Source organism: Ananas comosus, linkage group 7 (assembly GCF_001540865.1).
Source record: "Ananas comosus cultivar F153 linkage group 7, ASM154086v1, whole genome shotgun sequence".
Lineage (NCBI taxonomy): Eukaryota > Viridiplantae > Streptophyta > Magnoliopsida > Poales > Bromeliaceae > Ananas > Ananas comosus.
Window position 1 is genome coordinate 229,930 of NC_033627.1, and position 70,476 is coordinate 300,405.

General features: G+C 37.7%; 7 protein-coding genes, 1 long non-coding RNA gene and 1 pseudogene across 12 annotated transcripts in view; 3 read left to right on the top strand and 6 right to left on the bottom strand.

Annotated features, from left to right (window-relative positions):
* Positions 8,901–18,031, top strand: LOC109712715. Its single transcript, XM_020236457.1, has 12 exons — positions 8,901–9,182; positions 10,030–10,137; positions 10,304–10,438; positions 11,159–11,806; positions 12,428–12,683; positions 12,829–14,657; positions 14,742–14,827; positions 14,918–15,136; positions 15,875–16,003; positions 16,146–16,496; positions 17,260–17,375; positions 17,508–18,031. The coding sequence occupies exons 1-12, from the start codon at positions 9,090–9,092 to the stop codon at positions 17,621–17,623; spliced, it is 4,086 nt and encodes a 1,361-aa protein (XP_020092046.1). The 5' UTR covers positions 8,901–9,089; the 3' UTR covers positions 17,624–18,031.
* Positions 18,353–21,454, bottom strand: LOC109713150 (annotated as a pseudogene).
* On the bottom strand, positions 24,895–28,958 carry LOC109712306 (cytochrome P450 85A1-like). Its single transcript, XM_020235798.1, has 9 exons — positions 28,505–28,958; positions 27,238–27,559; positions 26,666–26,815; positions 26,328–26,576; positions 26,138–26,227; positions 25,967–26,045; positions 25,708–25,814; positions 25,467–25,591; positions 24,895–25,275 (listed from the first exon to the last, which is right to left on the bottom strand). Exons 1-9 carry the CDS (start codon positions 28,693–28,695, stop codon positions 25,188–25,190), a joined length of 1,401 nt encoding a protein of 466 aa, XP_020091387.1. The 5' UTR covers positions 28,696–28,958; the 3' UTR covers positions 24,895–25,187.
* Positions 47,298–50,358, top strand: LOC109712276 (cytochrome b5). 2 transcript variants are annotated; one of them, XM_020235747.1, is made up of 4 exons: positions 47,298–47,678; positions 49,277–49,343; positions 49,485–49,736; positions 49,880–50,358. In XM_020235747.1, the coding sequence occupies exons 1-4, from the start codon at positions 47,364–47,366 to the stop codon at positions 49,915–49,917; spliced, it is 672 nt and encodes a 223-aa protein (XP_020091336.1). In that variant the 5' UTR covers positions 47,298–47,363; the 3' UTR covers positions 49,918–50,358. The 2 variants fall into 2 exon arrangements, with proteins under 2 accessions (XP_020091336.1, XP_020091337.1); XM_020235748.1 differs by lacking the exon at positions 49,880–50,358 and having other exon boundaries at positions 47,305–47,678; positions 49,485–49,842.
* LOC109712277 lies at positions 49,757–50,787 on the bottom strand. The gene is made up of 3 exons (XM_020235750.1): positions 50,680–50,787; positions 50,468–50,556; positions 49,757–50,095 (listed from the first exon to the last, which is right to left on the bottom strand). The coding sequence occupies exons 1-3, from the start codon at positions 50,701–50,703 to the stop codon at positions 49,945–49,947; spliced, it is 264 nt and encodes an 87-aa protein (XP_020091339.1). The 5' UTR covers positions 50,704–50,787; the 3' UTR covers positions 49,757–49,944.
* Positions 51,814–55,964, top strand: LOC109713319 (solute carrier family 25 member 44). 2 transcript variants are annotated; one of them, XM_020237336.1, is made up of 7 exons: positions 51,814–52,102; positions 52,498–52,879; positions 53,280–53,476; positions 53,685–53,826; positions 54,285–54,438; positions 55,270–55,339; positions 55,532–55,964. In XM_020237336.1, the coding sequence occupies exons 1-6, from the start codon at positions 52,032–52,034 to the stop codon at positions 55,299–55,301; spliced, it is 978 nt and encodes a 325-aa protein (XP_020092925.1). In that variant the 5' UTR covers positions 51,814–52,031; the 3' UTR covers positions 55,302–55,339; positions 55,532–55,964. The 2 variants fall into 2 exon arrangements, with proteins under 2 accessions (XP_020092925.1, XP_020092924.1); XM_020237335.1 differs by having other exon boundaries at positions 51,815–52,102; positions 55,270–55,964.
* On the bottom strand, positions 56,586–60,109 carry LOC109712761. 3 transcript variants are annotated; one of them, XM_020236515.1, is made up of 10 exons: positions 59,932–60,109; positions 59,694–59,776; positions 59,549–59,587; positions 59,362–59,414; positions 58,816–58,879; positions 58,653–58,695; positions 58,488–58,535; positions 57,971–58,114; positions 57,079–57,171; positions 56,586–56,984 (listed from the first exon to the last, which is right to left on the bottom strand). In XM_020236515.1, exons 1-10 carry the CDS (start codon positions 60,016–60,018, stop codon positions 56,922–56,924), a joined length of 717 nt encoding a protein of 238 aa, XP_020092104.1. In that variant the 5' UTR covers positions 60,019–60,109; the 3' UTR covers positions 56,586–56,921. The 3 variants fall into 3 exon arrangements, with proteins under 3 accessions (XP_020092104.1, XP_020092103.1, XP_020092105.1); XM_020236514.1 differs by having other exon boundaries at positions 56,586–57,171; XM_020236516.1 differs by lacking the exons at positions 56,586–56,984; positions 57,079–57,171 and adding an exon at positions 57,178–57,583 and having other exon boundaries at positions 59,932–60,108.
* On the bottom strand, positions 63,729–64,608 carry LOC109712762. Its single transcript, XR_002216965.1, has 2 exons — positions 64,426–64,608; positions 63,729–64,328 (listed from the first exon to the last, which is right to left on the bottom strand). It is a non-coding gene; the product is annotated as an uncharacterized LOC109712762 (long non-coding RNA).
* Positions 69,661–70,476, bottom strand: part of LOC109712760 (cytochrome P450 78A5-like) — a 2,631-nt gene continuing 1,815 nt past the window's right edge. The window contains exon 2 of the mRNA XM_020236513.1: positions 69,661–70,476. This exon is cut by the window's right edge and continues 107 nt beyond it. Within this exon, the coding sequence (XP_020092102.1) occupies positions 69,984–70,476 (493 nt within the window). The 3' untranslated portion in view covers positions 69,661–69,983.

Below are 70,476 nucleotides of genomic sequence, written 5' to 3' on the forward strand. Positions count from 1 at the left end.
AAATATGATTAACAGAAATCAAAAAAATTTGTCAAATAGTTTTACAAAATTACTTAAAAAATTATTATTTTTCTAGATTCAGCAGCCAAATAATTTAGGGTACTTCTCGATTAAAATTAAATCTTCACATCATAAAAATTAATTTTCTAATAATTAGGCCAAACAGGCCCTAATTAAGATTTCGGTTGGTACTAAATTTGACGTATATTATATTACACTTACAATAGCGCATTACCTGTTAATTTGCAAAGTGGACGTGACACGTTCTCTCTTCCGCAGATGCGGAGCAGCGTCAGAGGGCAAGAACGTCATTTCGGAACTAACACGGCTCAGGATATCGAACGGTAAATGCGGAAATGGAGCATGTTTGAGGGCATCTACGTAATTTCAATCATCCTGCTGCGTACGTGCGTGAGTGCTTGAGTGAGAACCTCGTACAAACAACCACGTGCTTATCACGTGCACATCTCGCTTTTTATTTCTTTCCAGGTTTATTAACGCTCGTTAAGGAGTAAGGACACGGACACGATATTTCGGACATTGATACTACTCTAACACGATCGATGATCCGACAATTTCAAATTTTAATTTATTTTTAAAATTTTGTTTTAATAATTTTTACCGCAATAGCATTGAAATTATTTTTTTTTTTAAGAGATAGATAGCACGCTATATATCCGTTTCGTTTATTTCATTTAGAAATAAACTTAGCTGGAAATGTGAATCAACTAGGATTTGAACTTGGGTCTCAGATACCAACCACCAAATTCTTTACCATTTACTCTAAGAACAGTCGGTTGCAGTGAAAATTTTAATTTACTTTGGAAGGCCCTCATAGAAGATCCAAAGTAGTTCTATTTTTGTCAACTGATTGCTCTGGTCAAAGATGGTTACGATTTAAATCTGGATAGAAGTTTGGTTAAAATGGCTCATAAATTGAAGATATCCTACACAAATTATCGCAAGTAGACAGAGGTGAGAGCTCCTGTACTACATATATGTGTTACTAATGTAAAAAGACCCAAGTAATTAAGGGCGCACAACTTACTAGGTATGTATAGTAGATGTACGAACAATATATATAGTATTACCCGAGAAGCGTATAAAGTTATACATCACCACTAGCTAGAGAGATTAATTGTTTTGTTTGCGTCATGCTTTAAGACAACGTAATTAATATGTGTCATGAGTTATTTACAGGCATACAAATTAAAGATTAGAAAAAAAAGGAGAAAACATACAATTATATTATCTCCGATTCGGGAGGGTATTGATGTCTGATTAGGTGAAGGTGGATTGTTGTGGTGATCGGTTATATATATGGACAACAATAAATCTATTCATTCTAAAATTTTGCATGGATTGAAGTTTGGCATAGTTTTTTCCTTCCTGTTAGAGAGTTTCAATTACAATAATTTAGTCGGTTAATGTTTGATTCAATTTAAGTTGTTAAAAGAATTTAACTAATAACTGATATAAGTGATCAACTTTAGGGACTAGCTAGGTCATTAAAATTGAAGAGAAAAAAAAAATGAAATCAAGGTTAAGCCGTGCAAACGTGCTTCGTAATTAAATAATTGTTACCGACCGTCCCTAGAGTAAGTGGCAAAGGACTTGATAGTTGGTACCCGAGGTTCCAAATTCGAATTCTCGTTGATTTACATTTCTAGCTAAGTTTATTTCTAAATAAAATAAACGAAGCGGGTAGCGTACTATCTATCTCTAAAAAAAAATAAATAAATAAATAAATAAATAATCGTTGAATTTTGGATAGTAAAGTTCATGGACTAAAGAAAGAATTGCTTAATTAGGTTGAGAAAAGGGGGGAAAAAAGTAACATTGCAAACTCTCTATTTTATTGTGTAACCACTAGTGATGTAGCTAGGCAGATAGGCTAAATTATGTGCAAGAAAAGGCACCATGGCTTTCCCATATCCATGTAGATTGGTCATTTGAAACTTATGAGGAATCAAATGAAGTAACCAAAAAAAAAAAGAAAGAAAAAGAAAACTAAAAAGGAAAAAAAGGTAAAAGAACTATATATTCTTCTTCGGTGTCAAATCTGCTGTGCTGCCCCAAAAAAGTAAACATTTCCATCCACGAAGCAACCCTTACTCAGAAGATAAGATACCAAATTCCTTCGAGTACTTAGTGCGCGTTTGGTTTGGGGATAAAAGGGAGGTTAGGGGGTTAACCTCCCTTTTATCCCCAAATGGAAACAGTTGGGGGTGGGGTTTGTTAACCTGATAACCCGTTAAGGGTGAGGTTAACAAACCCCACCCTCCCTAAAATTGGAATGGGATTAAATTAATCCCACTCCAATTTAATTTTTAAATATAAATTTATAATTTTAATTTTAATTTATAAATTTTAAAAATTTATAATTTGTAATCTTAAAATTAATATTAATATTTTTAAATTTTATTTTTTATTTTTTAAATTTTATTTTTAATTGTTTAAATTTTAAATTTGACATTTTATATTTGAAATTTTAAAAATTTATAATTTGCAATCTTAAAATTAATATTTATTGTTTAAATTTTAAATTTTAATTTATAATTAATTTGCAGTCCGATATAGACGACTTAATTCTGCTAAAATTTAATAACAAGATCGATTTTCTTACATAGAAAATCCTACGCACGGAATTGTCGACAATTTGAAACCCAACAAAAGCAGTTGTGAGGTCGAATCACGGCATACATGCACAAATCGTGCTTCATTCCTAATTAGCACACACACACACATTAGTGTATTAAAACAGAAATGAATTTTGTTAATCCGACACTCTAATTAACTAAGCCAACTACATTTTCTGCTGAGAAAAAAAATGAGAAAAAAAAGAAAAGAAAAGGAGAAGTATATCTACTACCGTCCTATCAGTGCATTCAAATTAAATGTTTAGCGATATAATTAAGACCATTTCGCGAAAAAAGAGGATTATTTCTCAAAAAAAAATCACTAAAAATTGGAAACGTACGTAGATTAAGATCCTTCAACAACCCAATAGATCCACCAATCTTAGCGTATGTGAGACAAATATCCATGACCCCCCAAAAAAAGTGCCTAATTAAGAAACAGAGCGACAACGCCTAAAAGCACACGTGAAGTTTTCTTCGCATGGGTGTGATATAGACGCCATTAATTATACGTAAGCATTAACGTCCCACGAATCAGGACAATATATACTAGTTTCAGATCAAGATATTTAATAGTGCTTAGACAGCTACTGCATCTGTTTACTGCCCCAGCCGTTTCGGAAGATTCACTTGTCTCCTACTTTTTTATATTTTGCAGCAGTGGAAGCTGTGGTGATTAATTGCACGCGGCTCATGTCTATTTAGGCCCGTATTTACAATCCAGTCCAAATCCAGGCCTATTTAATTTTTTAGTTCGATATTGGCCCGACCCAATTATTGCACGTACCAAATGCATTCACGCATCTCGTATGTGCACTGCGCAACTCTTTTTTTTTTCCTTTTTTTTTTTTTTTTTTTTGAGAGAGATAGATGACACGCTACTCGCTTCATTTATTTTATCTAGAAATAAACTTAGTTGGAAATCTGAATCAACTATGATTCGAACTTAGGTCTCAAGTACCAACCACCAAACCCTTTGTCAGTTGCTCTAGGGACGGTCGTTACTCTTTATCCCCATATTTTTATAACGAAGCATCCAAGAGTTACACTCGTTACTCTTCTTGAGCTTAAAAATGTGGTGTTGGTTAGGTTGAAAATGTGTAATGATTAAATTGACAGCGCATCGGACCGTACACTAAAGCTCGACGATACCTCCCCTTAATTGTGACTATTACCCAATTAAACTAGGGGAGGTGTACGTCAACCAAGCTCCGGCACAATATTATCAAATACATGCAGATAATGCACGAATTATAATTGTTCGTTCTATCAAATATAATGCTATATGGCTAATAGAGATTAATTAATCCAAATGTAATGACCCGAGCCAGTTTGTTGCGACACGGGGACGACATCGTTCCACGTTGGTCACTATCCACGACTCGGCCTGAGGGGGCCCGCACGGAATTGGCCGTGATGTGCCTTTTTGGACGCAACGAGTTGAAGTTGCACCACAAACTATGTGGACGACATCAACTGATCGAGTTAATCCGATTGGATCGAGCTAGCCCGGATCGTGTGCGCCTTAAACCACATCCAACATTAATGCGGTCCCATTTACACGCGGTGCACAAAACAATTTGGGTCCCTCCTTCCTTGCCTCCACTTCGAGTTTTAACGGCATGAAAAATAAATAACTTAAATATTCCCTGTTGAGAAGGACAATGACATCAACGTTTTATTGTCACATATATAGACGACAACCCAGATTGACACGCTTTGATTTGGTGCCACCATTTATTTGCTCCCTATTGTTACGTGCCTAAAATTATATATGTAGCCCAGTCACTTCCAGGTTTAAGCTTAATTATTAGTTTGTGAATTATTATTAATCATGGTAGATATTTTAACTAATAACCTAATAACGTGTCAGAATCATTTTTAAACATGCCCTTACACGTAAGATTTTCACATCCATCGTTAATTAAATATTTTTGTTTTTTTTGAGGAAACAGGGATATACCCTATTTGTGAGAACAATACAAAGGACCACTGCCAAAGTCAGTAGTTAAAGTCCAAGAAAGCAGAGACTAAGAGCAACATAAGAGAAAAGAAAGAAATTAAACAAAATGAAGATGGCTAATATAATCAACTCCTACTAGCTTCTCACCACAGCTAACCAAAGTTTGACCGTATTTATGACCCTATTTCCAGTCTCCTCACAGCGGATGAGGCGGCCGTTGAAGATTCGTTAATTAAACAAAATGAAGATCGTTAATTAAATATTGATCACCATCAATTTCAGTTTGTTATCTTTATAACATGAGACGATATGATCTCTTTGTTTGTTTCTCTAGAAAAACTTAAAAAAGTAGCTACGAACAAGCACAGCTTCTCGCTCCACAAATATTGAGGCAAAGATTGAATAATTGAATAGAATAAAGGGCACAATATATATATATTCGCTATCGCATCAGGACGTATGGCGTTGAGCTGAAGTAACAGCTCAACCTCTGCCTCATATCTGTTGCAAAAGGGATAAACATAGCTAGCTTCTGATCATATATGCAGAATATTAATTTATTTCAATGAAAGGAGATAGATGAAGAAAACAACAAGACCAGCCTACGCGCCGCCCAATTCAGGATCAGATCGATATGGCTCATAGTTAATTTGGCATAAATGAATATAACATATAAATTGAGAATGGGACTGTTTTCGCGCACTCGATTCAATCTTATATACATAAATATCTCTCATACTATTCTTGTAGGCCAACTAATAGCTACACGTTTTGGATTGATTTTCTTCTGTTCATCTATTATATGCCTTCGATCCAATCTCTAACATAGTCTCTTGTGTTGAGCTAAAAAATCCACATGAAAAGGACTTGCCCAATTGTCTCGTTTAATAAATATAAGTCGAGCTAAAGATCGATTAGGTCAGGTCACCAATGCCGCTCATTTTGAATTAACTCCGAAAACCATGTGAAAAGGATGTCCATAAAAAATTCTACCATGAGCATACCCGTATATATGTAGCGAGCCTCTGAGTTATCACGTCCATCTATTTCTCCTGCGCATGAAATATTCATATTATTGTGAATTTTGTATGAATTAGAGTAGAAGGTAATGAGATTATGTTTACTAATTTAATTCAAAATTTTATATATTTTTAGCCAAATAATTTTTATTCCTAGATTGAAATATTTTGTAAGATGAAATGGTGAAGTGATCCCGTACAAACGGTATTGTAAACTTTTATAACAGTTATACTTAGTGTGATTGACTAAAGGCTTGATGCTAGTACTCGAGATTTTAGATTCAAATTTTAATGATTTCACATATTTAGTCAAGTTCATTTATAAATAATGAACAAAATGAGTAGTATACTACTACTCTCTCTAAATTAAAGAAAAAAAAAACTTTGAAAATAAGTTGCCCACAAGCTGAGCGAGGTTATAAAATCCACAACTCAAGTAGAAAAGTATTATTGCTCTATAAGAGAAATGCTAAGTCTACATATGATAATCCTACTAGGCAAATATAAATTATTGGATAATAGGATCAATGTATGATCACAACTAACTTTTGTTTATAGGGCTAGCACTGCTCATTATATAATCGGTAGGTGACATAAAATACGTACTAAATTGAACTATATGAAACTAATGGTGAAAAATCTAACCAAGGATAATATTTAAATGATTAATTATTCTTGTATCGGTGCAAGATGAAAGCTTTTGCTTGAATTTTAAAATATTTGTGTGTAGCAAACAGCCAATAAACAGAATGCCACGTACTCAGTTTGTACCGGGAATCAGCGACTCCCCACCAGATCTGCCAACAAAGCCAAACAACCTACAACTGCACTTGTTTTTTTTATGAGAGATAGGTAACACGTTGCCCGCTTCGTTTATTTCATTTGGAAATAAACTTAGCTGGAAATATAAATCAATTAGTATTCGAACTTGAGTCTCGAATGCCAACCACCAAACTCTTTGCCACTTGCTCTAGGGACGGTCGGTTACAACTACACTTGTTATTTCCAACGCATGCAACAACGCCGTTGCCTCACTTTCCCCATCATTAAATTCCCAAAAAAACCCTGGCGATCGCTGCGTCCTACACCACAGGTATACAATCCATGCAGGGACTCCACACACACAGCGTACCCCCCTGCCCACACTATCCCATCTCCTCCGCTGTCGCCGCCGCCCAGCATGAGCAGCTTCGTCTCCCGGAAGCTCTCTCCGCGCCGGAACAGCTCCTTCGAGCTCGATGTCTTCGACGCCAAGCGCTACTTCTCCACCGCCATCGACGACGATGCCAGCACCTTCGTCGGCTATCCTGGACGCGCGAGACACCAAAAAGCCGCCGCCGCCGAAAAGAAGAGCTTCGTCACGAGCAGTAGCGCTCCCGTGAAAGGTAAAGGGAGTTGTGATTATAACAAGTGCACGACTAAGCAGCCCACCTCGCCCGGGCTTAGGCTGGCTAGCTTTATCAACTCTCTAATCCAACAAGCGGCTTCAAAGAGAAAGCCGAAGCCCTCGGCCCCGAACACGCCAACGACCGCTTCTCAGAAAAGCAGAAGCAACGAAGCCGTGTACTCCTGTGTGAGCAGTGGCTTTACAGCACCTTGTTTACAGTTTAACACGCGGTCGTACGTTCACAAGGAGAAGAGCAGACTCCGTAGCGACACGAACCAATATCGTAAGGAGCCAGAAGGAGCAGCATATCGGCCACACGCCAAAAATGGCATATGGCCGTGGAAGGAGGATAAGTATGTGCCGAGGGGTGATCACGGCCTTTATGGAAATGTGTATGATGGTGATCAAAGTGTGTGCGGCGGGGAGAGGAGATGGGTGTTGAGCAATATTCATAAATATCGCGATGATCATCATGGGTATCTGATGAAGAGAGATTGGAGTTGGGTTGGCGAGCCTACGCTGCGGCAAAGAAAGAGCTTTAAGAGATCAACAGAAGAGGTAGAAGAATACTGTGGTGAGGATTGGGAGAGTGACTCGAGCTCGGATCTATTTGAGCTCCAGATTGATAACTCCGATCTGCATCGACACGGTGCCTCCGGTGGCTTACCGGTGCTCGGGACGACGAATATGAAGGCTCTTAAGAGAGGAACCGCCATTGCCACTGTTGCATCCTAATGAACTAGCAAATCCTCTTGTACCTTGCTCCATCTATATGTCCTTTTGCATTAAAATGTTGGATATATATCGTCGTACGTATAGGCAACAATCCATGTAAATGGAACTCTTAGTAATAATCTAAATGGATGATATGATTACGATTATTAATGAAATGTAAAAGTCGCTGTACGCAGTATAGTGGTGAGTGTTTCTGCCTGTCACGCGGATGACCCGGATTTGTTCGATCAAAAAAGTAGCTTATTTTATAAAAATATTTTTAATTGTTCTAATTATATAATTTAATTTCCTCAGAGTATACGAATTTTAAATTAATTAATTGTATTATTTTATAAAGGTTATTTAATTTCTTTTAAATATTTTAAAATTTCCTAATTATGTAATACTCATTTTTTTTTTGCCAATTGTATAATACAAAAAGTTTCTAATTTTATAATACTTTCTTTTGTGTGAATTGTACTGTAAAAAGGAGCAGTGCTATGCCTAACTGTACACCCCAAATATTTTTTAAATTTTCATAAATATATAATACTGTCTTTTGTTAATTGTACAATGAAACAAAATCATTTAACTTTTTTAAATATTTTTAAAATGTCCTAATTATATATTACCCCTTTTTTGTTACTTGTATAATATTACGAAATTAATTGTATAATACAAAAGAACAATACTATATATACACTCAAAAAGTGAGTGTAATTTCATACCATTTCTATTCAATGACCTATTATTTTATACTGATTTTATCATATTATCTTTTTTATATTGAAAGTGTTAAAAAATTATCTAAATTCTTGGATGAGTCAGGTGTGAGATTTGTACTCAACTTTTAAGTATAAAATCAGCATTTTTCAATACTGGAAGTTTCCAAATTCAAGTTACAGCAATTAAAAAATTTAGAATTTTTTAAGAAAAAAATGTTGGAACAAAATTGAGTTTTCGCCAACAAAAAATAGCATACTATGGACTTCACTCATTTGGTACTTGAATTTATCTATAGGAGTTGAAACAATGCAAGCCTCGGAAAAGATTAAAAAAAAAAAAAGAGAAAAAAAGGGGGGGCTAAACTGAATGGTTTCAAAAGTAGGACCCGTTTGCAACCTTATCTCTGTTCCCCCCAGTAACGCTACTATTTTGAAGGCGCGAAACTTTCACGCCCGAGCTTTTGGCGCGAAAAATAAATCAGGGCAAAAAATCAAAAAAAAAAAAATCGTCCTCGTTCTCCTCTAGGGTTTCGAAACCCGCCCCATCTTCGTCGGATCAACTGATCGATCCATTCCCCAACCTCTTCCTACAGCTGAGCTATTCGATCCCGTAGACAGCATCGACGTTTCCCTCTTTAATCGATGGAAAACTCTCGCGACGAGGACCTGGAGATCACCTCCGTCGGATCACTCTACCATGGCCAATGGGACAAGAAGTATTGGAGCTCCTCTAGGGTTTGCGTTTCTCATCCTACCTGCTTCTTCCTGTTTCGATCTCATCCTTTTACCCCCGAGTGTCTCGATTTGTCATTTCCGAGTTATTCAACTGAAATTTGTTGCTCGCATGATCTCCAAAACCTAGGATTTTGGGGAAGGATTGTTCGATTTGGTTATTTGATTGCAAGAGGAGATTTTGTGACGTTCGTGAGTGGTTTTGAACTACCGCTTTTTGAGGCCTCTCTCTTTTCTGTTTATGTTGATGTCATCTTTTTGCAGTTCCTTGACTGTATGAAGTTCTAAAGCTTTTGAAAAATAAGGGGAAATTTCTATAAACTTCGATGTTTTGGTTTTATACGATAGGGATGTAATTGAATGGTAGTGAGAACTCACGGTGATCAGAAACATTAACAAACTAATCGGCATCCTGTTTTATAGCTCTAGTAAATTCATTCATCTCACAAACTAGAGAAGGATATTTGAAGTTTTTTTTTTTTTTTTTTTTTTTTTTTTTTGGAGAGAAACGTAGCATGCCACCAACTTTGTTCACTTTTTTAGAAATAAATTTAGCTGAAAATGTAAAGCAATTACTCTTCGAACTTGGGACCTCGGATATCACCTACTAAGCCCTTTGCCACTTACGCTCGGGATGGTCGGTGGATATTTGAAGTGTTAAGTCAAATAAATCATGATAAACTGTATTTTCTGGCTTTTTTTTTTTTTTTTTTAATTTCTGGCAACACATCACTTTTCAACTTCTTTGAAGCAGCAGAATGTTGCTACAGGTCTAATTAGTTTCCAGTTAGTATTTATTTATTGGTTTTCAACTGACTTTATATAGTAATTATCCTCATTTTTCTTATAGGGAAAAGACCGTTACCCTTATCCTGTTGGTTATCAGGCAGTACGAACTCATGCTGGGAACACATATAGGATGGAAGTGCGTGAAGGCCTCAATGGGCCTTTATTTGTGGTAAGATTGCTAGACACTACCCTTTTGGTTGCGTATGCAGTAGCTTATCAGATAGTTTCTAGTAGATATTGTGTTGCTTAAACTTTTCTGATAATTATAAAAGTAATTTTTTAGTCCGTTTGATCTACCTGATTCTATTGAACAGCTGCGCAATTTCAATATGCAGGTCTCATTCACAGACGGAGATTCATCCACCGGGCAGACCCCTGATATAGCTTGGGAGAATTTCAAGAAGAAGATTGGTCCGAGAGTTAAAAACTGGCATGGGAGGAGGTTTTCTTCTAAAATGGATGGAGTGGAGGCAAGTTGCCCGATTATTTCTCTATCTGGTTACAAAATTATGATGCTTATCCTTTGCATATTTCATATGTTGGTATTTACCAATCAAATTTGGATTCTAGTCCTTTATTAGAGCAATTTCATGGGCCTTGGGCTTTTTTAATGTTACACTATTTGCATCTAAAATTGTATATACTGTTCTATCTGAATTTATGGCCAACAAATGTACTCTGTATTAGTTCTTCTTGTTTGGCTGCTTGATGGATTTATATATGGTTGACTGGCAATTCTTTTGTTCCCTAGTATTAACCAAGAGATGGTTTTTCATTTTACAACCAGCTGTTCTGAGACTTATCTCATTCACCAATACTCTATGTCATGATGACTGTTCTTTCCAATATCGTTTTCTGATTCATTTCTTTTTGCATGGATCAATATGTTGTTGAGGACTTGCCAGTAAGAATATTTGTATCTCATTGATGGTCTTGTAGACCAGGTCCTTTTGTTGCACTATTTTGATTTTTTTTTTTTTTTTTTTTTTTAAGTTCCAAAAGAAAAAGGCTTCATGGTTCAAGAACAATTGAATGTCAAACATGGATGTTATATCAGGCAAAACTTGTTTAGTAATGTACCTAATCTTTTAATTGTCTTAATGTGATTTCTTCATAATATTCTGGTGGAAGTAGAGTATAAACATTTCTCCTAAGTTGCTTCTGTTAACCTTCCTTGCTGTTGCATGCAGCTTTTTGGGTTTAGGAATCCATTTGTTCAGCGATTACTTCGTGAGCTAGCGGTAGATGTCAATAGAGCACCAGAAAGATGCTCATTATCTCCAAAATTATATGATAGTGGTTTGCAGTCAGACCATAAGGTTGACATTCGATGTTCCAATGCAAATTCAGATTCGATTGTCTGCTTAAGCAAGCAACGGAGCATTGGAAAGAGAGGGATGAAAGACAGAATAAAAGAAGGAAGAGTTAAGAGACTTCATCATCAGGATTTACTTTGTGAGAAAGAATCCGAAAAGGCAGAACAACTAGGCAGGTTTGATTCTCATGCCAAAGAAAAAAGTATACAGCATTTTCTGGAAGAACATTTGTCTGGATCTTTTGCATGCCAGGATGCTGCAAATGCTGTAAATAATGAAAGTTTACGCCAATCTGGCTGTGAGTTAGAAAAAGATGGTAAGTACGGTGCCGTCCAACAGGCTACTTCAGTGGATGAAGGGCAATGCCATCCTATGCTAGCCAATAATAAATTACCAGAAGAAGTTGAGCATTCTGATTGTGTTGTTGAGAAACATGTAATTTCTCAGGAGGAAAGCAAGTATTATAGGGATTTCAGATTCCCTTCAGTGGAGAATATACCTTACTCAGCAGGTCACAGAGACGTACTTCCCGCCTTTGTTTCTTTTTCTTCCTTTTCTTTTTTTGACCGTATTCCTGCTTTATCTTATCCACCCTGTTTTTTCAGACATTTTTTGATCCATGATTGTTTTTGCATGATTCCCAATGAAGTGGCCCACTCATTCTTGCATTTACTATTGGTTTAAGTAGTTATTTCTTTACTGGGGCTGTTTTTTGACCTGATCAGGATCATGATAACAGAAGTTAACTCATGATAACTGGCATCTTTTATCTGTTTTGCTACTGTAGTTTTACTTCGCTACTTTTGCTGGTACATCATCAACTGCTAAATTGAAACAAAGAAATCCTATTATTGTACCAAATGATAGTGACATAGACATCCCATTATTAATCACATAATAGCACATCCTTGTTCCGGACTCCAGAGTAGTGCAAAAAAATGAGTTCGGACTTCTTTTTGGACAATGTTAGCATCTGGTCTTTATTGAACTTCACTTTGTGCATTCTAGCTAAATCATGTCCATAGTTAACAACTTTTGATAATCAAAATTCTAGCTTAATCACGTCCATTGTCAACAACTTTTCACAGTTGAAATATATACATCTGTTGTCTAGATGATGATGCCGGTTTTGCAATTTTCAAGGGAAGTCCCAGAGAAATAAAAGATTCACTTCAAGAAGTCAGCTCATCTCCTAGCTCCTCAAATCCAGGTTCTGATAAAATGGATTTGGATTCTGAGGGGCAAGAATTAGCAAAGTTCATGATGGCATGTTTACTTCCGCAAGCCATTCCCCTTCTTAAGAAGACTTATGTCAGAAGGAAGTATAGACGTGAAAATCATGAAGCAGATTTTGAGCAGAAGGTTGGTGATTTCCACTTGACTGGTGACATTAGTCAAGGTACTAGTTTATTCAGGACACCTATCATAATTAAGCAAAGATATTTGTTTGATTGTTCTATAGAACTTTTTCATTTTTGGCTTCTGCCCATAAGAGGCATATGATGCTATAGAAAATGAACTTCTAGTTTTTTTTTTTTTTGCAGGTGAATTTGAAGCTAATAACATTGTCCAAAGATCAGAAGAAAAAATGTCAGGGAAAAATGATTCTGGAACATCGGTTCAGGACAGTTCTGAATGCAAAAAAACCACGGTAAAGCCATCTGACAATTATTGCCTCCCAAACAATGAGCAATCTTCTGAAAGGTCAAACGAGGTCAAATATGTCATTCCAGATAGCTTGGAGGATGATCCATCCGTCTTTAATGTTAGGGCTCATAAATCTTCTCCTGCTGATTATTGTGAAACTATTCATGGATATCCGAATGAAATTAAGCAGAATTTTGAGCCTTCAAAGTTGCCTTTCAGCATAAAAGAAGGGGTCGTAGAGCCTTCTAATCTTGAGAGCTGTGAATATAATGGAGTAGTTAAGCCATTTAATGAACTCGAGAAAGGTGATCTTTTCTTATCTGATTCTCTTCTAGCCGGTTTAGAAGAAGAGTTTAATGGCGACTCTGCAGGTGACAAAAATGAGATCTCTTATTGGGAACTGAATTACCAAAGAACAGATTGCGCTGATCATATTCTATCCATTAATCCTGCTTCTCACGAGCATGACTCTTTGCAGCACTTGTGCAATGATAAAAATAGTTTCAGAAAAGACCTCTCGGTTCCTCCACCTGAAGGAAATTGCAAGCCTACTGGAAATGACATAACTGAGCAATATGCAAACGATCTTCTTCCCTGCTCAGAATATACAAGCTTGGATGAAAGAGAATTTTCCAGAATTACTAATTCTGGAAGAATGCTTGATAAGTCACAAGATGACCTTGAGTCCTCCATTCAACACAAGCTAGTTAACTTTGATGTTCCAAATGTTCCAGAGTTTACTGATGTGTGTGTTGGAAATCTGGTAAAGGAAAGGCTTGACAGCACAGTACCAATTAATATAAAGGGAAATTCTTCGTTGTTTTTTATGCAAAATGCAGTATTTCGGACCGATGATCTCCCATCTGATGCTCAGAAAGGAGAAACATTACTCCGTGCACATTATTCGTCTAAAACATTTGACATTCCTCTATCAGAAAGTATAATTTGCCGAAATTTTGATGAGACCAATCTTAAGAAATTTGCTACTCCCAGGAAATTAGATAACAGAGAAATTGTTCAAGATGGTTTTGCGAGTGGTGATGCAGAGAAAAGGATATATGCTGCCAATCAAATTAAGAGAGACGAAATTAAACTACATCTAAACAACACGGAGGATAGTTGTGCACACGGTCCCATTACAACATATAATATTCAGGTTATTCCTCAAGCAAGTGTTAATAATGTTGGAGAAGATATGAAATCTTCCACTTGTGTTCCTTCTCGTTTATATATTGAAAATAATTATGTAAAAGCTGTTGGTGGTACTAATGAAGCTCAGGATTATTGCAAAATGCAGCTCCAGATGAAGAGAAATGTTCCAGAACAAAGTAGAAAATGTGCCCTGAAAGAATTTTCTTGCCCAGATGCGAAGCAGCTTACAGATATGGCAACAGATAATGACCATAAGGATCTTTGCCATGATAAACCATGCAAAAGAAGTCATTTTGATGAACTCTCATCTCATGATGCGGAATCACTCGCAGCACTAGATAGATCTATGGAGCTTGTGGGCTGCCTTTTGCATCCAAGCTCCATCTTGTCTATCAGCTTGAGTTCAAATGATCATTCTTTACAAATCAGCGTGTTGTGTGGTCTTCTAGAGGACTCTGCTAAATCCCTTTACATCTATGTTGTTCCCCTTCAGGAACAGAGTGGAATATGCCCTTCTTTTACTGGTTACACCTCACTTATGTTGCCTCCGCTGGAGGGTCCTTTCAAAGGAAATGTAAGCTATACGCAAATATATCATTATTGTTAGTAAATTCATGTGTTCTTGTACAGTAATGCGTCTCCATGTTCCGTTTTGCAGTTAACATTTGAAAGAGCTGGATTGCAATTTACTCCAGATGGTCACTCACTTATCCTGCTTAACAGTATCAAAGTACCATATTGCAGGTCGAGCAAAATCCATCTGATATTATGGGTTATGTAGCCTTTGAAATCATTAAATCTGGTGTGAAGCTAATTAATCATGAATCATGGCAGGAAGCACAGCGTAGCTTGTTTGTGCCCCATGTGCAAATTAGATCAATGTGATGATAATGCTGTAAAAATTGTACGGGTGAATTTTGGGTACGTTTCACCACTGATCAAATTGACGACAGATGAGAAGGTTTGCTGTATCTTGGTCTGTGAACCAAACTGGCTTATAGCAGTTCAAGAGAGTGGGAAGTTGCATGTCTGGACGATGAACTTGGAATGGAGGTAAGTATCATATAACTATCCAATAGGTTGATAATTTATCATTTGCATGTTATGAAATTTCAACAAGCCGTGTTCTGGAGTTCTGTTATTGCATCATGGACTATTTTGTTATTTTGATCTTAAAACGGAAAACTTGAGAATGCTGCCATTTGGTGGTCAAACTATCATTCTGACAAGTCAAATATCTAGAATATCTGGTCAAATAACTCGAGAAAAGAGCTAGCAAATTTAGAAGCACAAGGCTAGAGAATACTCTTTGGTGCCTGTTTGACATGATTTACTCCGTTAGTGTTTTGATTTGCATATGCATTAGGCGTATCTTTTGTTTTTCTGTGTGTATATGTACATGCCATTCAATTGCTTGCTTGCAAATATTATGGTTTTCTTTTCTTTTGATCTTCATTAGAGACCTATCAAATAGCCTCTTCTACGGAAGTAACTACACATACTGATTGCCTATTCCTTCAACAGCTTATTTGGAAAGATGAAGCCTGATTCCAACCAACTTGATTTTTTTTTTTTTTTTTGGGGTAACATCATTGAGTCTCTCTCAACTTATCAAATCCTTGAGCCAATTAACTTTTATCTGCAATTGGCTATGAAATTTGGGATCCCAGTGAAATAATGTCACCAGAGAAAAGTAGAAAACATGGTTGTGATATCTCATTTATTTTGGTAAATGATTATTTTTCTGCTCGGTTGTTTAATGCTTCATATCTTTCTTGTCACTGTTTACAGTACAAACTCTGAAGAATATGTGCTACCTTCATTTGACGATTTGCCATGTCCGATGTTGGAGCTGAAAAGAGTAACAAATGCTAACAGCCTTGTGATTGGTCATAATGGTATAGGCGGTTTTGGTTTATGGTAAGCTGCAATCTTACATAAGTACCAGTCAGCTATTATTTTTTTTTGTTTTTGTCTTTCGAAATCTATTTCATCATTCTATTTTTGTGAATTTGGGTAATTTGCTTTCTGTAACTCAATTGCTTTTTTTAAAATATTGCAGGGATATCTCAAAGAGGGCATGTTTAGCCAGCTTCTCAGCTCCAGGCAACATAGTATTCCAAATTATTCCGGTAGGCTTTTGCAGTTTGCAGAACTATGGGATTCTCTTCACCAATAACAATGAAGAGGAAAGCTTGAAAGAGATGATGGCAAAAGATTTGTCCAAAGAAGCTGCTGAAATCCCCTTTCTTATTCCTTCTGGAGAAGATGCAGCTGTTTGGCTCATGGTTTCTGCTGCTTCAGTAACAGAGGTTCAACATGATCTTCAGGTGAAGGATCATAGCATAAGATGGTGGAGGCTAGCTCTTTTAGCCAAGAACCTGGTCTTCATGGGAAGCATGTTGGATCCCAGGTATCTCAGCTGCTGTATCTTTATTCACTAAATGCTTAAATTTTAATTATGTCACTCGATGAACGAGTGAAGTAGGTTAGATTGTTGTTATCTAAATAATGGCTTTCATCTTTTCAAATGGCTTATATTCTTGATCAAGTCGTCAGGCACCAGCATGTACCGAGTGTCCGCCAAGTGGTAGGTATTCATATAACTGAGTGAAAATAAGATGTGGTAGGTACTCATATACCAAGTGCCCACCAAGAAGAATAACATCTGTTTGATTAGTTTAAGGCACAATAATGTTTCTTCCCGGAGGATTTTGAAGTTTTAAAAGTGTTAAGGATTTTTAGAATATCCATAAACAGTAAAGATTTTTAGAATATCCAAAATGTGTAGCTTTATGGTGCTCTGTTAGTGTCTACTAGTGTCTAATAAAGTTAAATGAAACATTATCAAAGGCCCAGTTGCTTCATTTTTTCCACTTGAATATGCAGTCAACAATTTCCAAAAGTATGTGTATTTTGTCACGAGGTGGTTGTTATTGCAGTCAAAATCATCTCTATATGACATCTAGTGCAGCTAGATGCATAGGCCGTTCAATTGTACATATGAGAAATGCTGTGTTGAGCGTCCTCTTGTTGGTTGTGGATTGAAAGAAAATGTAATTCTGGAAGGTTAAGGATTCATCACAAATTGTCAAATCAATTTCTTGTCTTGGAAGATCTTTTATTTGGTTATGTTGAGTGAACGTCTCCATGACTAGATCTTTTATATCCTGCAGGGCTTCCGTTGTAGCTGCCTCAGCTGAATATGGATTTGTTGGAACATTTGATGGTCTCTTGTACAAATGGGAGCTCTCTACTGGGAGGAAATATGCTGACATGTGTTGTTTCAAATGTAAGTCAGGCACTTTACTTTGATAAATCTATCTTAGTTTCATATATTGTGCAGATGATTTTGCATGCAAGTACAGGCGAAAGAGTCCCTCTTTTAGTAACAGAATGTTACACGACTCTTTCTTGGTATTAGGTGGGAGTGTACCATGCATTGGAGTTGATGCCCGATCAGGTGCAATGGCAGTAGCTGACGATAAGTGTCATTTGTTAATATACAGACCAAGGACAGATATGATAGTGGATAGGTAGGTTCAGCAGATACGACGCCATTGTCAATCAGCGGAAGTGACTCCATAAACACGGCGCTACGACTATGTGAAATGTACATATGGGGACATATTTTGTTCACTCAACTCAAACTTGCCGGTCTTGACGTTTCCTAATCCATCTCATGCGCCCAATGTTGTGGCATGCTTGGTTTCAAATATCTGCACAAAGCTGTCTTCTTTCAAATGGTGAAGCATTGCCTTTGTTTTCTTTTAAGAAAGAAGCATCACCTATGTTGTGATAATCCTGTAGGTCACGTCTCTGAAATTTTGTGTTGAACTTGATTCATAATCACCTCACATTATCACTTCACAAGTGTATATGTGCTTTGTACAGAATTGGTTGATCCCACTGATAAAAATGCAGCAGGAAATCACCCATCCTTAGTGGCTAACATGGTGAGTTTCTTGTTGTTTATTGTTCTTTGTTGCATCAGATGAAGTTGCCTTCATTAGATACCTCAGTATTGACTAAACATGGAATTTGGTTGGCACTTGCATACAGTTCTACGATTATATTCATCCCCACCAAAAAGGGGTCAATACCAACTCAGTAAATCTCATGTAATACCACAATGAAACCCACATGGAAAGTACAACAAAGTAGGCAAATTGTCACAAAATTTAAGCAGGCTATATGCTTACGCATGAAAGTTCTGCTTCCTAGCGTTACTTTCTCTCCTGCCGATCAAAAGTTTCTGCTTTATTCTAGTAACGCAAATAAAATAATTTATTGCCATCTTAAATTACCAAAGAAGATAAATAGTACAGGAATACAATAATCCAACTGCAAAAATGCCTCAATGCTTCAGTGAGAAACATTTAGCATAATGAAAAACTTCTCAAGAAAAAAAAAAAACACGAGTTATGCCTAACAGATTTTAGATCCGACAACACTAAAGTTGCAGGGGAATTTAAAGGAAATTCAGACTACCCACTCTATTTCCCTTTGGCTGCTTCAGCCTCAGCTCCAGAAGGGTTGAGCTCATCCCAAGCCTCGATCCAGGTGACCATTGCATCTGCAAGCTTAGTGAAGTAAGGGTCCACCTTCCCCAGCTTCTCCCTCACCTGCTCCGAGAGTGCAAGGTAGCATTTCTGAACCGTGGTGCAATCCTTGGAGAGCTCTACGGATTGGAAGAAAGGGATGATGTCTTCTTGCCAGAATATGCCCTTGTACTCCTTTTTCAAGTTCACAAAGGGGTTGCTCGCCTTGCTGTGCCAGATGTAGGGTAAACCTGTTTTCACTCCCAGTCCCAAGTGGTCACAGATGACCTGCATTTATTTTATCCCCAAATAAAAAGCTTAGAACTATTAATGCAATAAGAAAAGCATTCTAATCCTTTAAAGACCGGAAGATTGGAAGGACTACCGACCTTCATGCACCATCCAGCCCACATGTCGTCATAGCGCCCGATGGGCTGTCCATCGCCCATAAGCCCAAAGTACATTGCAGGTCCAATCAGCTCACGGTCGAAAGCAAGATTCATTCCACACATCGGGAATAAGGTCCCCTTGGGCACAGTAAGAACAGCATCCACATATCTGATGGAACAGAAAGGGTGACTGACTGGGAACGAAATTGTTGAATTTTTTTTTAAAACAACATCTATCCACAATGAAACCTCACCTGGTGTTCCTCTCACGAGGCTTGACGAGCTGGGTGGGAGCATCGTAGTCAGGAATGTTGAGCCAAAGGCCGTGAGAGGCGGCAGTCGGAGCACCTTCTCGGAGGCTGAAAGGATAGCCACGGACAAAGTCGGCGCCTTCTCTGTAGGGATCATACAAAGTGTTGAAGAAGTGAGGCGTGGACGGGGTGAGGAGGTTCTTTATGTGCTGCTCAAGAGCATTGATATGTTTGCCAGATGGGTCCTTAGCAACCTATTTGGTAAAGACAAGAAGAAATTAAGATCACGAAAGCAGCATAAAGAAGATCGGAATCAGAAAGCAACCAGGCCAGATTGTCGTACAGCAGAAGTCTAATCCTTCTATGTCACCCTAGGTGTGCAGCATTGAAAAAAATGGCAGGGAAGAAACATGCCCTGCACAAGAGCATGAATCCACTAAAATAAAATGAACACCCTCCATGTCGTAGTACTCATCAACCATGAACTGGCAGATGCATCAATCATTAGTTTCAGAGCATTTCCTCATGTTTAGTCTGAGAACCAAGAACTAGATCTTTTATGTTTATATTAGGGAAGGTGTCATGCTTCGTATTCTATATAGATGCGGACAAACATCACCGGCTGATTGGTTTGTCGATTACCAAACAAAATGTGGTCCTCAATTGAAGCATAACAGCTGGATCCTATTGAGTATGATGATGCTATCATTTGACCAATAATTTGTGGCATAAATGATTAAAATAAATATTCTTTCGGTGGTTATAGAAGTCAACGTTATGTGGACATGCGCACTAAAATATTTTAGAAGCTCATGCTAGCATGTAGTTGTGCCAGATAACCAGTGATTTTCTACAAAGATTTTCAGCACTACCAACCAGTGGGCCTCACATTAGTATGCATAATAATTTTATAAATTTTATTGGGTAAGCATGTGCTTTGAAAGATGATAACAAACAAAAGGAGCTTACTATATATTTCGCCCAAATAAGCAACACAAAAAAAAATGCAGCAGCCTGGTTACACATCCTTTGATTAATCTATTTAGATGATATATGCGAAAGAATCGAAGGAGCAAATACTGCCCACATAGAGAATCAGATGAGGAGATGTTATACATGCAGAACATGTACATTGATTTCCCAAAGGGAAAGTTGCTATCCCTATTATCTAATTAGAGTATATCTTTAAGAGTAACAGAGGACAAACAAATCAAGGAGTAGCAAAGAACAAACATAACATAACATAATTTCCTATAATCCTTAAAGCACCAATGAAAAGAAGATAAGAAGATATACTAAATAGGATCGAACATATAGCAAAAAATCACTTAAAGATTGAATACTCAATAATATAAAGTAGTGTACCAAAAAACACTTTCAGATCTGTAGTAGTTGATCCGAAATTATCAATTACTATCAAAGAAGGCCTGCGATCTCTAGACCTTATCAGAATCAAAATGAAAAATCTTACTCAGGATTTAAATTGTCACCAGAAAATCACAAATTTCCCACATAAAACTATTACGTACTTCATAAAAATCACACCTTCTCGCCGGATCCTTCAGTTTCCGCCGAAATCACAAAAAGCCAGATCCAGTTTCCCCCCGGACATACAAAAACCCCAAAAAACAAAATAGAGAAGTAAAAGGAGAAGGGAGGGAAAGAGTTGGTGGGGGGGGGGGGGGGGGCTGTGTGAGAGACGGAGGCACTCACCGAAGCAGTCGTCGTCGATGGTGTAGATGTACTTCTTCTTGGAGACCATGTAGCCGAAGCAGCGGCACGCGGAGTCCTTGAAGGAGATGCAGGAGGTTTGGGGCCGAGATGCGGTTGATGTCGTTGCGGTTGTAGAGCTCGTAGTCGAAGCCTCGGGACCCTGATGGTCTTGGTGGGATCCCATCCTGGACGATGATGAGGTGGTAGGGTTGGAAGAAGGCCTCCACATCTCCAAGAAGTCCAGGTTCGGATCGTCGGGATCACGATGTCGAGCTCGTCCTTGAGCAGCGGAGTCGCGGGAACCATGATGATCCCCGCCGCCATTGTCGCCGCAGCTAGGTTTCTCTATCTCTCTTTTGCTTCGGAGTCGAAATGGAGAAAGAGGTACGAAGAAGAAGAAGAGTAGAGGACCGTTTCTCTCCGCGAGCGTTGGATCTGAGAGAAGACGAGACGAGACGGGGGGAATGAATTGGGGGTTATTAAAGGCGAGCTCGGCACGTGTTGGAACGTGCGAGGAAAAGGGCGGTGTTTTGGGAACCAAAAATAGGGATGCGACTTGCACTAATAATAATAAATAAATAATAATAATAATAAGGGATCGTAACCACGTTATTGGACCCAAGAGTATTATTAAGATGGCAAGTTTTCCATATATATATATATATTATTATATATATATATATATATATATATATATATATTTATATATATATATAGGGTGGGGCTACTTTACTCATTGAGTATAGAGCTTTGTACTCATAAGTTTTCGACGTTCAGATGAAAAAATTACGGTTAGGATGAAAGTGGTTTCGGTTATGTTGTAGTGGCCCCCTAGAGGTTTTGACTGTGGGTGTGTGTTGATTGAATAGTATAATCTAACGGATGAAAATGATTAAAGGGTATATCTAACGGCTAAAACTTATGAGTACAATAGGCTCTATACTCATAAAAGTATAGTAGCCGGACTCTATATATATATATATATATATATATATATATATATATATATATATATTGTGTTAATTAATTTTACTTAATAATAAAATAATTAGTATCAAATGACTAAGAGCTTAATAGTTGATATTATCGAGATCCTAAAATCAAAATTTAATTTATTTTATATTTTTAACTAAATTTATTTTTTAAAAATAAACGAAATACCATAAGCTTGTAAAAAGCTCAAGTACGTATCCTACATGATTTTGAGCCGTTGAAAGCTTCAGCGGGTACTCCACGAAATGGAATATGTAAGAGCATTGCTAGTTTGCCACCACGGGCACACAAAAGTGTACCCTAACATTTTCTTTGTAAAATCGACTGTCCATAACGTAAGTGACAAAAGGCTTTATGGTTGGTATCCGAAATTTAAAATTCAAATCTAGTTGATTCACATTTCTAACTAAGTTTCTTTCTAAAGAAAATAAACGAAGCGGGTACCTCTTAAAAAAAAAAAAAGTTTAAAATTTCGGCGGCAAATTAATTACCATGGAAAAAAAATTAAGAGGATATAAACGTTCCTTTTAACATATGTGAACAGGTGGAGGAATCATTACAGTAACGTTTACCGTACGCTAATGCGTTGGAGGCGAGGACACTGGAATTGATTAACGTTCCCGTGTGCGCTGTTCTACGGATGAATTGTATGGTGGTGCTAATTAACGATTCTCGTACGTTTCAAAACCTGGGACTCCCAACCACTTTAATTTCCCACGATCGAGCAAAGGCTTTTTCGGCCCAATAACTTGCCAAGGAACTCGATCAATATTTAGCACCATTTAAAGTATAATAATAAATTACAAACTTTGCTATCTGGGATGCTATTTTACGATATCAGGAGTTCCAATTTGTGTATATGCGTTTTAGAAAACAAAATTTATATTTTTTGCTTGCCCAGTCATGCCTACAATACTAGCTTGGAAGGTGAAACTGTGGCCACGATGCCAAATTGCAGAAAAACAAAGTAAAAAATTAGGAAAGAAATGCTAAATTTACAATTCAGAGTGGATTATAGGATCACAGCCCTTAATATTGCAAGAATTATAATTCTAGTCTTTATAATTTTAAGTTTTTAAAAAAATTATAATAATAAAAAAATTATAAAACTAGTTGAGAAATATGAGCAGTTGTCCAATAAAATTATAGGATTAGATCAAANTTTGTAAAGTTAAATGATGCATTCAAATTTTAAAGTCAAAGTACTATTGACTGACTCAAATCTACATATTAGAAGGTTGGATAGAGAAAACAAAATTTATATTTAATGCTTGCCCAGTCATGCCTACAATACTAGCTTGGAAGGTGAAACTGTGGCCACGATGCCAAATTGCAGAAAAACAAAGAAATTATAAAACTAGTTGAGAAATATGAGCAGTTGTCCAATAAAATTATAGGATTAGATCAAAAATTAATTGCAAGACAAGCATAAGCATTGTTCATAATTTTGTAGCTTATGAAATATATGAACATAAGGGCTAGATGGTTGGTATCTGAAAATGTCAAGTTTAAAGCTTAACCAATTTATATTTTTAGTTAACTTTATTTTTTTTAAAAAAATAAAAAAACAAAACAATTAATTTACTTTAAAAAAAAAAGAATTGCAGCTTTACTTAACTTGGTCAAGAATTGTAAATCAACTGGGCCAAGGTTGGAAGTGACAGGCGCAACGCGAAGTCCCTCAAAAGTCAAAATGATCGCTTCGTCTCGTCCCATTTGATCCGCTACCGAACTTTAATTTTGTGCATTTTAAATTGTCAACATGAGATGGCGAAAATGATTAAAAAGTAAGGAAAAGGCCATTAGGGAACAAACGACTTGGGCCCACAATGCATGATGGGTTCATCAATTTTCCGACGTGGCACTTTCCTATTGGTCCTGTCCGAACAACTGTATAGTCCTAGCTATTGAACGGTGATGAGTGTTTAATAATACATAAATAAATAAATGGCACCGCACTAGGTTCACGGCGCTGGGTGGGTGGGCGCACATGCTTTTCACACAATCCAGCTATTATATTCGTATTCATATTCATATTCATATTCATATTCATATTCATATACAGTGGTTCGCGTATGAGACCAAGCAAGGAGGTTAGACGTTTGTAGGGATGCGTCGGTGGGTCGGAAATGGATCGGATCTCTTTTTAATGATCATATTATTATCGGAACCGTAATGAATAAGACCAAACGGGTATACGAATTTACTAAGTTTTGGATCGTGTTTTAAGATCCAAACCCGGTAATTTGGGCCGGGATGTTGACATTGTTAATTAATTCGGTTGAGAACGCCCAATTAAACAGCATGCATGAGGAGGACTGGGCTGGAGGAAGGGTCCCCCAGGCTCAGTTGACCGACCACTTGCTATTCGGCACGTTAATGGGCCCAAATTAACAACTCCATGTATGTACTAAGCAATAGGGGACTGATCACTAATGGGCCCCAAATACAAGATCTAAGCCTGCGCTGGTTTAACAGGTCCAACACCGGATGAAGGACACTTCCTGGGTTGGGCTCAAATTGGGCCTGTGACAAAACCCGTTTATAGGAAGCGACGCGCTACTTAATTTAGGGTGAGTATGACACCTGATGAGATCTTTTATAGGGAGCTCCAAAATATAGATTTGTTGTCCCAGTGAAATTAGACGAAGATTCTGCGGTCGAAAACACTGCTTTGGTAGCTAAGCAGAACCTGAGGTTTCAAGCCCCTCATGTTGGCACATGCATGTGACCCCTTAATTTTAACTGTTACGAAGATTGTCAGTGAGCTGAGGCGTGTGCGGGTGTGATTGTTTTGCCGATCCGTTGTTCTGATAATGTAATGTGTCTTGCAGGAATTCGCAGACATTTATTAGTATTGTTTTGATCTGCAAACAAGTTGGAATGTAATTAATTATATTTACAGGCTTTGTCGGAGCGGCAAATGATATGATACTTACTTTCTCTCATTGATCAACCAATTCTGAGTACAAAAAAGCATCATATTTCCTTTCCTCTCCACCACTTGTTAGTAATCCTATTTCATTCTCTATCTCTAGACACATGCGACGAACTCTCTTTACAAACAGACATATTTAGTAAACGAGATGCTAATTAAGCATGCTGGCCAAACGGGCAGTTCTGATCCTTCATTCAGCCAAACTGCAGAGAGACAGAAGCAATCTCGTTCCTATCTTTGTTAGTAAATCTCCCTATCTCTTGTGTTCAAAATACAGGCTCAGTACCCCGAAACTCGGATATGGAGCCCATTGGGAGCTTCTACCCTTGGAAATTTCAGTATAGTATCCCCTCCAACTTCTTCCCATCTGCAACAGAAGAAGAAGAAGAAGAAGAAGAAGAAGAAGAAGAAAAAAGCGTGCTAACGTCAATAATGCTACATCAGACACTACTCATTACTAGTAAGTTATGTCCTTATTAAGAGACAAAAGATCCTTTTTGTTTTTGTCTTTAAAGGGAAGTAAATACGCAACCAATAATTGAAGATGAGAAAACAAACCTGTATCTAGTCACAAAGTAGTGAAGGAACGTAGCAATCTCCGCAGTCCCCAGTTCTTTCCCTGGGCAAAGCCTACCTCCTCCACCAAACATCATGAAGTGTTGGTGGGATTCCAAGCTTTTGTCCTGATAATTGTGGGGATTGCATATGATTAATTAGAGATTGTAAACTGACAAAATATATTAACTAATTCATAGAAAGGCATGCACGATTTGGAATTTTAAGTATGACTCTCACTCACCAGCCATCTCCATGGATTGAAGGCTAAAGGATCAGGATACAAGTAGGGGTCATAGTTGATCTCTCGCGTGTAGACGTAAATTCTCCAACCTTTTGGAATTATATAACCTAAAACAAAAAGAAGATGCATGTATGATATTAGAATTCCCACTCCTGAAGAAACAGGGTTATACCCTACTTGATGCTTCCTTTTGTTTCATTCCTCCTTTTCTGTTTATTTGAACTTGAGAAAGATTTTTCGTCTTTCGAGCACTACCTACCCTTCATTTCTACATCTTGGGTTGTTTTCCTAAGCACTCCGTTAACAACTGTCGCTATCCTTAGAGTCTCGAAAATCACCTGCCATAGAAAGAGCATTTGAACCGTTAGAAACTCCGTTTGAACCGCTTTATCTCAAAGGGAAATCATATGTAGTGGTGCGACCAACTTACCGCGCGAGTGAAATTCATAGACTTGTAGTCGTTCCAGTCTATTCCACAATCATCAGATGATTTCCCCTTCCGAATACTCAAATGCTCTTTCTGCAATTCATAAAAGCAAAAGCACAACACATTAGACTTTGAACAAATTAAGGAGCTGGAAATCAACTTTACTTTGAATTGTATCGGAGTGATTTCTCACCCTCAGTTCTTCGAGAGCCTTCGGATGGTCATAGAGGTACTTGACAGCCATCATCGAAGTTGTAGAGACAGTTTCGTAACCGGAATACACGAGGGCAATGATCACGTCAATGATTTGCTCATCCGAGAGCTTCAGTTTCGCATTCTCATCGATCGTCAAAAGGGAGTCCAACATGTCATTGTGAGGGCACCGAGAGGCTCGCCTTTCCTCTATTATATCCCTCAACATGCCCACAAGTTTCTTCCTCGCCTGCACGGAGATTAACCCGTCAGCAATATATTCAAGACGACAAAAAGCCAACGTGCAAATTCAAGCGGCGCCCGAGGGTTAAATTCTACCTGGAATCCGCTGTGGTAGTTTGTGCCTGGGAAGTTGATGGGCAAGGAGAGAGTGCCGATAACAAGTTTGAATAACTCCGTCTTCAGGGCTTCAGACAGTGGGCCAGCTTCTATGCTTGCTATCTGCTTCAAAGCAGAAAGCAAAGCCATCTGTACAAATTAAGTCAACAGAAACTGTTTAAAATTTGAATTCGAAAAGTGATAGTCTCAAAGGTAACTCAGAAATACCCTGTGCTGAAAACTAGAGCTAGCAGACTGTTGTTGTCAGCAAAACCCAAATCGATCATTAGTCAGTCTGTTAATTGAGAGGCTATGAAGCTGCTAAATGCGTACTTTTTTAGAACAAACTAACTATAATAAAGTTTGTTTTTTATGAACTAACTAGAAAGAGCTATATAAACTAGCTTAGGATCTAATTAATTAATTAATTAATTCATTCATTCATTCATCATGTAAACTGATCAGGATACAAAACTCATTCATCAGATTCTTTTAAAAAAAGGTTGATTAGGAAGGAAGATTAATTATCTGGAGGCTGGGGAAGGAGTTGTCATAATTAATTTTCGACCGACCTCCTTGGTTTTCTCTTGGATGTCGATGAGCCTGCCACTCCAGTTGCTGAGGTGGCGCCGCATGAAGTGATCGATCTTGGGGAGGAGTTGGTCTCTGATCATGGGGGGATTGATGAGGCCGAGCATGGCACCCCTCATGGCCTTGTGAAGAGGGCCATGCACTGCTGCTATGTTGTTCTTCCCCAGTATATCCAGCATGGATTGTGGATACCCAGGAACAAATCCCTTCCCTTCGTTCATAAGAATGTATCTGTTCACCTCCGGATCCATGCATACCACTGTTGGGCACCCCAATATGTGGGATTTAAAGAGACTTCCATACCTGTTATATCATTTAGCGGGGTGGGAAAAAAAAAAAAACAAAACAAAATTAGTAGTGCAAAAATATTTTAAGGAAGATTTTTTCACGCTACTAATTATCAGAAAACCACCTCAAAAAAAGATTTTTCAACGAGTTCTTAAAATACAAGTGTTGAGGACCACAGAGAAAAGAGAGAGAAAGCTCTGGAAAAAGGGAGGACACAAGGAGAGCGATGCAATATCCATAGCAAGTACTTTGGATTGGAAAAACTCCAGCTTGTAAAAGTGAGGATGCGCGACCTTTTAGCAGACATGATAGTTGAGCTCAGACAACACTTTAGAGCGCTAATCACTTTCCAGCAAAAGCGACCGAGTTGATTTAAAAAAAAAAAAAGAAAGAAAGAATAGTAATAATAAGAATAATAGTAAAGGTACTAATTGTTAGCCTCCGCAGATGCCTCATCCCAGATACGAATCATCTGGCAATTAACATTCATTAGAAGGACAACCCAAAAGCCATCCAATTTCCAAAGAAATAACCATTCCAGTAAACTGGTACTCATGTTCTTTCCCAACTGCATGCGTCTAAACTCTAGTAATAAAGAAAATGAATAGTTGTATGCAAAAAAAAAAAAAAAAAAAAAAAAAAAAAAAAAAAAAAAAAATCCGAAGAAGACTCTACTAAAAGAAGAAGAAAAAGGAAAGGGAAAAAAAAATAACAGAGGAATCAAAAGGCATAATTTATTTTTCTTTTTGCTTATTAACTTTCCTGGGGAGAAACTAATTGAACTGCTGAGGAAGTTGCTTGCTTACAGACATAAGGAAAAAATTGATAAATGGTAGAAAAGAAGAAGAAGAAGAAGAAGAAGAAGAAGAGTGAGAAGAAAAGAAGGGGTCAGCAGCAGCAGCAGCAGCAGCAGCAGCAGGTGATGAAATGAGATTAAAAAAGTAAGTCCTTAATTGTCACCTAAGTCTCTGGTTCTTCATGAAGCTCGGCCCCTGCTTCAGAAACTCCGTAGTCTCTCCGAAGAGAGGCCACCCCATGGTCCCTGGAGGGAGGCCCTTCTTTCTATACCTCACGTCATTCCACCTCAGCAATCCGCTGCACACCACAAGGATTCCCAATGCCAAACCGAGTACCAGAACAAAGAGCACCATCTCTCTTCTCTTCTCTTCTCTTCTCTTCTCTTCTCTTCTCTCTCTACAGAGAGGAGGAGGAGGAGGAGGAGGAGGAATAGGAGGAACCTCTCGAGATCCCTTATTTAGAAGGAATGAGAAAGCTAGGTGGTGCTGCTACTCCTCTCCTCCCTGCTTTGGTTTCTATGGCTCTCTCTCTCTATCTCTCTCTCTCTCTCTCTCTCTCTCAATATATATACATAGCCCACCCACCGGGCGCCTCACGAGGGATGTTACCTGTTCTGGTGAAAACACCCACTCGATCTTCAGCACGCTGCAACAGTTAAATAATAATAATAATATTTTTTTAAAGAAAACAGAGGCATCTCCCTGCAGGGAAATTCTTTGACCACGGTGCCCCCAAAGGAGTCAAGGTTTCAACATGGCACCACATGGAACCATCAAATCTCTAGCACTGAGCCTAAATCTATGCCATGCATGGTCAAATAGTTAGTTAGAAAGAGAAATAAGGAGAGGGAGTGGGTGAGAAAGCATCTTCTTCAAATCGGTGCCTATACAGGGAGTAAGGTTACTGTGCTACTAAAAGCACAACAATTTTCTTGTCCCTAACTTTTTAGTCATTTATCAATTTTGATGTATGGTTAGCATGAGAGAGAAAAAAATAAAAAAAAATTTCAAAAAAAGAAATTGAGACATTTAATTTTTTTTTGATTTTTCTTCTTTTTCATCATAATTATTCATCAAAATTGATGAATAGTTAAAAAGTTAAGAATATAGGAATTACTATATTTTTAATAGTATAATAGTCCTACTCTATATATGTATTATTATTTAATAGTATAATAGTCCACCATTCATTTTAAAAAATTTAAGGGTCGAGATCTTTTTAGTGCATAGGAGCATTGCTCTTATTATTATTATTATTATTATTATTAAGATGAGATTGGTGTTTGTTTGGTATATCACATGACAATTATTAGAACATAAAAGGGGAATTGCTCTTTTTATATCATTGTGGTTTAATGACCTTGAGCCCTTCAACAATTAGACTTTGGGGCATTGAGATGCGGGGAGGAATAAAGTTTACGTTGTTCCGCTGTATGCACTTCAGAGTATTACTGATCAATCAGCATCGTCACTTTATTTTTAACATATCGATAAATGCTAGTATAAAAATACTAATAATTTATTAATAATTATTTTAGAATGATGTTAAATATGATTATTTATTCAGAATTAAAATGGTATTAATTAGTAGATGCAATGCAATAATAATAAAGGGTATGTACGTTTGAGGTGGCACATGGGCACCACCCGTGTCAACACGAGCAACAACAAAAGAAACCCGGCCTTCACATGCCTGTCAAGTAGATCTGCTTATCCCGTTAGGTATGCTCTGGCATCCTACCTTTTGGATGCATGTGGTCATGTGGACGGGGAGGGGATAAATAAACCTGGGTCCCTTTGGAGTAACATATATAATTAATTCCTTCATTAATTCTTTTTGCTTGTGTGCACATTTAATTCTTGATTTTTTTTTTATTTGAGAAAATGCCTGCAGAGTTGTTCTATAAGGAGGTATTTTCGGATTTTTTTTGTGCCAGAGAAAATGGATATTCAAAAAAAAAAAAAAATGTCGCAGAGGTTTTTCCTCTTTTCATTCATTCATGTGGTATTATGTATAAGAAGAAGAAGATGACTTATAAAACTACTTGGTTGCAATTTTTAGAACATTTTTACTCTAAGTTCTCATAAAGATTGCTTAATCTTACCGATTTTTAGTTACGTACGTAAGGATCCATACCGTTTAGCCCTATTGATCGTGGGCCGCACAGCGGTTTAGTTTTAAATTTTTAATTGCAACCACTGATAATCTTAAAAAAGGTAAGTATTGCACTCAAATCAACAAAATATTAAAGCTAAATTGAACTATATGATAAAGGAGTTATATATAATATATCTAAGGTTTCCTCCCCTAAAAAAATGGTAGAGTTTGGATTATGGCAGCATAGGAGAAACACGGGAAAGAATTGAATCCAATTTCTAGCTTTTGAAGGGTCCTCTCGAGAAAAAGAAATTTAAAAGCCTTCAAATTAAGAGGAGACGATGCCAAAAATAAGTATTTTTTGTGAGCAATACCACGTTTACAAGCCAATTCTCGGTCATGTATATATCCTTATGTACATGTCTAGGAATTGTAGTTAATTACTGCTTAGTGCCAATCTAATTAAAGTGAAATTTACTCCCTCGTAAAACAATATCGTGGAGACTTTTATAGCCTAGGAAACTGTGTAGATTGCATATTTGTGATCTTTTTGACTTTTGGGTGAGGGGGACTTGTTGTCCCCGAGTGGAAGAGGAAAGTGGACCGGATTGCGACTTGTAAGGAGGGAATGGTCCAAAGAAGATCCTTGGAAAGTGATTTGACGCCCTGATGCAGCTGCATTTCTCTCCCCACCCTAAAAAGAAAGAAAGAGAAAGAAAGAAAGAAAAAAAGAAAGAAAAAAAAATCTTTCTAATAATAATAATAATAATAATATATAATAATATAAATTTATAAAATTATTTTAATTTAAAATTAGGGTATTATTCTTACTAATTAGAGCTTGCGTTGTCATAGTGGCCAAAATTAAATTGATTTGATATATATTCTGTAAAGCATGTTTACGTTTAAATTAAAGTGATTTGATTCATTTTCTATATATATATATATATATATATATATATATATGTATATATATATTTGTTAGGAAAAATCTTTCTTTCTTTCTCCTATGCGCTTGTTTTTTTTTTTTTTATTGTTGATTGATCAGCAATGATTAATTTCATTGCTCCAAATATTATTAACAGAGATATTATTACTCCTTTGCTCTTCTCTCTCTCTCTCTCTACGAATGCATGAGAGAGAGAGAGAGAGAGAGAGAGATATTATGAGATGTGCATGGGATGTGACAAGGGGGGATGGTTGTTGGGATCCATGAAAGCACCGATGCAAATAGAATAGAGGACTCAATCGTCGATAGAAGCAGTCGTAGTGTAGTAGCTCTTTTACTGCCAATGGATAGTGCATACATAGCTAGGAGGCGGAAAGAGAAGGCCTAGCCATGCTAGGGGGATAATATTGTAACCCATTTATGGTGAGCACCTCTTAGCTCATTATGCAAGTTGAGCCACATGCATGCACGCCTGCACAAGTAATAATTCATGCATGTACCACAAGGGACAGGTCTCATAATTACTGCGTTCGAGCCTCTATTTCTATGTAGATGCTGATCAAATTAGAGTTCCAATGGCTTCTCATAAAATCCTCGCCACCCAGCAAGTTCGTTAGAAGTGGGGAATTATCGTTTGAACTCTCAATTTTACAAGCTTATTCCAGTTGTCCTAGCACGATTTCTTCTACTCTTAAGTAAATTTTATATATATATATATATATATATATATAGAACTATGCTCCGTATCGCTATCAATAGTAACCAAGTCAAAGCCTCTTGCTACTATTAAGTTTTTGACCGTTTGATGAAAGAATATGCGGTACGATGATAGTGTCCCTAGGGTTGAGTGGTGTGGTTGGATTTAATAGTCATATCTAACGGAGTGAAAATATCACAAGTAAAAACTCTATAGTACCAAAGCTGGTACTATCAGTAGTATAGTAGCGCGGACTCTATCGTATATATGTATATATATATATAGAGTTCGGTATGGTGCTATGTTAAAAGCACAATTGGTACTTGTAAAGAAATATCCCCATTCTATATATAATGATATATGATACACTATAATAGAGATGAGAGAAAGAGGAAGAGAGCGAGATGAGAGAGAGAGAGTTGAGCTAAAATATTAATCGATAGCCAACCGGCATTTTTGCCATCCATTTAATGTTTCGATGGATGGAGCCTCCAAATGATGATCGCACGTGAAATAATCTATGCATTTGAAGCATTAGAAATCAAATTTCATAATTTCGATATGTTCTCGTCATCCATCGAAGTGGAACAAAAGAAACGGCCTGAAAATGAATACTTCTTCAAAAATGATGATAGGAGTCTTGTATCAAATCAAGAGTATAGATCTTGTCTTTAAATTGTTAAAAAATTTTCTAACAATAAAATTCATTGATTTGAATATCTTACGCCGTTAACGGAAACGCTTCATTATCGACCATGTAAAATTATAAATTTTGAAAGCCTTGACATGGTAGCGCAAATGATGTCGAGAAGATTTGAAATTTGATTTCTTAACACTTATTAAGTAGTTATTAGATCGTGCTTCAATGGTGCAATCGCGATTTGGAGGGCTCCATTATCGAAAACAAATGGTGGCAAAGTAGCCGCGTTTGTATCGGATAGTATTCTGCTCAATATATATATATATATATATATATATATATATATATATATATATATATATATATATATATATATATATATATATATATAGTCCAGCTATGGTGCTTGTAAAAACACCAAATACTTGGTGTTTGTAAATTTTTTACCGTTAGATCTACTTCTCGAATCATTTTCAACCATTAGATTATACTATTCAACCAACCACCCACTCAACCCTAGAGGGCTCACATCATCTTAACCGCATATCTCTTAATCCAATAGCTAAAAATCTACAAGCACCAATAACTTGGTACTTTTAAAAGAATAAGAGCTCAATTATATATATATATATATATAGTACGTTTTCTGTATTTTCGAAAGTATGGAGGACATTCAATTTAACGATCAGCTCCATTAATAATAATCTATGCTTATTGAAACTATTTAGAAACTAAATTTTATAAATTTTCAACATTATTTACTACATGATCAAAAAGTCTTAAAAATGACTGTTTTAACGATTGATCTAGCATGTTTTTAAATTAAATAGAACAATCTAAATTATATGAAACCTTAATAAAAAATTTTACTTAATATCAATAGTAAGATCAATATGTCTAATTTAAAATTTGAGTCTTTTATCACTATTTTTTATAAAATTTTTATTTTCAGTCGATCATTTTTACATTACTTGTTTACTAGGCAAATGAAGTTAAAAAATTATAAAATTTGATTTATAGATAGTTCCAATAGCATATATCATGTCTAGCGTAATCAATTGACGAATCAGATGCCCCATCATAAAAAAAATACTAATAAAAAGGCATTTTTACTTTCGAAAGCATAAAAGCCTAACTCTATGTTACGCCCCGGATTACTATGTTTTTCTGGGCACGCCAACAGACCCGTCGTATACATAAAAATTTTTCGTGTATACGAATCGATAGCTATACCTGCAAATAAATAGGAGCTACAACTAAAGTAAAGAGCTGTTAAGACTAAAACATAAATATATGAAATATAAAAGGATCCACTGTATATACAAAAGCTCTAAAACCACCTCGTTCCAGTGAGTACCACTAGCATAACAGTATATACATAGAAAAACTCCAAAACTACCTCTGCAGGGTACTCCTCTAGCACAGCGACCAAGGATGGTAGGGATCTAGCTCACGATTCTCTTACCACGATCAGAATCAGTAACAGCAGTAGCAGTTGACGGCTCTGCAAAAAGATGACAATAACTGGGTGTGAGAACTACTGCAAAATAGAGTAGTCCTCAGTAGGTACCATCACCGACCTCAACGCCCACCCACTAAGTCTACAATAAGGTCAGACACAAATAGGTAAAGGATAGTAAGAAAGCTGGAAAAAACTCTACAGCTATATGTTGTTATACTACCGCTATCTCAAACTAGGCTCACTATAGACACATAAATGTATCACTAGCTACACACTGACCCAATCTTGAGGGACTGCCAACTGGCCCGTCCAGCCTGTACCCGAGTTACACTGCACACCACCTACAGAATGGCCAGTCCAAGAACTGCCCAAACGGGACTGCTGTGACACCAATGTAAGTAAAGCCTCACTCTGGAGCGGCACTCATGGGAGCGATCCAACCGAGTATACAGGCGTGTATCTATCGAGCTCAATCAGGCTTACACAGGGTATAGTCAATGCAAATGGGTCAAACTGATCTACAATCAAAGCTCACATACTCTCAGCACAATCTGAAACAAAATATAAACATCTAGGTCCACCGTCCGCCCCGACGGCACCCGACAGTACGGAACAGCCCAAACGCTACTGTAAAACGAGCTTGGCCCCTCAGCACGATCGTAAACTCAACCTACACTAATCTGAGTATCCACTGCGCACTAACAGTGGTGATACAAAAGAACATAAGCTCCTGAAGCTAAATCGGTTAACTTTTCGAAAAGTGACAGTGTAGGTTTAACGAGTTTTCTCCTAAGTCAAATCTCAGTTCAACATGTAACAAATATTCTAAAATTAAGGCTCCAAATTCAGATTTCATAAAAGATATGCAAATCGATGAATTTGAGCTACTAAACATGATACCTCACATAAGACAATACATGCTGACGCTCTACGGCTTAGAAGGAAATCTGACGATTTCGGTAAACATTAACCCACCTCGAACGATCGTCCAATGTCGGCTAGATGTCGATAAGAGAACCCCGGACTAGCCCTACCTCAAACGGCTCAACCTCCATCAGAACCACCCAAGGTGCACAAGCACCCTCCAAAGACCAAGGGAACGAAAACTAAGATTGACTCTTCAGAATCACAAACAAGCATAGAAGAGAAGCTAGAGAGAGAAAGAGGGAAGCCAACCTGTGTTCTCCAACCTCAAGCACAAAGAGAGAAGATTGGGATCGGTTGGTACTTATTTGCACAAAAAGATCAAAATATTCCTTACCAACTCAATTTGCCTTTAGGAGTACCGGTACTCAACTTGGGTACCAGTACTCGGCCCACTTTTCGCAAACTCGCGCGCTGGGTACCGGTATCAGCCCGATGCAGTACCGATACTCAGTTCTAATACCGGTACTCACCAACAGGTATTGGTACTCAGCATCAAACTGCGCAAACCCTAGAGCATTCAGTTCTGTAATCCCTCTGGGGTAACGATACTCCTCCCAGGTACCGGTACTCAATACTGAAATACTGCACTTTGCAGATTTCAGTGCCAGAACTCCACTCTCGCACTGCCCCGAGTCCGTTTTGCGTTCAATTCGCGCCAAAACGACTCCGATTTGTCCCGACACCGAGCAGACGTGTCAACAAGCCATAGATACTGAAGTCACTCGGACAGCTAAATCCCAGGGACACTGCACTCTATATATGTATATATAAAAAAAGCTACTAAACGAGTAAAATTAGAGATATAACTTAAAAGAGATACTGAAATCCCTGTTTTCACCATTCCAACCAATATTTGGCTCTAGCTTTTTAGTTTTTGGGCGCTAGTGAGAGAAAAGAGAAAAGAGGAAGAGAAAAGCGAAAAAGCTTTTTTAGATTAAGGATTACTTTAGGCACTCGATTACACCCAAAATTCCATTCAGTGTACGAATATAAAACAATTTAGCAATAAGTTAGCTCACAATTTTTCTATAGAGGCAATAATTAATAATAGTGATAATTAATTAACAACTGTTGTTCCGCTAATTACTCAAAAGCATGTAAATTAAACAGACACTTCAGAATAAGTTTTAGAGGAGCGGAGTGCATGTGTCCAAAAATAGAACAACGATGCCTTACCTGATATTTCCTTGTGAATGATTACCGACCACGATTAGACTTTGATACATCCTAATCAAGCTGCCCTATAGTAATTTTGGCCCACCATGATGTACTCTTCGATGTACACATTTTTATTAAGCTAAAAATAATAGTCAATCTCATGTGTATAATAATTTTGGCAAGGAGATAATGACAAGAAGTTATCCACGAGGACAATTAGTTGTAATTAGTTGATCAGATTGCAGTCTAACACCGTAACTTTTGATAGAGATTTGTAACCAAGAGTGGTCTCTTTTTCTTTTTTTTTTTTTTTTTTTAATCTCTCTCACCTGAATAAAAAATAATGATAATGATAATATTAAGAAAAACAAAAAACGTAGTTAATGTTGACATGAAAATGTTTACTACTCGGTTATTGGTCACCGGTTCAAGTAAATAAAATTCAATAAATTTTTTATGAGGCCATAATAATAATAATAATACTGATGATGACGACGACGATGGCTCCGGTTGGGTTGGATACAGTATTAAGTACCAGGGAGATTGGATTCCGTACGTACGCGGGTGCTTTGGAACGAGGGAATGACTGATATTACCACATCTGCACTCATCCTGAGCACGTACGCCAAGCCCTGTACTGGGATCGAGTACAGGTGGAAAATGGAGAGGGAGGTTATCAGATTGTCTGCATGTGGATGGAGATGAAGAGGGGGAGCGGCAGGGGAAGATAAAAGAGGGGAATATAAGCAGGGGAATGAATGGATGCGTCATGCGTACTCTCATACCAGAGTATATTAATATACTGCTATCAAATAAAATATATTAAAAAAATATTATATTCAAATATCACATTAGATCATAAAATATATATATAATGGATATTAATTTGGCATTTAAAGAGATGTCCATCAATCAAATCGCTTTGCACGAGGGCCTCTTCCTTGTCCTCTTCTTCCCAGATCACTGTAAGCCCCCCAACCCCCGTGTGGGGGCGCACCAATCCATTTCTCTAACTTAAATGTTTTCATTTTATTATATATATATATATAATATACAACAAGAAAATTATACTTTAATAAAAACTTTTTAGGAAAAAAAATATTATATCATTTCAAAATTGTATAAAATTTTAGATAATGCTCAAGCCCGCTAATAACAACTGCCTTTTACATTAAATTCTTTAGCGAAAGAACTTTGCTTACTATTTCTTTTGATGAATTCTGAGTATTCTAGTCAAAATTTGAATACGCTAAAACTTATTGCTTTATTTTTTAAAATTATTATTACATTTTAAGTTGTCTATAGAAATTTTACCTCAAGATTCTTTAAATAATATGTACTATCAAAATATCTAAAGAAAACCAAAAGTACGGACGCTCTTTTTTAAGGAAAAAAAAAAAAAAAACTGGATGTACAGAAGTTGGAACCACAACCTCTTAACCTAGCTTGGTTCAGATCTTCCTATCATCCATTCCCTGCAAATTTGGTCGATCGGTATCGGTTTCAAATTTTCTTTTTCAAAATTAATATCCATGAAAAGCACATGACCTATATAAGATCTACCACTGGTGTAGACAGGGAGATACAAACAATCACTTTACTATCTAACCTCTCCAATGAAGCAGATAACTGCCACTTTCTTCATATTGTCAATTAATTCCAGTGTAAGCCCTGCCCCACTTGCGAGACTCTGACCAGCAATTCCTATGTATGAGAATCCAAAAGCTGGTTCTGTTTGTCAAAAAGGGCCTCGTTTACACGTAAAACCCTGTAAATTTCCCATTCGAAAATGTGATTTTACAAATTCATTAAACTAATGCACATACGTTATGTACGACCTCTCAAATTACACTTCTGTAGAAGAAGGTAGAAAAAACAACCTGTATATATATCCTGCACTACTCTTTGTAAAAGATTAATTAATTATCTACTGGAGCTATGTATCCGTGGGAAAAAGAAGGAGAAGCAAATTTGGCTTTTAAACTCGAATCGAAAGAGTAGCTAGCTCATGACAAGAAGACAGATCGAGTTTGCAATTTTCTGCTGGCATTATTACAGTGCTTGAATTCTAATCGGCGCCACATTGTAGGCGTCGAATCGGCGCCACATTGTAGGCGTCGAATGCCACATTGAGCCTCGCACTGTTGCAGGAGAAGACGATGCTCGATCCATCCTCTCCGCCAGCACGACGGAGACGTGTTTGGATTCTCCAATGAGTTGTCGTTTTTTCGTCGCGCCAAGTGGCCGAATTAATTAATTACCACATTCCCAGGTCATCTTAATAATAATAAAATTTGGCCGCTATACTGACTAATTAAGATTTTCTGACCCCGATCGCAATCAAGCCCCAGTCATAACATAACATTCATTCATTGGCTCGCCAGAGGGGGGGGAGCTTTCAAACTTTCAATTCAATTAAGCGGATGGGGTCCAAAAGACGGTGGGACCCGCGGGGATCGGGCTCGGCCCCGTGAAAGGGACGTAACGGAGCCACTGCAGGGTGGGAATGTTAGGCTCTAGCATGCACACGAGGGTAGGCGCATCTGAGGAGAGGGCGATCCTCCGGGTCACCCACAACGTTGTTTTCATGCCACTCAAAAAGTCCATGGATCTTTATATATATATATATATAATAATATATCTTAAAAAATAATGATTGAATACCATGTATTTATTTATATATAATTAAGACCGTTCAAAATATTAATTGGTCTATAAAAAAAATGATGTAACTTTTATATTTCATATATCATTTATATATATATATATATATTTTGGATGATGAATTGATATAGAGAGAGAGAGGGTTTTGATGGACTCTAATGCTATATATATATATAATAGATACTATACATAGAGAGAGGAGAGAGAGAGACAGAGAGAGAGAGAGAAGAGAGAGAGAGAGAGAGAGAGAGAGAGAGAGAGGAGAGAGATGAGAGAGAGATTTATTTATTTATTTATTTATTGGCGAATTACTATTGTACCGGAGATTCTTTTTGAGGAACAGATCAGCAATTCTCTGCTGCGTCGCGGACGGTGTGGGCAGTGAGAAGAGTACTGTGTACGGGTGGGGAAGGAAGGGGGTGTGTGTGGAAGAAGACAAGCGGAGGTAGCGTAGATACGTTGTGCACGAGGGAGGAAGGAAGGAATGTCCTCTCTCCTCTTCTCTCTCTCTCTCTCTTCAATTCCCGGCTCGTAAATAAATTTAAAAATAAGGGAGTGGGGTGGTGCGGGTGTTGGGGCCACCCCAACCTGTCAAACAGGGCGCGTTTGGATTCTCTCGTTCTTGTTCGTCCTTTCCCTGCCACGTGAGCACATCCCACAATTCCCATTTCTATGTAATAACTAGTCCTTGTTTTTAGTTTAATGAGATGGATGGAGATGAGTAAATCATAAATGGAAGAGAAGAAAACGAGTGACTTATACCAGTGCCAACTACCGAATTATTACGAGTGAGAGTGTTTTAAATTTAAAACAGCTTGCTCGCATCTTTTCTCTCGCCTAAAAAACTACTATTGTGCGTTCAAGGACGTACACTTAAAATATTACTTAATGCTTCTCCTATTCCTTTGATAGAATTTCATCATACCTATCCATATAAGACTAATTAAATTTTAATTGACAAGTGCCACCCTATAAACTGAAAAAAAAAAAATGTTATGTATAAAAAATATTTAATTTGAAAAATATCATCGAGGTTTAAATGACTCCAACTTTTTTTTTTTTTCTGAGAGATAGGCAGCACACTACCTGACTCGTTTATTTCATTTAGAAATAAACTTAGCTGAAAATATGAATCAACTAAAATTCAAACTTGAGACCTTGGGTACCGATCATCAAATCTTTTGCCACTTGCTCTATGGACGGTCCGTGACTCCCACTTTTATGATGTAAATAAAATATCATTTACACATTTTTTTAAAAGCAAGCGTATACAATTAATAATTATATATATATGATCCTTTAGCCCCCGTTTGGTTCGGGGTTAAGAAAAAGTAGCTATTCCAGAAATAGGGTTAAGTTCAGGGTTAAAATGGTGTTAAAATTTTTTTGTGTTTGGTGGAGGTTGGAGTTAGTCTAGGATAGTGAAAAAAAGTGTTTGGTTGGAGTAGGTGGGATAAGAAGATAATGATTGATAAAGAAGAAAAAGGTGAGAGCTCGAGATGCGTGCGGGGTTAAAGTTGGGAGGGGGAGTGGGGTTAATGATTGATAAAGAAGAAAAAGGTGAGGGCTCGGGATGCGTGCGGGGTTAAAGTTGGGAGGGGGAGTGGGGTTAATGATTGATAAAGAAGAAAAAGGTGAGGGCTCGGGATGCGTGCGGGGTTAAAGTTGGGAGGGGGAGTGGGGTTAGTAAACCCCACTAATCCGATTTGGGGTGGGGTTTACTAACCCCACCCCAAAAGAGTGGTGTTTGGGTATAAATTGGGGGTTAAGGAATTATTTCACCCCTTAATCCCCAACCAAACGGTGGCTTAAAATATTATAGGTTTATATTCAACGGATTAAATTTTAAAATCATTGAAAGGTTTAAGAGTAGAAAGATCGCTCTTATTAAATTATAGTATAGTCACCTGCCAATCATGCCATCACAACCTATCTACAAAATTATTTCTTTAACCCAAAAAAATAAAAAAATAAAAAAAAAAAATAATAATAAAAAAAAAAACCACAACCAAAGGCGGTGGGGCATTTCAGTGTTTAATTGAGATTTGAGACTTGAGAGGGAAGAGAAATTACTGTGCAGCAAAGAGGACAAAAAAAAGGCCACACTAGACTAGTACGGATAAGGGTGGGTGATGGTGGCAGTGACCGCTTTGCTGGTCACACGTGCGGCTGCTCAGCGTCAGTTTGCTCGCCCACCCCCACGAGGACCGAAAAGATTCATCAAATATTAATATAATATAAATATACTTTTTAATAAAATTATAAAATATATATACTAAACGAAGCCTCAAGACACCTTTTGGATACCCTTAAAAATATAACTTAAAAATATAACAGAGTTAAATTATGCTACATTTGGTAGAAAACTTATTCTATAAAGTGTTTGGGAAAAAAAAAAAACCATAATTTTTGAAGTATAGTTAAACTATACTCTAAAAAGTAGAGTAAAATTATAATCCACTCTAACCAAAGAAAAAAAATTCCACCATTCTTGAGCAAAAATGCCTAAGTACTAACTTTTAAATTTTAAATTTTAAATTTTATTGAAATTTGAAAATTGAAATTTTAAATTTTAACTTTTAATTTTAAAATTTAGAAAAATTTCGTGAAATTGCACAATACGCAGCCAAGCAGTTTAAAAATTGAATCCATGGAATTTTTTTAGAGTTATAGAATTTTCTATTTCATTTAGACCAAAACCATAATTCATAAATTTCGTAGAAATTTTTTTACTGTACATCCAAACAGGCCTAGAGGTTAATTCCATAGAAATTTTTACTGTGCATCCAAAATTGAATCCTTTTGTTAATAAAAGGATGGCGCTAGTTTGATAGGACCTAGAGGTTACTTACAAATTATTATAAATGATGCTTAATTTTTTTTATTTATATTACATAAAAAAAAATGGTCCGAAAGTGAAGAATTTTTTGTAAGAACACGTCTAAGAGAACCGAAAAATGCTACTAAAAAAGCTTTCAATATTAATTCATGTGTACAGTCCAAATTACCATAGTTGATTTGCACAAACAATCAAAAAGCATCTTATGGAATCAGCGATAGATAATATTATACGAATAATTTTTCTAACCACAAGAGACATCATCCTTGCTACATAAATAAGTGTCTGGCATGCACCTACGTGAATAAAACAGAGGAGTTATTTCCTCGATAAGGGAATATTAATTACCTGTGAGCCCAACTCCCTATGCTTTTGTGATATCGTTACTGTAACTTACTTGTCCCATAGAGAAATTAATTCCCTATATATATATATATAGAGAGAGAGAGAGAGAGAGAGAGTGTGTGGGCTGGTATGCTTCTAGAAGCACGGAGCCCTCCGTGCTTCCATAAACATCCTAGCCGCACTATATATATATATATATATATATATATGAGACCACTTTATTTTTGAAATATTTTATTATGAGCAACTACAGTTAATTTGTTATTCGAGATGTTATATAGAAAGAGAGGAATTTAAGCCTTTGAGTATATATTCGAGATGTTGCATGTAATGTTCTCCTAGTCATACAAGAGAAACGCTACAGATGCAACCAACCCAACACGGATTTATTAATTTGGTGACGATTTCACCAAAACCTGATTCCGTATCTCCAAACGATCAGACACTATAATACAATAGATGAATGACACTCACCAGCCTCAAATAAATGTGACTGAAGCAAACAAAAGTGCTTAGACTACTGAATTTCTAAGCAGTTAAAATCAACGGGAGCTCGATTCAAAGGCGAAGCATACCTGACGACGTCCGTGAAAACATGGACCCCGAGCCAAATTTCCAGAATTAGATCTAATATGGGTCAACTGGATCAAGTTAGAGGAGCTGATAGACCCGGATCTAACCCGACCAACTTGAATCTCCATCATTCAACTCACCTGATAGGGCACACATGGATTACCCTGTTAGATATATATTGACATAAATCTCAACGACAGCTTATTAACCATGTGACAAAGGAGATATTAGATTGGTGCAGAGATCTGCTTTATTAGTTCCAATTGAAGCCACAGAAGGCTCGATAATAGGTAAGTTCAATTTAGTAGACACCGAAAAGTTGTAACAGTAAACTAATATTAATTAATAATAATAATTGGCTATCAGAAGCGAGAAAAAAAAAAAAGAAAGGAAAAGACATAAGTTTCTCATCCAACTTTATTTATCCCAATTTATTTCTCTATTCCAAGCAGCAGTTTCATGGTTGATTAATTCTTACGCAGTAATGTTAGAGCATCAACTATAAGAAAAGATAAATTTGCAAATATTGCTGTTATAAAAGTACATGTGACACTCGTAAGATTTGAAATAGCCTTATATATAAAAGATATAATAGGACTAAAACTTTTAATCTGGCTATAGTCTTTTGGGTGTTGGTTAGGTCCAAAAGGCTAAAGGAGTTAAGTGTGTTAGAGCTAGAGTAGCTTTAGGATGAGTGATGTCCCCCTGGGAAGCGGCGCCTCGGAGTACAACTTTGAGAACTCTTTGCAAATCAAAGCTTATATAGTTTTCATCCATGGCAATTTCAATAATCTTAAAATATAGCTAGGCGCATCTGCCCTTTTTTTCTTCTATTTGTTCGATAAAGCAAAACTTAGATGCCAAATTCTGCAACTTCTCAAGAATCAACAGGTAACAAGAAATAATCACATGAAAGTGCGCACTTTTTTGTTTTCAAACAAGGAATCTAAATTTAGAATGCATTGCCCAATCAAAGAAGAGGAACTAAAATTGCAGGTACGCAACTTCATAAAAAGGCGAAACTACAGCATGTTAAACATTGTGATGCTTCCAACCAACATGTTGCCAGAAGATCCTAAAGCCAGTTTGGCTCCACCGTAATCCTTCACACGCCCCACCCATGTGTTTTAGGTCCCAACAGTGTCCCTTTGATTGTCTACTCTTGCTCCTTACTAAACTCAAGGTTATATATATATTTTCTTTTATTCTTCTTTAATCCTCCAACTTTCACTCTTTCCCTGATAGTACTGGGGTCACTCTTGATTAAAAGCTGAGCTTGAATCATGTGATCTCATGTCCCAAAAAAGGTTGGTTGGGGAGCCTGAGTGGGTGGGGCACCATGGGAGGCCAAAAGGGGGGATATTATGCCCCTTACATCAAGCTCTTTTGGAATCAACTGTCAAGCTCATATGATTTATAGGTTTTGGTTCGAGATTGGCTAATCCTGAGCCGATGGTTACTCATTCTTCTCCTATCTTACATAAAGAATCCGAGGTCTTGGGATGACGATTTTTATACATACGTAGGAGTAGAAAGAATACTAACGACCAAGTAATCACAATATCATCCAGCTCCTTATAATCCAAGCCAAATCAAATTCTTTTGTCGACCAGAAAAGAAAACTTTCCTTATACATTAGATGTACCAGTTTCTTTCCCTTAAAGCGCGAAATATTTTAGGAGGAATCAAAAAGGTATGGCCGACGGAATTCTATTGTTAGTTTTCTCGGGGCCTATTAATGTAGTAGTAGCCTAATGCATTCCAATCACATGAGCCATGTGAAACCCACGGCTGAAGCAAAATGACACTGAAACAACACATTGTTTTCTTTCAAAGAAAGGGGCCACATTGTAAGTCCAAAATCAGCAATTCTGAGGCTAATTATAAAACAACTGTGAAAAGCGGCCACATTCAAAGAAAGGGGCCACATTGTAAGTCCAAAATCAGCAATTCTGACCTTAGTTGCGGCCACTTGGTGGTTGGTTTGGCGCGATAGAAATAATGTCATCTTCAGAAATCTACCCACCGATGTTTCTCGAACAACTAGTCTTATTGGTGTGTTGGCAAAAGAGTGGGCCGAGTCCTGTAGAGCTGGGTGACGTCTGACGTCTGATCTGATTCTCTTTCTTTTTCGTATTTTTTCTTCTGTTTTTTCGCTTCTTCTTCGGAGGTCCTGGCTGCCTCACTCTATGTAGCTAATTTCATTTTCTTAATGAATGAAGCAGGTAGCGTGCTACCTTTTTCTCAAAAAAAAATTATAAAACAAGAATCAGGGGAGGGTAGTACTAACTACCCACGTTATCTCTTGTGATCAAACAAAAGTCCTAGTACATCATAAAAAAATTTTCGTACCTAAGAATCCCTAAATTTCGGTAGAAGTTGGACCGATCTCCAGGGCCAAGCTAGCACTTCACCTGCTCACTTGTCCTCATTCATCTTACCACATATGATCAATTCTTAGCATCATCTAAACTAAAACAGCAAAATGTTCCATGAATCGCTCAGAAGTCAAACTTTGGCCTCGATCCCGGGATATGTTCCTTTCTTCAAAATATTCTGTAATTTATTCTAAAATGTCCAAGAGAAAAACCTAACCCGTCATTGTAGGGATAGAAGGAAATAAGGCCGCAGTTTCTGCTTGTTGTTTGAATTTGACGCTTCTTTCAGAAATTAGACTCATCACTGCACTGCACAATTCCTAATGCTATAATTGTAGACTAGTTGGACAGCTATTAATCACACAAAATTAGAATGCCACGGAACAAACAAACAAACAACCCTACTCTACCCCGAAATAGAGGAAGAAAATTGACCCCTGTAAACACAATCTACCAGTAATTCAAGAGCAGTTGATGAAATATATAGGTGTTAGACTCTAATATATTTTTCAGAAATTGTCCGGGCCTTGTCAATTCAATCCGACCGAGAACTATCAGTAATTATTAGGTAAAATCATGTCGAATCACAAACAGTGTTATTATCCAATCAATTTGTAGATTCAACGATAGATAGATAATACGTTGTCGCGTAAAAAAAACTGCAGATCATGATGATACACCTATTCTAATGGAAGCCCTAAGTTGATGAATTATGCCGAGTAAAATATATGGTCTAATAAATGTAGGTAACAACATTGCAAGCATCCACAACTCACTAACACGAGCTCGTTAACACAATCATCGGAAACATTCGAGGGTTTCGGGTATCAGCGATTAAGAACAAGCATAAAATAGAGAATAAATTTACCAAATTTTGAGAGAACGAAGATGGGCATTCGAGAAGAAAAAGAATCGCAGGATAAATTCAGAAGGGAAAAAATAATAAAATAAAACGTTTAGGACCTTCGTTTTCGGAGTGAGAGGAGGGATCTTAGTAGACGACGGAGAACGAGACTTCCGTGAGAAGGTGGAGGTGCGGAGGGTCGGGACGTTTCCCTCGTTTATTTCCCGGCAGCTCTCATAAGTCGGCGGCGAAGCATCCGAAATTTTCTGCTTGTCGGGAATACGGCAACGATGCACTCACGTCTGCCGACTTTTTAGTTTCTGTGGCAAGTCGGTGACGAATCGCTATTATGTGGCCGATATGCGGCATCTGCGTTTCCAAAGTCGGCGGTGGAACCCGTTGCCTTGCAGAGATTTCTTTTTTTGGTAGATTTTGATAATAACTCTATATTGCAAACACTTGATGTGATTTTCTGTGTTTTGTGAGATTGGTGGCTTCATCCTGAAGACTTTTCTGGATTAATGGAGCATAAAATGTTTCCGGAATTCAAGAACGGTGAATTTTAATTTTTTTAAAGTCATTATTATTTTTTTTATCGTCTATTTTGATGGAAGTTCACTTGTTGAAAGTAAGAGCCTATCTCTTTGTTTTTGTTGATTAGTGAAATTCAGTTATAGTATAAATAACTTTTTAGCACTTTCAGTATTTATTTTATCACCAATCAATTTATTCTAACATTTTTAGAAAATTTTGGATAAACTTTAGAGAAGCAATGTTACCTGTACACTTGTAAAATTAAACTAGCTTTTCAGAGTTTATGATTTATTTACTTATCTTATAATTAAAAATATTTTAAATACCAAAAAAGTTCAAAAGAGTTATCTAAACTCTAGAATCATCATCATGTGCAAGGTTTATACTTTATAATCATATAATGGAATGTGTAGAAAAAAAGGCATAGTAATCGGTGCATATTATTTGGTAATGAGACAACGCTGTGTTAATCTGCAGCATTTACATTTTTGAAGTTGGCGGCGAAACCCGTTGTCTTGCTAAACTTTATTTTCCTTCTTTTATTGTAGAGTTCGTTAGCAACACTACCTTGCGAACACTAGATGAAATTTTTATGCTTAGTTAGATTGATTATTGTTGGTTTTATTATGGCTTATCTAGATTGACGAAACATAGATGTAGGCAGAACTCAAGTACAGTAAATTTTTTTAAAAAATTTTAAAAAAAGTCTTTGTCTTTTATGGAAGTCCACGAGGTCCAGAGTAAGATGCAATCTTTTTATTATTTATTAGTAAAATTTCTTAAGATCTCTGAAAACATTTATTAGAAACTGGCGCATAGAAACCGGTGAACAGTAATCGGCAACGAGACTGTCTAAAGCGCCGACTTAAGCTCCTAATGAGAATTGGCGACGGAGTGGGAGGATCGGACGGTCAATGTCAAGCGGCCGCTGTTCCGTGGTCGTAGGATCAGACGGCCATTATGGCTTCTCTTCCGTGGGGAGGAAGTCAAGCGCGCCACCACCAACTACCGCTGCCTCCGTCTTCGACTGGCGATCGAAGAACCCAAAAAGAGAGGAAGCGAGAAAAGGGAGGAGGAGATCTAAAAAGAAAAAAGAAAAAAAAAAAAAGGGGAAAAAAAAAGCACTTGCAAGGAAAGAGAAAATGCCGACCATCACGAAGCTATATAGCATGGAAGAGGTGTCGAAGCACAACACCAACGACGATTGTTGGATCGTCGTCAACGGCAACGTATTATTGCTTTTGCTCTCCCCCTCCCTCTCTCTCTCTTTCTGTGTATGTGGTGTGTTCAGCTGTTCATCCTTATGTGAGCGCTATTTTTTTTTCTTTTTTTTTTGTTTGATTTAATGGTTGTTAAACGATAGGTTCTGAACTGTGCGCATCTACGTTTCATTCGATCGTTTCTATACGCTTTGATCCTTCCTTGAGTCCGTGTTGATCAGCTCCGAGGAAGAATCGCTCCATTGGGTTATCTAGGGTTTTTACGGAAAGTAGTTTTTTTTTTAAAAAAAAAAAAACCTCATTTTGTTTGAGAGTCGGAATTGGAGGGTTTTAAGCTTCAATTTTGGTGTTATGGTCGAATTTGAAGGGAATTTTAAAACTTTGTGATGCAATTTGACAAATTAAGCTTTTGTTTTATCTGCCTTAATGTTAAGCTTTCATCCGAAGAAAGAGTTGGAATAGTTGGAATGATAGGGCAGTGAAAGATATTACAATCTGCTAAAAGTTACAGCAAGGGTAAGCTAGGAAATTTGTGTGATCTGCCTTTTCTCACTACCACTCCAATATGCAGTTGTTGCCCTTGTTCGTTCTAAGTGTTGGTAAAAGTACAAATTTTTTCCTATTATCTATTAGAAATTTAGAATAGTTGTACTAGTTGCTAAATCAGTGCTAAAATGGCGATTTGTAACTGTAATGAGTTTATTGTGATTCATGATCCGATTTATAAATGTTACAGAAACCTCTGCTTTAGTGCACCTCGAGTTCTAGAAATCCCTTTTTCCTTGGGAGAGGTCTAGATCTATTGGGGCATGTCTAAGATTTCTGGAGCTCTTATCATTAGAAGCGTGTTCCAAATTTGTTAGCTTTCGCCCTCAATTGGCTACGATATTTCTGTTCATTGTATAGTCACATGCAATTAACACAAGTGGAAAGACTTTTCTGCGAATAAGATACCTGTGCATATACTAGTTATAGAAGGAAATGATGCATGCAAGGTAAGCCGATTAGCTATTCTTAAAGAATAAGTTCAAGGGTGACTGGTTTTGTGTCAAAGAGTTCTGAAACCAAGCAGACACTCAAGTTTGAAACAACACCGTTTTTCTTTCTTTTCTATGAAATGAGATGGTGCTGCTAAGATTCACATCAGTGTGATTAGTTTAAATCTTTTAATTAGCTGGTTTGAACTTCCAAGCATGTTTAAAAGGATTGGATCGGATATTTTGCATACCAGGATAAAATTTTATTGTGAAAACTTATAATGGTGTAATAGCCTATCTGTGATAGAATTTTGTTGTATAAACTGCTGACAAGGTCAGAGACAGAATGTTCTATGAGGTACATAATTTATATCTACTTAAACAACTTTTTAATGCATGTGCATTTGCGTATATATTTCTGCTGGAACACTTTTTTTTTTTTTTTTTTTTTTNTTACTGCCGGACTACAAATGTTTATCCATGCTTGCTATCATTCATTCTTTTGGACCGTAGTGGTAGCTGCTTTGATAAGCATGTCACTGAAAATTTGTTTAGAAGAGCCCGAATGTTCAAATCTTGGTTGGAGATTTACTATGATCCTCAGAATTGTGTCCCTGTTATTAATGGCAGGTTTATGATGTGACAATGTACTTGGATGAGCATCCTGGAGGCGATGATGTTTTGCTCGCAGCAACTGGTATTTGTTTCCTTAATCCCTCAATTTTCTTTTCGTATCCCCGTTAAATTAACTAGCTTTCTTTTACCGCCGCTTATCCTATACTTGGCACGGTAGTGGTTCTGTTTTATTGGTCTAATTCGTGAGCATATTATTCTGTAGGAAAGGATGCAACTGAAGATTTCGAAGATGCCGGGCATAGTAAAACTGCTAGAGATCTCATGCAGGAGTATTTCATAGGGGAGTTAGACACCACCACTCTTATCTCAACTCCCATTGCAGAGCTCGAGATTTTCCAGAAAGACAAATCATCATCAGATTTCTCCTCCAAGCTAATGAGCAAGGCAGTGCAATACTGGGCCTTCCCTGCAGCCATTATTGGGATCTCTGTTGTTGCGGCCATTTTGTGCACGCGTAAGAAGTAGAATAATTGGTTTGGTCAAAGATAAATACATACACAATTTTGTTTTCTTTATTTTATATCAGATTACATTATTCAAAAAACAAATTCTGAATCTAACATTGAATTTAAATGGGACTCTGAGATGGGGAGGCAGAACTGGCGAACACGATATTATTAAAACTGCTGCCATAAATTTATCTTTTCATGGCTGTATGCCGATTATTTTTCACTGCTGGAGAAGAAGCTGTTGAGTGCCGGCATCACCTCCGGGCGTCGGCTGCTGAGGAATTTGCGCAAGCTGTGTTGGCTGTACTTTTCGCCTTCTTCGGCGTTGTCAGGGACTGCGGTGGTGCGATTTGTCTTGTTGATCCTGCGAGATCGAAAGGTTAGTTTTTTTTTTTTGTTAGCACGGCCCTTAAGTGGAAAATATTTTATTAACAGATTTTCTGCTCGCCATGTCTGCTAAACCCGATCTGAGATATTCATGTGCTGTGTCCTTCATCTTTTTGATGGTTTGGAATTTGCTAGTATAACTAGTCTGGGGGAAATTATTGTGGCCTTTCTGATTTTGGTAAAAATGTCTATACGACCTATGGTTACAGTTATAATTCTATAAGATGGTTTTGTGAACTATGTATGACGATATATGCCCGTATGTGTGTACGACATTGAAATTATGTGAGCACACAACTCTCATGGCTTACAACAACATGGAATTAGGAACCACAGAGGTAGATCTTGCCTGACGTCGGGGTTGAGGATGATGTTTCTTGTGAGCTGGAACACGCACATGCCCGTCACGAACGTCATCGCAGCCATTAGAGGGTACACCTGTAGTATCGATCACATGCATGCACGCACGTAAGAACAGAAAAATGATCGTCGGCGACATCTTTGATCATCGGTCAGCCGTTTTTGTGTGTAGCAGGGCAAGAGAAGAAACAGGTTTCTTACCTCGGGCTTCGCCCAACGAGCCATTGATTAGGAAATTAAGCCTGCCTTGATATGAATGTCTTAGTACGGTACTGTGTATTGCACCTATACCGGCACGTAAATGACTGCATGAGAGAATATATATAGATATATAAGGAGAGGGCAGAGGTGATAAGGTTCGAGAAAGTTTGATGCTTCAAATTCCTGGAATGCAAGTTGGGTAGGTTTCTGTGGGCGGGATAAGACTAATCTTTGAATCTTATAGCAGGTTCGATTCAAAAACCATGAACTCCGCCTCCTGTTTTATTACATTAAAATCATTGTTAAATTCGGGTCATAATATTGTAGAGTTTAATTCGCCACCTCTTTCTTAGTTAGCTCGACGAGTACTCTCCTCCAGAAGGGAACTGATTCGTATGCTCTTCGCCTGAGTTTTTGCATAAACAAACGTCTCCTTATGTAATTAGAAATATGTGCGATATGTGCGAGTTAGAACATCAGGGAGACAATAATAATTTCAGATTAAGAAGGCGACGTTGTCAGTTAAAAGTTGGGCTCAGAGATCAGATGGATATGCGGGTCTAGCTCGGCCCCAATCTGATCCAAACTTTTAAAAACGAAATAGGGCTTGGCCTGGACCCAGCCCAGTTTGAGTCTTCCTTTCTTGCAGCGAGATGGGGAGTAGATTGAATGATAATTAATAATTAGATAGAATGATAATTAATAATAATTCGACCACAAAATTAAATTAAAATCAATGAAATATCATTGATTAGAATGTGTTGTTGAGTGACGTGGCGGACCTCATCAAGTCAAGGCAATAATACCTGGTTGAGTTGTCGCGTGCGTGTCCCAGAGGAGGAATTCTACACTGTCACACTTGCACCACGTCATCAATAACAAGCCAATCATATTTCTTCTTTTCAAACAAAAGTACAATAAAAATACTTTTTTACAATCATGATGGGACATATATTTTTAAAAGGATTAATTTGATTAGTTTGTTACGCCACGTCATTAATATATCCGTTGCATTTTAGAATTTTTCGTCCCAGAGCACCTCTCCTCTTTATTAATTAAATTAATTAAACTATTATGTTACAACAACAACAAAAAAAAAAAAAAAAAAAAGGGAAAAAGGGAAAAAAAAAAAGAAAATAAAAAGCGGTCCAATTAGCTTGCTAGAACTCCATTTCTTCGGGCTCAAGCCAAGTCAAAGGCGAACGAACCCGTCTTCGGCGACGACGACGACGACGAGGAGCGAGGGGGAGGAAGGACGAAGAAGAGTCGGCGTTCACCCCCCGCCCCTTGTATCCTCATCTCTCTCTCTCTCTCTCTCGATAGTCGACACGACGCTTGTGGGATTCATAGGGATGATGGAGTCGCGGGAGGTGCCGCGTCCCAAAGTTCCCTCCTTGGACCAAACCGATATCAACTGGGACAAGTATGTCATTATCTCCTTTCTAGGGCTTCTTCTCGTTTTCCTCCTCTTCCTTCAATTTCATACCTCTCTCTCTCTCTCTCTCTCTCTCTCTCTCTCTCTCTCTCTACGCGTATCATGGGTACAATTCGGATGCATTCTCCCTCCTAAAACGGACGGAACGAGTGATTTGTGGCGAAGAATTAGAGCAAATCAAAGAGTTCTCTATGAGCCCGTGAATGAAATTGAATTCTCTTTGTTTTGCCGTTGTTTGTTTAGTTTCTTGAGTTGTGGACTCCTCCGCACAATAAAGAATATCAGCAAAAAAATTAAAGGAAAAACAAAAAAAGAACATTCACATCGAATCGAATTGCTGAATGAATGCTGACGCTTGAGTCCTTTGGTTTCATACATCACAGGCTCGACAAAACGAAGCTGTATGTCGTCGGAGCCGGCATATTCAGCGGCGTCACCGTGGCGTTGTATCCTGTGTCCGTCATTAAGACCAGGATGCAGGTCGCGTCGAAAGACGCCGCCCAGAAGAATGCCTTTGCTGCTTTCAAGAATATCCTCAGAGCCGACGGCATCCCCGGCCTGTATAGGGGGTTCGCCACTGTTATCACGGGCGCCATTCCCGCCAGGATAATCTTCCTCACTTCTCTGGAAACAACCAAAGCCGCTTTGCTCCAGTTGGTTAGACCGCTTAATTTGTCCGAGCCTGCGCAAGCTGCCATAGCTAATGGCCTCGCGGGAATGTCGGCGTCGATTTGCTCGCAGTCTGTGTTTGTTCCTATTGATGTGGTATGGCTGCTGCTTTCTTTTTTTCCTTGGGTGTCTTGTTGCTTTCTGCCATCTTCCTGTTTATGTGGTATGATTAATCCTCGGATTGGCTCAACCACCAGAACTAGTTACTTCTCGCACAGCTGAATAATATATAAGTCTATGCTTCGCCACCATGTAGAGTCGGCTGGCTCCTGCTTCTTGTAACTAAGACAAACCAATAATTTTTCTTTTACATCATCTTTTGCCTGCTCAAATTGTAATGCCTCGGTCGAGTCGGTAGAAGATCTGTTGCCTCAATAAGGGGTGAATTCATATTGCCTGCCTCTTGACGAAGTGCTGCCATGTTGCTAATTTATGAGTACGGAAAGCATCGCTTAGATTTGCAAGTTTGTTTTATTGTCTAGTCCTGCTGTCTTAGGTTAGCCAAAAGTTGATGGTGCAAGGATATTCCGGGCATGCAAAATATAACGGAGGACTAGATGTTGCTCGTAAAATTCTCCAGTCTGAAGGAGTGCGCGGACTTTACAGAGGGTTCGGCTTGTCGATTATGACATATACCCCATCGAGTGCTGTATGGTGGGCAAGCTATGGATCTAGTCAACGCATTATTTGGAGGTTAGTAGCGGGCCCTTTTTTTTTTTTTTCTTTTCAATTTAAAGAAGAGTGCGACACTGATGCTCTGAGCTACATGATTCGGATATATAATTAGCCATTCTGTTGTTTTTAAGCATTAAGCTGACTTTTCCTGATGCATTTTTTATTTCATAGCTGTGACTATTTTTCGTACTTTTCTCACAATAATTCTCTTTTATACGTCGACCAGGCTTTTAGGCCATGATCAGAACAGTGATGGTGTCCCTAGTCAGTGGAAAATCGTAGGTGTTCAAGCTACAGGCGGAGTTATTGCTGGTGCAATTGCTTCTTGTATCACAACCCCTATAGACACAATCAAGACTCGATTGCAGGTGTAATTCTTAATTTCAAGTGAATTCTGGTTGTTCTTTATTCTCTATTCTCTATTCTGTATTTTGTAGTTGCTCCTCAGGACTCGATTGCATGATCTAGTCCTAGTAACTTCCATGCTGACTCAACCTATACTTAGAAAGAACAAGTAGAGGGCAGCATTTTTTTTCATTGTTGACATGATTTGGCACATGTATATAACCTTTTGTATGAAGAGGTTGAAATATTTCTAGGATGCGTGGCTTGTTCGGATGCATGAACATCATGTTGATACAGCCCTTTATTTACTATAGGGACATTTAGTAATTGGTTGATAGACAGAATGAAAAGTCTATGGCCACATGGTATATACATCGTCTAGATCTCTTTTCTCGGCATATGAAAAATAACCTTGTAGGTGAGTTTGTTAAACAATTTTTTCTTCATTGGCTGAATATTTTTTTTTCTTGTTGATATGTAGGTTATGGATAATGAAAAGAAACAAACTGCAAGGCAAGTTGTCAGAAGATTGATTGCTGAAGATGGATGGAAAGGTCTCTACAGAGGATTGGGTCCAAGGTTTCTCAGCATGTCAGCATGGGGTACCTCGATGATAGTAGCCTATGAGTATTTGAGTATGAACGTTCTCTTTCTTACCTATATTCTTATTGTGCTTTATCTTTGGATGCCTGATAAGTGATAACCCTTTATCATATGTTCCATTACATGTCGACTTTGTGCATTCTGCTGTTATTTTAACTTGCTTGTTTGAGCTAGTAATATGGCATCAAGAAAAGTCAAAGTTTTAGCTTAAACAAGTTGAATTAGACTGACATTTGCATATATACCTACCAAATACATGTGTTTGAGTGTATAGCCATCTAAAGTTAGAAATTAGCATCTACATGTTGCAAAACAACCTATGCTGGCACAGGTGCCCTCTTATTAGAGAATTTGTTAGAATATCCAAAATAATTTGCGTAAATACTTTCTTAAATGTTTGCAAATGCATTATCTGTGGTAATGGCATCTTTATGAGGCATTTAAGTCATTGTCCGATGCCAGTTAAAAGTTAGCGTGAGTTAATTTTGTCTAGCAAACAGTTGTTACCGTGTGTTTACGGAGAGGCAGAAAGTTGTATGAACCTTTGTCTGGCTGAGATATATTGCAAAGCATCTCAAAGTTTTGTAACCACTGGTTATTTGTTGGAACTTACGGAAGCTTGAATTACTTGTTGATAAACCTCTCCAAAAAGTTCACACCCCTATAATATCAAATCCTACAGAACTTGTTAATGATGATACAATTTGCTCGAATATATGTGTGTAATTAACATGTCGTGAATGATTTGTCTGATGGCCCAGATCTGTATTTTTTTATTGGAAGGGGCTTTCAATTTTTCTCTTTTGTGTTTTGATGTTACTATATACTCTATTATAACTGATAATATTTTCTATGTTTTTCAGAGCGTCTTTGTGCCAAGACTGAGGCGACATGAAACTCTCTGTAACAATTTCAAGTTGTAACTTGGCACCGGTCATTGCAACATATTTCTTTTGTATTCTTCAACCAGGAACGGTTCAAGCCAACTGATGGCATTCTCACGGAGCCTCTCATTGGACGCTGTGATGCCATGAGGTTGCAAGAACTTCCCAGGAAATGTTGTTGTATGAAGCCATCTATTACAGTATCATGGATGGAAACATATTTTTTGATCTTTTTAAACAGAACAGAATCTCGGGAGGCTTGATCATTTGGTCATCTGCTGTTACGCCCTCCATATTCTGCATATCACAAAGCGATTGCGGAGACGTATTTTTTACTAAGATTCACAATTATTCCCTCTTATTCGGGGACCTGCGCACTCTATACATTCACAACAGATTCGATGAAATAAGTGTAACTCAAGGAAAGCATGCATTCTTTTGCACATTTTTTTGAATTTGCATTTTTTGCTTGGCCATTGATAGTGATGGATTGGTGTTATATCCTCGTGCACGGCAGGGCTAATTTGAGTTGTTTTCTTGTTTCTTTCGTGAAGAGAGAAATTTATACGGGGTTAATATAGTTTTTATTGTATTTTCTTTTTTCTGTTGTTTGTTTGAATTTCTTGTTTGGCACAATAAAAAGACCCCACTGTTGAAGTGATGGAGAAGAGAAAGTACTGGTGCAGCTACTGCTAAATGTTGCTCTGATAGTTCGTTGATATGTTGGCGTGATGGTGTGTCACAAATACATTGTTTTGTGTAAAACTAGTCAGCACATTAGTAGTAATATTCATTAGAGGTAATGTAAAGCATTTGCTCAAGAAAAGTTAAAAAGATACTATTGAATTCTAACTAAAAGATACTCAAGGAGCTACAAGTTAAATAATTAAATAAAAAATTTTAACGTTCATTTGTATATTTTAGCCAACTTAGGCTATTAAAGATGAAAAAAAGCAGTACAAAAGAGATCAAGTTCATGTCTCATCTAGTTCATTTGCCATTCTAATTTTTTATTTGATGCCAAGCTTCTACAAACATTGGTTACTTAAATGATCTTGGACACCCCTGTTTTGTTCAGACTTCAGACAGATAATTTACTTGCAGCAACAAAGGGTATAGAACCATTTCAAAGTTTCAAAGAAGAAAAGAAAAAGAAATCATTGTATCTCTGGAGCTTGTGATACTCAGTAGGGAACAGCACTACTGGCCTCGCAGACATCAGAGTATAAAATCAACCTCCTGATTGCGTCAAATCTCATGCAACATACTTAAGTCTGAAACAGATCAAATACAGCTAGAGGAAAAGCGAAAAAAATGAAATAAAACAGAAATAAAAAACAAACATACTCACTTCACATGCCACTTCACATGCCGAAAGACACATTATGCAATTATACATCCAAATCGCCTAAAGAAAATGGAACATACATAGATCATTTCAAACCACCCATAAAAGGAGCAAGCTTGATTTTATTCTCCATCCCTATAGTAAGAATTACCTCCGGAGCCCCGTATACAGGGATTTCCAGGCTTGTCAGGTTGAAAGGGGACCTTATTGGCCTGCAAAGCTTGATAAGATATCGCCTTATTTCCTCTGGCGAGTATTCATCTCCCCATCTCAGACTCCATTGCTACTCCCCATATTCCACTTCATAGCCTTGGCCAATTGAAAGATTCATAGGTTGGGGATACACCTCCGGATCCACAGTTAACAAAGTATCAGCAGCCAAATAAGAAGAGAACAGCACATGGAACAGTGCTAACCAGAAAAGAGTTCCATGTGCTAACCAGAAAAGAATATCTCTGGCGGAGATAGGCCCCTGCATTACAAAACTGATCTGCTCCTCTTTCGCAACTCTTACTTACAAGACATAAGAGTACCTGCTAAAGCCATTTACTTATATATATAGAATTATAAGCGGTGTGATGGGGCGGTACTGGACCACCATCTAGGCATAGGCAAATGATGCATAATGGGTAGTGGTTTTTAGCAGGTTAAGATAGTTTAGAAAGTGGATCGATTGTGCCTTTCTCAGTGGTGTAAATTGCTGGTTGTGTGAGTGGTGCTATGGTTATAGTGGGCTTGTACTACTTTCACGAGTGCCCAGCCTGAGAATGTGGGTGTCTCAATTACATTGTGTTGAAGCCAATGAATGGAAATATTGTTTCTGTTTCACTTTATATTTTTTTTGGATTCTACGTTTATTGCATTACCTTCTCTTTTTTTTTTTTTGAAGTGCTGTGAGTTGGTTCCGAGGATATGTCCGGAGCCCCTTACCTATCCTTCCTTTACCTATTTTAAAGAATGAGTTCCAGCTGAAACAAATGTGCACGCAATCATATACATTATTAACCCCAATGACTAGGTTTCAGACTAACAAACTACTCTTAGTTCCAAATTATTACCAGTCTCAACAACAAAGTTTCCGACATATCTTAGGCCAAAACAATAACTCAATTCAAGCATGCATAAAGGCTACTTAAATGTTACAAAATTTCAATGTCACACAATCATCATGATGATCCCATCATCCCACAAGCTGATCTCTTTTGACAACATAAGTAAGACTTTATCATTTAAAGACAGAAAGAAAACTTATACGATTTCATAGAAAAAGCAATAAAAAACAAAGTCAAGAAAGCTTTTTACGTTTCAAGAGACTCAATCAAGGATCAGAACCTCATTGTCATCCTCTTCGCTCTCGTGCTGTCTTGTTTGCTCAGCATATTCGTCTATTGATGCAGCAGCAAACACATCCCCCTCTCTCTTCTCTCCAATTTTTGTGACCGCTGGCCCACTAGCACCACCCTTGGATTTGTTCACCTGTCATCAGATGATGAAGCACATACGATAAATTTTTGGTAGACTGATATGGTAGCAAAAAATAATCACAAATAATGTCAGTACAACAGTAGATTGCTACGAAAGGTGGGATCGGCAAAACAAACAATATGATCAAATCATTTAATTACTAACATAGTAATCTTCAATCTCCAGGGGAGGACAATGGATAGTCCAAAAAAAAAAAAGAAGAAAAGAATTAGTAACTTGTGCTTCTAGCATAATCATATATGTAAGTGAAGATTTGTTGGCACTAATGGAAAGTTACACGCTTCCACACAAGTGTGAACTGAGCCATGAAGGCTTAAATATCCGATTATAAAACAATGAAATGAGTAAGATAAGGAACCCTTACAGCACGAAGAAGCGTTCTTCTATCCCTCTCTCTAGCATTCTTAACGGCCTACAAAAGAAGGGGAAGAAACGAATCTCATAACCACTAGAAAGTATCAAACAATTACGAGTGTTTTAAACCCTACACTCATTATCTTCCATAATATAGAAAAATACGCATTTCTACCTCTTGTAACATCTTTTGCTCGGACTCAACCTCAGAGATGTCCCTGCTCAAGGAAAACATTTGCTAGATCAGATAAGTAGCTTCGACGAGCATGCTTTCACAGATGACTATATCAGAACGAATAAACAACTTCAAATAAGATAGTTGCGTAGAAAGGACCTACCTTCCCACAGTCTGATCCACATGGGTGCAACACTTAGCGCACAAACCATGTTCCTTGGAGCATCCTGTGTTGATAAATTAATAAATTCAGGTGCAGCAGTATTATTCGGCGCCTAGAAATAAGCATTAAATAAAAAAGAAAGAGAAAAACAGAAGGTAGCAATGCATATGTAATATCTCTCTCTCTCTCTCTCTATACTTTGTCTCTGTACATAAGAAAAATGGAAGCAGAGAGAAGGTTTCTGCAAATTCTTTACCATCCGGCATCCGCCTAATTTGTTGATGTACTGTCATGATCTAAAGCGATTCAGAATAGCCAAAGCTTCTATATTTTTTGAGTAAATCTCTATCATTTTCTCTTCCAATTTTTTCGCTGCAAAATACCCAGCCCTTCAAATTCGACCGCTATGAATTCTCTATCTCGGCACTCATATCAACAGGCATGCTAAGTTCTTATTACCCTATTCATGCATCGCCGTGATCGACAACAGAAAGTTTACTTTAAAGCAGCATTATCTGAGACAGTTTTGAATCGGCAAGACATTACCGGCGCAGATGTTATGGTATGCCTGGCGCACCGCCCGCTTCCCGCACTTCTGACTATCGCAAGTGAAGTAACACCAACAATAAATCAGCTAACAAAATTATTATATTATATGTATATGCAAAGCAAAAAAAGAGAGAGAGAGAGAGAGAGAGAGAGAGATCTGTGGTGACGGGTGAGGTGCGCGCACCATTTTGCAGGCTCGACGAGAGGCTTATACTTGCCGTACCTAAACAAGATTAGGAGAAAAGAAAAGTTTTTTTTTTAAAAAAAAAAAAACCTAATTGTGATTTCTGACCCCATGAATAAGGTGGTGGGGAGGAAGGGACACAGACCTGCGCTTCCAGTCGATCTGGTCTCGGCAGCGCGGGCAGACGCCGGTGATCTCCGAGTAGGGCCGGAACCTGCCGCCCAATTCCTGCGCGAACATGGCGTGAGTGAAAGTGAAGAAGAAGAAGAAGAAGAAGACGACGACGACGACGACGACGACGATAAGAAAAGATTTTTTAAGTAGAGAGGTTGAAAAAGGAGAACTCATAGAAGTGAGAAAGAGAGGAGCAGCAGAAAGGCGACCGTTTCGTTGATCTTGTGGCCGGCGTTGGGCTTCCAGGCGTAGCGATTCTGGTGCTTCGGAGGCCCCTGCCGCCGCTCCGACGACATCTCTCTCGCCCCCCTTTCTCCTCTTCTCTCCTTTCCTCTCTCCTCTCCTTTTTGGGGGAAAATTTAGATGCGCGAAAGGGTTTAGGAGAGCCCAAACTAAACTCCATCTTATAGGCCACAAAGCCCACTTACTCTAAGCTTAGGCCATCCGTCGTGGCCCATGGATTGAGTGCACACGCAATCCACTCCACCGTTTTGGGCCGGGCCGGGCCGGATCGAGTCTAGTACTCAGCAGTTCAGTTGTTTCAATATTGAGCTGCATTCGTACAGTTTTTGGTGTGGTTGTTTAGATGGAAGTTTTTTGAGAAAGATTGTTTAGATGGAAGTTGAGGGCCCAAATGAGGAGTTTGCGTAACTGAAAGACTGCAGTTGTTTTGGGAACAGCTGCGTCAGGGGGGTGATGTGGAGTAATATTTTTTTTTAACTTAAACATAATTATTAGTCTGTTATAAATGTTCGGAAAATAACTCCTGCGGTCCACATTCACTCACAGAGCACGCCCACATGTAAATATGTAATTCAACTAGAAATATGCTCTACTAGAACAATAGCCAGCTAATTAAGGCGGCGCTGCATGTATGTGCACAAACAAATAATTACTAGTCCACAAATTAACGCCATTATTACAAGCGATACGCACGCACCCCTCTTCACTTCCACAATAAAGTGTAGGGGTATGGAAAACAAAAAAACAAGAAGAAAAAGAACATAGTACCACAACCGGAGACATCAGTTTAGTGGTACGCGCATTCTACGAACATGTAATTCAATTCAACTCACAAGATGCATTTATGTACATATGAGAGATTAAACACTGCCTCGGTCGGAGATCCATGTACATCCGGCCGTACGTGTGTTCGATCTGATGAGGTGGTAGGTTTAATTAATCCGCTACGACCGGTAGTACGGACTACCGCCGGAGCCGCGTGTGTAGGGATTCCCCGGCATATCAGGTTGAAAAGGCGCCCTGTCCGCCTGCAAAGCTCCGTAAGATATCTGAGGGTCAGCTCCGGCGAGTATTCGCCTCCCCATCTCGGTGTCATCCATTAATGCAACTCCCCACCCCACTTCATAGCTGACATGCTCCATTACCATCGACCCATCTTTAGGCTTGTTCAGATACGCCAGTACTGGAGCATCAGTCGACAAAGCAGCAGCAGTACTAGAAGAAGAATATGAAGAGGAAAGCGCGAGAAATAACACAAAGCAGTAAAGAAGCCCCTGCTCCTGCATCTTCTGTTCTTTTTCACTCCTCTTACTTCGAGCACTCCGTAAACATTAATATGTAGTAGAAATATAATTGAAGAAGAGAGTACTGGCCGACACAGAGTAGGGACAGGGTACAACGTGACAGCTCGACAAATGGGTTATCTATAACTATACATTATTTCTCCCATAATTATCGTATGACAATTTTTTTTCACTGTTGAGTGTGGGCTCAATCATGAATCAGCTCAAATCCTTTTTATTCCTTTTTCTTCGGGTATTATTTTCATTTATCGACATTCGGCAAGATGAATCACATTCCTTATCATCGTTTTATTTTATCGTTGTTTTCTTTTTTTTATCGACGTTTTTTATTTTTTCTTTAATTATCTATTCATGGCATCGCACGGATTACTATGTTAGTTAAACATTAATTATCATCTATGTCAATGTCCAACATATGCTTATTTACCTTAAGCCAACACAGCATAGCAAGGTTTCTACGTAATTGCTTCTTTTTTGTGTGTGTGGATAACTCCATGAATACGTATTTTGTTATGTTTTGATGATTGAAGTGCTTGTAATATATCTCTGCAACATTTTTCTTTATAATTCTTTCTTTTTAATGACTACGCATATGGAGAACGTGGAGAATCACCCTCTATTTTATTATTTTTTCTTTAAAGAAAAATTCTGTCTAAATACCAAATTAGTACATGGACAAACCTTTCTGATCTCGATGAGTAATGACTTAATATTTTGTATATACAATAAAGGGGATAATGAGTCATATGCTAGGATTTGTGCAATAATAAAGTAAAATTAATGAAATCAAAATTTGGCGCAGTACCCTATAAAAAAGAATTGTACATTCACGTGAGCGGTTTTATTTATCAGCTTTTGAATTGCTGTGGTCCTTGTCACTTTGCACATTACGTTGTGATTCTTCCATTTCTAAAGCTTTGCCTCGTGAGGTTGGTTTGTCTTCTACCGTGTAATTATTGAATGCTCAGGGGCCTAGTTAGGCTCGTAAGGACTACATTGTTATTAGAATGTATTACAAGAGGTCCCCGTTGTTAATTACAGTGAACATTTTTTTTTTTTTTTTGGTTAGTTCATATCTCATATAAAATGCTAAGTCCATGGTAATTAACCATGGAAATTAACAAACATATATATAAGCCCCTAAATATTAAGATTGTAGCAATATTATAAAGGCTAAATTACGGAAAACCTTCCTGTCAAAACCCGCTTTTTCACTTTCCCCCCATGTCATTTAAAAACCTACACTTTACCCCCTTGTAAAATAAAAAATGTTCGCAGGGAGGTACGGTGTGACAAAATGACCATTTTACCTTTCGTCATTTTCGTCTTCTCCTTCATCCTCCTCATCCGCGGTGGAGGAGGCCGACCTCGGGCGGGACGCAGGCGGTGAGGCCGTTGTCGAGGAGGACGATCTCGTTGAGGGTGTCGACCATGAGGCCGATGGAGGGCGGGATGCAGCCGCCGAATTTGTTGTGGGCGAGGACGACGATGGAGGCCGGGGAGTCGCCGAGGTTGGCGGGGATGGGGAGGCGGCGGCGGAGGCGGTTGGAGTTGAGGAAGATGACGTCGAGGGGGCGGTCGAAGAGGAGGTTGAGCTCGTGGAGGAGGGCGAGGCCGGCGAGGGAGCTATCCCGAAAGCCATCGAAGCAACAGGGAAGAGGGGCGGAGAGGTATTTTTGGCATAAAAAAAATATTATAACGGAATTCTAACGGTAGGAGGTGAAGTATACATTTTTTATTTTACAAGGGGCCAAAGTGTAGGTTTTTAAATAACAGGGAGAAAGTGAAAAAGCGGGTTTTGACAGGAAGATTTTCTGTAATTTAGCCTATTACAAAAGAAAATTGATAGATATTAAGATGTAGGCGCATTAACAGTTCTAAGTTTTCCGTTGAAATTTGTTTTCAAATGGGTACATGCCTAATTAACGTTAAAAGTTTTAATTGACTGCATAACTGCAGGTAAAAGTTAAAATTTAGCCGGCATTGTGAAAAGTCATACTTTGAAAACTGTAAACAAACTATTAGTATTTAGTAGTACCTCTCCATGCATGTAATTCTGATATTTTGACTTATTGTATTTAATTTCAAACTGTACTATCTGAACTTTATCATACATTGTAATTGAGTTGTATTCGCCAACACTAGAATGTCTATAGCTTCTATTTTTTAATTAGTTAGTCATCTTATGTTTTCACGGAATTTTAGCAGCTAATGATGAAATTGGCACTATACGAGAATCCTTATTAGAGATTAGATAGCTTAGCGCCTTCCCTTATTTTATTCTCATCGAATATTTGCATTTATTCTAAAACTTTTGCCTTGCTGTTAACAACTATATATTAATTCTTCCTTAAAATTGATCAACTGTTCAAAGTACGCCTTTATTTTTAGCTTGTTCATCCACACCCCCTTAATTGGATCTTTGCAATTTTCTATGATCGGGAAAATACCACATCAAATTAATCAACTACTGCTGATCGAAGTAATTTTTATTAATTTACTCAACGTTACAAACGGTTGGGCCTAGTACTGAAAGGTCAATCTCAATATACATTAGCACATGACAAACAGAATAATTAATGAACCGAAAATCTTACTAAAACAGCACATAATTAGCAAAGTACATAATTAAACAAAGCACAAACAAGAAGCAGATTACACGATAGTGAGGGGTTGTGCCGTTTGACCTCACAAGACGGAATGTATAAGAGATAAACACCAACGTGCGTACGTACGTACAATTCCTTCGCCGAAGAAGCAACGTTTTCATCCCGTGTATTGGCCTGAGCGGCAGTAGTAGTCGCTGCTGCTGCAGCCGCGGCGATAGGAATTGCCCTGCTGGGGTGTGCCATAGGCAGCCCGATCCGAGTTAAGTGCATTGTTAACTATGTAGTTTGGGGCTCCGGCGAGTATTCGTCTCCCCATCTCAGACTGGTCCATTGCGACTCCCCACTCCACTTCATAGCTACTTTGATCCGTCGACATTAATGAATCATCTAATTTAGGCTCGTCGAGAGGCACCACAAGAGCCTCAGTAGACACAGTAGCAGCGGTAGCAGCTGAAGAATAAGAAGAGAATAGGAGGAGGAATATTAGTGCAGAACAAAAAAGAATCGCTCTCATAGAGATGAGCCCTCGCATATTCTGTTTACTCACGTATATATGCATGCTACGTACTCTTTTATCAATTTAATTGTGCACCCTGTGCGCATCAATTTATAGTAATGCAAAGCTAGAGAGATGCTGAGGGCGATCGAGGAGGAGCCACATGGAACAACGACGGTGACAGCTAAACAAACGAAACGGGTTATTTACATGTGAGCGTTCCGTGTATAGGCCGGTTTCTATGCGACGCCATCTATACCCATCCCTTTCTATACAGGAAATTTATGTAATACCAAATTTGTACACTAGTGACGATTGAAGTTTCAACTAAAAGAGATAAAACAAAAAAAAGGGTGGGGAAGTAACGAATCTTTTAATTTTTGGGCTCACCAACGTACGTACGAATATATATAGATTCACGTGAATGCCAGGTGAGTTTGGTCTTATGTACGTACCTGCGTAGTTACTCGATCGGTCGATTGTGCGGCTCTTCCATTTTTAAAGCACTGTCTCGTTCTCGAGCATTATTTGAGCTTAATTTGTCGTCGTCTACTTTGTAATTATTAAAAGTTCGAGGGCCCAGCTGCTAGCTACACTCGCATGGACCAGATTTTAGCTTAATATGTCTTCTACTGTGCAATTGTTGAAACGCTCGAGGGCCTAGTAAAGTAGGCTCGCAAGGACTAAATTATTATTATTAGGATTAATTAATTATATGGTCCGAAGAAGTTGCATGTCAAAATTAACTGCAGTGTACGATATTCCATTTACTTCATAATCTCACGCTAGTTATTATAGTTAAATCTATGGAAAGAAACACTGCCAGCTAATTAATTGAATAAATATATCAGGTGTCCGTTTGTGAATAATCGTAGAACATACGAAAGATCGACAGGTATTAATAGCTAGGCACCTAAACGGTTTAAAATTTTGGTTGAAATTGTGTTCAAATTAAAGGGCCCAGATCTAGGTCCATTTTGGCCCTGATACTCATGGGCCTCTATGGGCTTTCCGTTGGGAGAAATTATTTAAGGAGGCTCCTGAGTAATATGCCCGGTCCGCGCCGTTAACGTTTGGGCCAGGAAGGCCCATTACTTGTAACAAATAACAGGTCATGTAATACCATCATCATGCATAATAAAAACCAAATTATTTTCAGCTCAACTTTTTGATCTTTACTATGCTAAATAGATACGATCTTTAAGAACATACCACTTTTCACTACAGGAAAATAACATAAAATTTTGCACATGTTTGTCAGGAATTATTTGCAAGCCTATGTTAAGACTTGAAAAGAACAATAATGCTTTCTTTTTCCTTTTTCTGTACTGAAAAGCAAGAAAGTAACTAAAGTGCAAGAAACAAATTCTAGTTAATTGAAAAAAAATTGTTTAGTTAGTCGGGTTCAATCATAAAACTTCACTTATATCTATGCTGATCTTGGCAAATTGAGTTCCTAAGGTAGCGCATGGTATACAAATATGTTGCGTGTTCATCGCCGAAAATATGCTCTATCTCTAAATAATATTGTCATTAGGAGATCAAAGCTAGAAGAAATGCCTTATCTCATAGAGCAGAAGTGGCGCTGTTAGTTATTGGATATATACTGTTGGTTTTTTATTTGATTTTAAGTAATTTAAAACTTTTTTGTGGCCCATAGGTCTTCTGGGCGGCCCAGCATCCAGTGGGCTATTCAATTCACTGTCACCCTTATCGATCCTACTACCTCCCATTGGCTGCTCGGGTGTAGAGGGGGTTAGGTGTGAATCTCGCTTTTAGGACAATGTTTAATACGTCTTGACTCAGATGTCTCATCTTATTTTTACATCTCTATAATAATTTTGGATAAATTTTTAAATAGTTTTTTGAATTTACCATTCAAATTATTCTAAAAGGATATAATTTTACTAAAGGATTACAGAATTTTTTCCCACATATACTGCCCTCCGCATGCGCAACTCTGATGAATGCCTATATGATATATATATTGAAATCATGATCTAAGTATGATGAATTGATAATAACAGCCACATGAATCACATCAATATATGAACTTGGTCACTAGCAGTCCCACTTTAATTATACAACAACTTGGCACTAAAATACATAGGAGCTTGTGATATTCCAGGAAGGAGAAAAGCACTTTCTAAGTTGATCGAGCCTTAATTAAAAGCCCATGGTAAGGCCACTTCCTCTCCCTACCTATCTAAACTTTAATTCTCAAAAGCTCTTTACCAGCCATGCGACGATATAAAAATTAATTTATTGATTCTGTTAGATAACAATATATGTATTTTTTTTCCTTTCTTTAATTGTGTAAAGAAGTATGTCATGCATAATGAAGGGCTAGCAACTTATCATTAGCATGTTCAAAGGAAAGGTCCTTTCAAGTGGATGAGTGCCAATCATGATTTGCCCACAAGGATCAAGGGTGCTAATTAAAATTAAAGGTGCACCTTAATTAATTTGCCACCTTTTATTTATCACCTAGCTTAAAGCGAAAGAAGATATAAACCAGCTAGATCAAATCTGGTAGCTATGTATATATATATAATGGCGAAAGTTAGGCATGGAACATAACAGAATGATAGAAACATCACATATATATATATATGATGTTGGAAATTCAATGTATCTGTTCGATGCCCCTATAATTGAGCTCTACAAATATATATCCATTCCTACATTTTTCTTTTTTTGTACTTTGGTTTAAAATATTTTTTGAGTCATAACGCCGCCACGATTATTCCATTTATTTTTATTCCCTCAGAACATTTGCTTTAAAACAAGAGAGAGAGAGACTAAAATACTTACTTTCTTGCAAGAATATATACCAAAATTGCATTCATACAGATTTTTTCTTTTTCACCTTTCTTTTGCCGGTTCCTTTTGGCATCCAATCAAAGAGCTCGTCGGTTTCTTCACGCTGCCAAATCGGGTTGCATTTGGTTGAATGCACAAACTGTAATGTCCCGCTAGCGATACCACATCAGGTAGATTAGAGATTATGATTAGAAATATAAGAGTTTGAAACTCTAGCAATAATAACTAGGTTTAAATATTTTGGAGAAGTGGTTTGTATCCAATGAATTATTAGCTCTATTAGGTCGGGTCGTTACACTAACACTTTGAACACTTTGTACTTTCTTAGGTACTATTTTACCACCAAAAATATATGCATATTCTTCATAACAAGAAATAAAATGTTGAAACCAAATAAAACACAAATGAGTAGCTCCTCGAAGTAGCACAAGTGTAAAAACTGAATTATGTAGTCTACAAAGAGCTAAGTGTAAAAACTAGTTAATGAATTTGTGAAGCATATGATGTAAATATTGAGTAGTCTGAAAAATCAACCCAAAAAATAATTAATATTCGATTTATAAAAGATATATATTTAAAATTGATAATTTCAATATATAACTCTTTTGAATGTTATAGAACACATTGATGGATAAAATTTCAATGTTGATGTTTCTAGGATAAGGTTTTAGGCAGATCAAGTTGCGGTGTGGCACTAATTTCTCATTATAAAGGCTGAAGAAGAAGTGACGATAGCGAGAGATAGAGCACGAAAGAGAGAGAAAGAGAGAGAGACTGGTGGAGATGGACCATAATTTGTGGGGAAAGGGATACCCAGATTTTTCTTCTTTCCTTTTCAAAGTAAACATTAAATTCTCTGTAGCTTTCTAAAGAATTCAATTAGCGGTCAAGATATTCAAATAGAGATTCCCTGATTAGATCTTGCTTTGGCCTTCAATTTACATCCACATATCCAAAGACCCACTAAACAATAATACATAACAAGGATCAAAATTAGGCTAAGGAGAAGTGTAAAGTGACAGGTGTGTGTGTATATATCTCTATTTCTCTTCTCCTTAAAATTTCTCTCCAATATCTCTTTCCTCTTTCATTCTAACCACCCATCAAACTTGATGGACAGTTAAAAAGTTAGGAACACAAGAGCTGCTGTGCTCCAAATAGTACGGTAGCCATGCTCTATATATATATATTTGGATATGTTCACAAGGCCTAAGGAAGGATAGGTAGGATATTCAAATACAATCATGTAGATATTCTTCTTTCTCAATTAAGGGGAGGAGATATATGTTTTATAAAAAATAATTTCTGTACATTTTTTTATATAGGTGTAAATCTTAGAAGGGTTTTTGGATGGAGGAAGTCTACTATATACTATGTCACACTTATATCACATCATCAATAACCAGTAAGTCACGTCTTTTTATTTGAGAGAAAAGTATAATAAAAATAATTTTCTAACAATCATGATGGAAAAATAATCTGATTGGTTTGAAATACCATGCATATCAGCAATATAATTGGTGCTTCCTAGATTTTTTTTCTTTGATGGTTGGGATGCATATATAGCACTGGTTGCATAGCTGATCATATCCTATGGGGGGATATGTTGGCGCAGTACCAAAGCACTACTTCGGAATCATATGATTGACGTGGGTTCTTATTCTCCATCAACTAGGAAGTTAAAGTGACAACGAGATATAAAATTACCATTTGGTTGTTAATTTAGACAGACTTTAGTAGAAAACGACCTAGAACTTTCGGTAGGGATTTATTGCACTTTGATACATATGTGAAGGTTTCTTTCACATGATGTGAGAGCTAAGCTTTTAGAACCTGTATATTTGGCTTTCCAGTGTCAATGGTTGAACATATATAAGATCACAAGTTTCACATTAGTGATACTATTGATTTTGGAGGTTAAACTATAATTTGAGTCTTTTGCAATAAACTAAGTATAATATTTTTCTTTTTTTTTTTTTTAATTTGTTTGTCAAATGCTTTATTACAAAGTGAGGCCTAACTAGTTTGGTAACGTGGTTGCTAAAACATTATTATTATACTCTAAAATATCCATAAAATATAAAAATATTATCATATTTTCTTCTTTTTTATCATAAAATTGTGATTGTAATCACTACCAGAAAAGTATGTTGAAAACAAATTAAAAATACTTCAAGATTTTTTAGGCTTCTATATATAATATATATAAATATGATACTTTTAACCATCACATTATCAAACTCAGCCTAATTTTTGAAATTGAATTAATGAGTTTCAGTGAGATTTGTTAAGTTCTCAAGCAGCTGAGATTGTTAAATTAATTACCTGTCCAAATCAATGATTTGCTGGTCCGTTTCCATCAAAATGGTTTCAAGCAGGCAAACTATATTCCACAAGAGGAATACACATACAAATTTTCTAACAAGTTGAAAAAGATGTATACGCTGCGCGCGTTTGCGGTCATCAAACAAGGCAGATATAATATATAAGACCAACATCTTACAACGTACACAAAGCTAGGCATACTATTACGCTATTAAACCTTAGCCATATGCACACCACACATCTCATAGGTCATAACCTAATGTTAATACATGCAGGAACAAAAGAAACTAGAAGTTCAACGCAAGCACCTAGCTACGTACAAAATCTTGGAGACTTTAAAGTCACAGCACGTCTCCAACAGTTTGACCGACCAGCGGAAGGTCAACACACCCAACTTGTACATATATATATATATATATATACATATATATATATATATATATGTATATATATATATATGTTCAGAACCTGGGAATGGCACGACACACCAGAGGATTCTTCATCTCAAGCGACATCTTCAAGCACTCCGACAAGTCAACGCCACCCTCCGACGGGACCCACCTGAAGGTCTGAAGCAGCTGCGCGAGCCACAGGTGGACGGTGGCCATGGCCAGGGCTTTTCCGGGGCAAACCCTCCTACCGGACCCGAACGGAGCCAACCTCAGATCCGATCCCATCAGGCTCAGATCCGACCCCGCGAACCGTTTGGGATCGAACTCGTCGGGTTTGGGCCAGATGCGCTCGTCGCGGGCTATCGCCCACATGTTGACCATGGCGGTGGTGCCGGCAGGGACGAGGCTGTCGCCGACATGGACGTCGTGGACAGCGAGGCGGGCCCAGGAGAGGAGCGGGCCCGGAGGGTGCATTCGGAGGGCCTCTTTGACGATGGATTGGAGATAAGGGAGGTTTGGAACGTCGGAGTCGGAGACCGGGCGGGTGTTCCCAACGACGGAG

Bases quoted from the DNA above. Each gene is read 5' to 3' on its own strand.
- LOC109712715 (XM_020236457.1), top strand. From the start codon at position 9,090: ATGGAAAACTCTCGCGACGAGGACCTGGAGATCACCTCCGTCGGATCA. The intron at 12,684-12,828 runs GTACTAGTTTAT...TTTTTTTTGCAG, and splicing joins GACTGGTGACATTAGTCAAG to GTGAATTTGAAGCTAATAAC. The intron at 14,828-14,917 runs GTCGAGCAAAAT...GAATCATGGCAG, and splicing joins ATCAAAGTACCATATTGCAG to GAAGCACAGCGTAGCTTGTT.
- LOC109712306 (XM_020235798.1), bottom strand. From the start codon at position 28,695: ATGGTGCTCTTTGTTCTGGTACTCGGTTTGGCATTGGGAATCCTTGTG. The intron at 27,560-28,504 runs GTGACAATTAAG...ATGATATAACAG, and splicing joins ATGAAGAACCAGAGACTTAG to GTATGGAAGTCTCTTTAAAT. The intron at 26,577-26,665 runs GTAGAATTTAAC...ATCTCCGTGCAG, and splicing joins ACTACCACAGCGGATTCCAG to GCGAGGAAGAAACTTGTGGG.
- LOC109712276 (XM_020235747.1), top strand. From the start codon at position 47,364: ATGTCAAGCGGCCGCTGTTCCGTGGTCGTAGGATCAGACGGCCATTAT. The intron at 47,679-49,276 runs GTATTATTGCTT...TATTAATGGCAG, and splicing joins GGATCGTCGTCAACGGCAAC to GTTTATGATGTGACAATGTA. The intron at 49,737-49,879 runs GTAAGAAGTAGA...ATGGGGAGGCAG, and splicing joins TGCGGCCATTTTGTGCACGC to AACTGGCGAACACGATATTA.
- LOC109712277 (XM_020235750.1), bottom strand. From the start codon at position 50,703: ATGGCTCGTTGGGCGAAGCCCGAG. The intron at 50,557-50,679 runs GTAAGAAACCTG...TCGATACTACAG, and splicing joins CTCGTTGGGCGAAGCCCGAG to GTGTACCCTCTAATGGCTGC. The intron at 50,096-50,467 runs GCAAGATCTACC...TCGATCTCGCAG, and splicing joins ATCCTCAACCCCGACGTCAG to GATCAACAAGACAAATCGCA.
- LOC109713319 (XM_020237336.1), top strand. From the start codon at position 52,032: ATGATGGAGTCGCGGGAGGTGCCGCGTCCCAAAGTTCCCTCCTTGGAC. The intron at 52,103-52,497 runs GTATGTCATTAT...CATACATCACAG, and splicing joins ACCGATATCAACTGGGACAA to GCTCGACAAAACGAAGCTGT. The intron at 52,880-53,279 runs GTATGGCTGCTG...CTGCTGTCTTAG, and splicing joins TGTTTGTTCCTATTGATGTG to GTTAGCCAAAAGTTGATGGT.
- LOC109712761 (XM_020236514.1), bottom strand. From the start codon at position 60,018: ATGTCGTCGGAGCGGCGGCAGGGGCCTCCGAAGCACCAGAATCGCTAC. The intron at 58,880-59,361 runs GTAATGTCTTGC...TTATCAACACAG, and splicing joins ATACCATAACATCTGCGCCG to GATGCTCCAAGGAACATGGT. The intron at 58,115-58,487 runs GTAAGGGTTCCT...ATCTGATGACAG, and splicing joins GAAGAACGCTTCTTCGTGCT to GTGAACAAATCCAAGGGTGG.